The sequence below is a fragment of the Cupressus sempervirens genome, chromosome 3 (genome assembly GCF_028749045.1).
Source record: "Cupressus sempervirens isolate cs-2001-9-10 chromosome 3, ASM2874904v1, whole genome shotgun sequence".
NCBI classification, from domain to species: domain Eukaryota; kingdom Viridiplantae; phylum Streptophyta; class Pinopsida; order Cupressales; family Cupressaceae; genus Cupressus; species Cupressus sempervirens.
The window spans coordinates 507,323,046-507,395,134 of record NC_143120.1 but is presented as its reverse complement, the minus strand read 5'-3'; the positions used below and the strand labels follow the sequence as shown (position 1 = coordinate 507,395,134).

Sequence of the window (72,089 nt, the reverse complement as noted above, 5' to 3'; positions counted from 1 at the left end):
GTGGCCACTAGCATCCTCTCGTACTAACAAGGCATACTATGGAATGCAAGGTCACAACAAGCGTTCTCTCTACTCCCATCCTAGTCTGTTCTAGCACTCGAGGCATGGTCGAGAACATACAATTATCTTATTACGTTCATTTTAATCCCCATTTAGTGTAAAGTTTTCACTTATTAAAACCACTTACAATGAGTTACCCTAGTAGCCACTTAGGGCCCCGACCCCCATTGCAAGCCACTTCCTGGCACTACATATAGATAACCTACCCTAGGCTCAATAAAAGCGCAAATCCATAATCATATAAAAATCACCTCAATCCTCTACAAGCGACTGGAAAGCATCATAAAGCTAAACATAATAATCACACCAGTTCTCCATGAGCAACTAGAAAGCATCAAATGATAAGTCACAATATCCATCGGTTCTCCAACGAGCAACTGAAAAGTATCCCACAATATCCATTGGTTCTCAACGAGCAACCAGAAAGCATCCCAAAATAATACTGATCAAAGACTCCAAAATGGTCAAGTCAAACATGACATCATCAAGAACAAAGAAAACACTTCAATCCCATCAAGGTGACTGGACAGTAACCCAAGTATAATTGATCAAGACTCAAAAAAGGTTAAGTCAAGTATCTCATAAACATATACCTCAGCTTCACACAAGAAGACTAGGAAGCAATAACAACAGTAAATACAACCATCACATCACCACGGTTGGGCATAAAAGATTGAAATCAAACATTAGCATGACATCGCAAACACATAACCCCCAAGCCTCTGGTAAACGTCCTAGGACTGGTCAAACTAGGAAAAACCCCAAAACATAAACAACACATAGAAAACAAAACAATCTCACAGTTGGGTTTAACTAATAATATGTTGTTGAGTTAATGTAAGGTTCTTTCAGTTTTTATTTTCAAAGTACGTTACAGGTAAAAGATTATCAGTTAACCCTTATACTGTTGGGTGATGCGACGCGCTCCCCTGCCCACAGGTGGTTAATTATGTGGTGTTCCATGTTCACTAATAGTCATGGCTTTTGGTGCAACGGAAAATGGGCCCTACAATTGGTATCAGAGCCTGGTTTTGGCCTGGTCATGGGTTCAAATCTCCCCGGTGCCTTCCCGACCCGCGTAAGCACCTGGTATGCGCGTCGAGGGGGAGATTGTTGGGTGATGCGACGCGCTCCCCTGCCCACAGGTGGTTAATTATGTGGTGTTCCATGTTCACTAAAAGTCATGGCTTTTGGTGCAACGGCAAATGGGCCCTACAATTGGTATCAGAGCCTGGTTTTGGCTTGGTCATGGGTTCAAATCTCCCCGGTGCCTTCCCGACCCGCGTAAGCACCTGGTATGCGCGTCGAGGGGGAGATTGTTGGGTGATGCGACGTGCTCCCCTGCCCACAGGTGGTTAATTATGTGGTGTTCCATGTTCACTAATAGTCATGGCTTTTGGTGCAACGGAAAATGGGCCCTACATATACATTAACCCATTCATCTCCTTGAATAAGATATAAAGAAAATTAACCTCCCGTTATATTTAAATCAATTCCCTAAAAAATATTTAAAAGGTAATTTTTAAATTATTAAAATAATACTCATTGATTTTAAATAAGATAATTTGTAATTTTATTAAAATCTGAATTATCAATAATTAAATAAATCTACATCTTTGTTTTTAAATAATTTCTATTATTTAAATAAGTCAATTAAATCATATTTAATAAATTTAATTAATAGTTATTTATAAAATAACATTAATAAATTAAATTATAACCAAGAACTATATTAATAAATTATTAATTATTAATTACTTAATAATTAACAAAATTATTTAATAAAATTCATTAGTAACTTAATAAATTAAACTATATTAAAATTCATTAACTTTTAATTAAATTTAATAATTATTAAATTAACTATTAATAAAAATCAACATTGATAAACCAAATTTAATATATAAATATAATATAATATAACTGTTATTAAATATAATAAATCAAAATTTTATAAAAATTTAATAAAAACTTCAGCATACGTTTAGGGCCTGCCGGCCATAAATAAGCCATGCGGCCCCTTTTCCAAATGCAAGTACAGCACATAAGAAAATGTGCAAGTCGGTCGCCGACAGTTATAAGGTAAGAGGGGTAAGTTTTATTATTATTTTTTTTTATTTTTATTAAAAACTTTATAAAATGTTTTTTCCAAGTAATATTTATATATATATATATATATTACATTTATTTTTTATAAATTTTATGACTTATAAAATTTATAATTTATTTATTTTTACAAAAATGCTTTCCCAATATAACTTAAAATATATTTTTATTATTAATTTTTTTGTAATATTAAATCACATTAACTTTGTCCAACCATATTTTTTTTTATATGAACTTGTTTAATTAAAACAAATCTCCCCCACAATATATATATATATATATATATATATATATATATATAATCAAATTCTATCAACACTCTCTCATATGTAAATTTATATTATATATATATTTAAAATAAATTTTAATTAAATTTGTTTCATTAAAATCTTTTATCAATTATAGAATTTAAATAAAACAAATCTCGAAATTTTCTTTTCATTTCAAACCTTTCTCGGATTAATTGCAATTTCCTTTTACCTATGGACAAGGTTTTCAAATTGATCTATTTTTCCTACAATCATATTATACAGATGAAATATAGATTCAAAACAAGAGAGCGATAAGTTCATGCAATGAAATCCAAAGATTCGATTTCAACAAACACAAAGAAGACAGAATTATCAAAATAACATAATTCTAACTGGGTGAACAAATTCAAGAACCTACCTAGTTCTGATGCTAAAATCACAACACTCAGAAGATTTGCGAGAGAATTCACTTCAATCCAAGAACCTCTTTCTAACAATTTTCCCAATCTTTTTCTTCCAAAATTCGCTCCCAAAACTTACTTCTAAATTTCACATCCAAATTCCTTCTCCCAAAATCATCCCCTCCCCCCCCCCCCCCCCCCCCCAAAAAAAAAAAAAAAGAACTCTCCAATGGTGATAAGGAGTTCTCTCCTTAAATTGGGGCACTAATTGTGCATTCACCCGGGCGAATTCTGTGCTCACTAGACTCGAACTCAAAATTAACTTTTCTTAATCTTTTCTCATGCACATTAAATTGAATTATTTAATAATTTTATTTAATTTTCCACTTGACTTCTTTTTAATTAATTAATTAAGTTTTAAACTCATGCACACATCATTAAAATATCTTTATTAAATTCACATGCTTTATCCTTTTAATTAATTTCTTTTATTTTCAACTCATGCACGCATCATGCGATCTAGAATCTTTTTCATAAATTAATATCTTTTCACATTTAAATTTATTTCAAAACTTAATCGATAAAATATTTATTAACTTAAATAATAATATTATTTAGAATTTATTTTAAAATGAACTCTAAATATATTATTCTTAAATTAAATTAATATTATCATGTTCTAAAATTATCCTTATGACTGTTATCTTCAAATTTAATTCTTTTATTTAATTAATTAAATATAATTAAATATTAAAATATCATAATGATTTTCTATTAAATCAAATCATTAATTTAATCTTTTAATTAGACTTAATTAACAGAAAAATCACCAAGGACTCATAAAACAACATACGAAAACCCATTAAAGAAAAACACATACAAAATCAAACTAAAAGGTTATAATCATGAATTAACATCATTTGACGCATTCGGAGGGTACTTGACTCAGATACTTGTTCTAATTTTTAATTAGGACAAATGGCTTAAAGGTTTAGGATTTGGACTCAAGAATTTATCTCCCCTCTCTTACCATTGAATAATGCGATAGGGTACGCTCATCTTAGAAATTCAAGGAAGTCAATACCCGGTACCTGCAACTTGCATAAAATCTATGCATGTGCAAACACAATATTCTAAGCTAAACAAGCAGTGGCAGGAAGTGGTGCATCGTGTAGATCTCGACTAGCAGGTGACTATGACTCCCTTCCTTAACCACATCAAAAATGCCATACATAAAGAAAATAAACACGCACACTATACACATGCAAGTATGGGGTAAGTATCCATAAGAAAACACATGTGATAATAAACCATCTAACTAATCATCATTCATAACTGAAAACATTGTATTAATCATCATGCATACATGAAATATAGTGTACCAAATAATCTCTAAACAATGCTACTAATAATCAAGCATAAAATTGGCCTAGAAGAGATTGCAATGATAATAGAAATGTGAACTAGGGGTAGGCACTACACCTTCTATGAATAATGCACTAAAAGTCTTCACAAATTTCCACAGGATGAACATCTAATTCCACCAAGTTAATTGTAGCATCATGAACATTTATTCTACCATAATCCAATCCCATTGAACTATCTTCATCTCTACCAAAAGGATATAACATAATTTCTAGTACACACTTATCAGAAACTTTCTTTGAGATTGATCTCCAAAAAAATTATAACTCATGAAAATCTTCATATCTCTTTCCATGAACATAGACATAGCATTAGAACACATTATAGAATTCTCTTCTAAGTATGCATAACATAACTCATTGACCATAGACCTTTCTGAATGAATCTTCCTCTACAACATTGGCCAAACTATCTTGAAAATTGATATGTTGACATCAATGACAAACATTTCCATGAATGCAACACAGAAGTACTCAATCATCTCCCTAACATATAACAAACTCCCCCATACAACAATGTCAAGTATTCATGCTTAACAATCTTCCCCTTTGGCATTAATGGCAATATATGATAAAAAACATCAAAGTACCATGAATACCAAAATACATTTCTTCCTCGTCTACATTTACTCCCCCATTCATGTTGCTCATGAATACAAACATTCATCTCTCTCTTTCATATGGGTTGTAAAGATTTTTTCATGTTATAATATCCCCCATTGATCAACAATGTATATCTCTCCCATGCATGAAGAAGGTGTCAATCTCCTCCATACATGAAGAAGGTTTTTCATGTATTACTTTCACCCACTAAAAAAGAAGGTTTTTCATGTGATACTCTTCCTCGTTGACATCAATTAAAAAGGTGTCATTATGCCAATTTTTAAAGTTCAATAATCTCTAACCAATCTGAAAAATCTCAAGTGTCCAAAGACACTATTTAATACCATTACCAAGAGTCTTTAATAACTTAGCTCAAAAATAGATATTGCCCTATAGGAGAAGCATCAAGAATTCAATCCAAGCAAAAGATTAGTGCTCTGATTCTCATTGGATTGATGCAATCTGTACATCAACTACTCCGAATAATTTTGGGGCATGACCCCAAGCATGCCTCTAAAATACTCAAATGTATCCTTAGCCAAAGGTTTAGTATATATGTCTTCTATCTTCTCCTTTGTGCTAACATACTCTAGTCTAATATCTTTCTCTGCTACCTTTTCTCTCAAAAAGTGATAATTGAAATGTGCTTTGTCTTTGAATGTAACAGTAGATTCTTTAGCATGCTAACAATACTTGTGTTATCACAATGTATAATAACATGCTCAACAACATCAATTCCAATATCCTTCAACATTTTCTTCATCCAAATTATCTTATTACAATTTTTTTTGTAACTACATATTCTACATATGTTGTACTTTGTGAAATACAATATTTTGTCTCACTTAGCCAAGAAACCAATCTTCCTCCCAAGAAAAATGTCCCACCACTATTCTTTGTCTATCATTTACACTTCTTGCCCAATCAGCATTAGTGTATGCACATAATGTGAAATCATGTGATCTTTCATACCATAACCCATAATCTAAATTTCCCTTCAAATATCTAAAAATTCATTTTTTTGTTGCAAGATATGTCTATTTAGGATATGCTTAAAATGTCACCACAATTCTAATTGTATTAGTTATATTAGGTCTAATATGTGTCAAATATTGCAATCCTCCAATCATAGATCTGTATCTTCTTTGTTTTGCACTAGGAGATTCATACTTACTTGATGACTTACATGTTGTCACCGTAGGTGTTCTAAAAGGTTTGCAATTTTCCAATTCAAAACTTTTCAACAAGTCCTCAAGATACTTATCTTGTGATATTAAAATGCCATCTTTATTTTAAACAAACTATAATTTCAAGAAATATTTTATCTCACCAATCATACTCACCTCAAATTCTTTATTCTTCTCTTCTAGAAATGTCTTTCTAGCTTCATCATTGCCTATAAAAATGATAGCATCCACAAATACTACAATAATCAGCAAACCATCTTCATTCTTTCTTAAATACAAATTATTGTTTGCATTACCTTTCACAAATCCCAAACTAATCAAATATTCATCCAACCTCACATACCAAGCTCTAGGTGTTTTTTTTAGTCCATATACTACTTTCTTCAATCTGCAAACCATGTCCTTTTCTTCTGTCAAAGGAAATCTAGTAGGTTGTTCAATGTATACCTCTTCGTCAAGTTCTCCATTAACAAAAGATGACTTAACATCCATTTGATAAACCTTCAAAAAAATAACTACATGTGCCAAAAACATTCTAACTCCCTCTAATCTAGCAATAGGTGCAAATTTTCCTCAAAATCAATTTATTCTTGTTGTGAATAACCATTTTGTTATGGTGTCTTATGAGCTAAAAGTTGTCTCTTTATATCACTATCCTCAGAAAAGATGTTAAATTCATTTGAAATGAATTCTCCACCTCTGTCGTGATCTCAAACACTTAATCTTCAAGCCAGATTCATTCTTAACTCTACTCTTAAATATCCTGAATCTATCAAAAGCTTCGTAAGTTTTTCTAAGAAATTCTACCCACATCATTCTAGTAAAATCATCAATAAGAAGTATAAAGTACCTTTCACTATTGAATGCCCTTGTTCTTTTAAGACCACTTAGATCTGTATGCATAATCTCCAACTTCATTGTAATAGTAAACATTTTTCTTGGAAATGAACTTTTCTTCTACTTTGTCAACACTCATTCTTTGCAAATTATGTTAGAAGGTTTCACAATCTTAGGCAAATATCTAACTACAAATGTTGTACTAACATTCACAATGTTATCAAACTTAATGTGAAAAAATATTTTATTTCATTACCAACTTTCATCCACTTTAGCAACCAAATATGTCATCTCTATAGGTTTCAACTGAAAAACATTACCTCGTGTTCTTGTAACTGTACCAATCAAGGTACCATCTTTATCTTTGATAATTCAAGTCTTCTCTGCAAACTATAACTAATATACATTTTCAACATGTTGTCCAACACTAAAAAGATTATGTTTCAATCCATCCATAAAGTAAATATCATAAATGGTAGTTCTTCCATCAAGTGCAATAGATCATTTTCCTTTAATGTGGCATGTTGCATTATTTACAACTCTAACTATTCCTCCATCATAACTATTGAAATCAACAAATTTATTCATATCTTCAATCATATGATGATAACATCCACTATCTATAATCAAATCATACTTATTTTCTTCTCAACATGTGATACCAAGGCTTTTTCTTCTCTAACTACTTGTTTCTCAAGGTTTCATCGGTTAATAGAAACAAATCCTATCTCATCATCTTCATCATTACTATCGCCTAGTAAATTTACCATCTTAAAATCAAGCTCATCATCTTCATTGATAAGAAGCAATCTTGAGGTATTCTAGACTTGTAAGGCTTCCTAGGCATGTTCTTATTTTCTCTCTTAGGATATTTAGATGAATAATGACCTTTTTTTTTACATTTCCAACAAACAAGAATTTTGTTACCTTTAGGTTCTCTCTTCATAATCAATACAAGTCCTTTATCAATCTTCATGTCTTCTTCTTGTTTTACTCTAGCATACTCTCCACTTGTACTCGCACTTCTTGTAAGTGTACGTGTCTCTCTGTGCACACTGAAAGAGATCTCAACTCTAGGTAATCCTTCATTTTGTTTCATCCACAATTAAGATGCATGTAAGTTTCCAAGAAGAATTTCTTTTGTAAAGTTAGGTGTGTAAAGAATAACTTCTTCAATCATGTGTTCCTTATGATGATAAGCAGGTGTTAAGGTTTTCACAATCTTCCCACAAGCTCATCTTTTGTCTTAATTCCACCACAACTTCTAATTCTTGCAATAATCTCAAATATTATAGTATAGTATCCTCTTATATTTTTTTCTTCATACATTTAATAACTTTAAAACATACATATCCAACTCTACAATCTAGATTTCTTTGCATATTTATCACCTTCAAATATCTTTTGTAATCTAATTTGAATTTCATTTGCAAGATTTAAAGATTTTAACTTTACATATTCAAATTTTGGAAGAGATGAAAATAGTGCTTCTTTAACAATCAAGTTTTGCATAATAGATCTTCATCATATTGCTCACAAGATTCAAGATAATCATCATTTACTACATCCTTCTACTTGTGTGTAACCAGCCAAAATTCTAGACCCATGCATAACAAAAGAGTTTTCATCTTTTTTCCTTCTAACTATCATAGCTTACTACATCAAACTTTAGACTTTCTTTCCTGAAATAAGATGCCTTGGATCTCCTTAAGTTGTTATATTTTTCCTTCAAGGACCTAGTGCTCTGATACCATTATTAGAAAGTAAAGTAAATAGGTAATCGAGAGTGGGGGGTGAATCAGTTGTGTTTAAAACAACTTTATCAAATCTAAAATATATAATCAAAAGATGCAACAACCATAGAAAGATAATCATGCACAATAACACTAGATTTGTTAACTAGGGAAACCCTTGATCAGAGGGAAACCCTAGTGGGAATGATACCTAGAAGATTATGTACTAGTATAATAGTTTCTTGTAAAAGGATGGACTTTGTTATGATCCAATGAAATATAATTAGTACATATGAGTCCCTATTAGGAGACTTTGAATTTCTTTCAAGAGATTCCAACCCTGTTAGGAGCTCCGCTAACCCTAGTAGGAGTTGAAAGGAGGACAATTGAACGCACTGTTCAAATAGCCTCATACTATCTTTACTAAATAATCCTTAGGATATCATATCCAATTGCATGAACTTACTAGACAACAACTTCTTTTCCAATACAGTTCCTTTGAAGTTCATAGTACATCCTTAACATCAATCTCTACTCTGATCACATCCAAATTCTTATTCAAGATCATGTTTACAATAACCATTTACACTAGACCACACAGACACTTCGCCATAAGGAAAAAAACTTTCCTTTATACCAAGTCGTAAAAAAAGTATTGAGTTGACTTTGAGGCTTTCTCAATTTACAAAGAATAGTATAGGACCATATTAAGATATTACATTTACAAGTTTCATTACAAATAATACTTCTCGTAAAGATATTAACAATAGTTGACCCTTTTGGAACAATACATTGAAAAGTCTTCAAAAATCTCCATAGGATGAACATCTAATTCTACCAAATTAACCATAAAATCCTAAACATGTCTTCTACCATAATCCAATCCCACTAAACTATCTTCAGTTTTACCAAAAAGATATAACACAATTTCTAGTATACGCTTATCAGAAACTCTCTCTAAGATCAGTCTCCACAAAATCTTTTGTAACTCATACAAATATGCATATCTCTTTTTGCAAACATAAACATAGCATCAGGACATGTTCTTGAATTCTCTTCTAGGTTTGTAGAACATAACTCACTGACCACAAACCTTGCCAAACAAATCTTCCTCTGCAGCTCTAGTTGAATTATCCAGAAAATTAATATGTTGACATCAATGTCAAACATTGGCATGAATGCAACACATAAGCACTCAATCATCTCTTTGATGTACTAACAAACTCTCCCATACAACAACATCAAGAATTTATGTTTAACATGATCTTCATCCTAGAATTGTGTGTCATTTTCTTATATACACTTATTAACTATGAAAATAAAATTAAATGATTTTAAGTCTTTCGTTGATTGTCTTAGTGTAGTTGCTTTTGTATTTTCCTTTTCTTCCCCTTCCCAAAACACTGGTATGAAGAGTCAACTTGTAAAATCCCATAGGTTTTTTTACAAGATGTAATTTTCCCCACTCCCATGAAGCTTCTTGACTACCCTTATTTAGGTGCAAGCCTCTTAGGGATCAAGAAAACTGGTTGGGGATGTGAAAATGATATTGATGAGTGGTCGATGTCTAACATCCATCATAATAGAGTAGCTTGTCCTCACCCAAGTCTTCCTAATATCCTCCAACAACCTTGGAGTACATTTTGTCTAGGTGAGTTTCTCATAGCTTATGATCACTAGGGGTGTAAGTGAAGGACCCACAATGGCTATTTATTTCACTGTGTGTTTGAAATAAAAGGAATGAGCCACACAAAATGGGATGGCATTGGCAAAAGTGAATTTAGCAATGGATGACTATATAGCTTCTCATGGTTGTCTATTAAACATACGATCAGTTATTCCTCCCTTTGCAACACCACTTGCCTCCCTCTGTACACTTTTCTTAAGACTAGCACTAATAGTGGATGACATAAGCCTTGATAATTTTGCATGTGATTGAACTTGGAAAACCTTGTTTCCCCATATTAGAATCCATGTGCAATCTATAGCACTCTATTCTCTCCTCTTTAATTAAATCTAGATAGGCTATAACCCAATAGCATGAAGTACCCAAAAAAATGAGACTTCACTATTGTATAACTAACTCAAGTCATCCAAACAAATAGGACAATGCCACCCACTAGTCCCCCCTTATTTTTTAATTGTTGACCCTTGTTCTAACATATTGGACGAGATTTTTTATTTTTAAGAAGGCCCTTTAAATATTTACTCGTGGTTTTTTAAGGGCACTTGAATGAGTCAAGTAGTTGCCCACTATTAGCTTCAACACTTTGATTTTGACCTCTACTCTCAACATCCATTTCCAATTCATCCTCATTACTACTACCATCACCACTACTCATTTTAATTTTCTTTGAGAATGAAGAATGAACATTGCTACTTTAACAATAGAAAAAAAAATTAAAAGCATAATTTTTTGAGCTTCAAGCTATGAAAAAGAAAGTATACAAGAATATAACTTACCTCCTTCAAGCTCTTGATTTCTTCTATCACTTTCATAGTTGCACTCTCCTCTCCTTGTTGCTCCTTCAAACCCCCCTTTGTTGTTGTGAGACTTAGACAAAGAATGAGAGAAATTGGAAATAAAATGGAAGTAAAGACCTTTTAGTGTCATGTTTATCCTTTTAGGGATAAAGAGGAGGAGGCCATGTTTTAATTTTAAAAAAGACACCTTTCAAAAAATTACTTCTTACTTTCCTATGTGTTTTCATTGAGGATATCCAACCATCCTAAGGGTTGTTGAGGAAAAGCTAAAGTGTCCCCTGTTGTCCCTGAGACATTCAGACATCTCCCCCCTCCCAACCCTAATTTTGGATATCCCCTATATTTTTGTTTTGTCCCTTACTCGTCTACCCATCCCAAAAACATCCCTAGTATGATTTAGGGGTTTTTAGACTGAACATGTGTCCCTAAGTAATACAAGTTCACTCCCAAATAGTTGATTTTGGTTTGAAACACTTATTGATTTCCTTTCTTATGCAAAAAGGACATTTTATTTAGTGTGTGAGGTCACGAGAAGAGGGGTATAAATAGGTTGTGGAGAAGGGTGTCAACAATATGCACATCAAACATAAAAAGTTCTTCACTATTTGTGGTCAATGTTGGGAAAATTTTGACTATATTCTCTATCATTGAGAGGAGGTTGTGATAGGTGGACATCTTCAAAAGTAGTGGTATTACATCTAATTTCAAACTATCAAAAAAATAAAAATTGTTCTAACTTAATTGAGTGTGCTTTTTTATTTACAAAAATAGGTGAGAACATGTGGGGGCCATGAGGAAGCACAATCGGCTCTTATAGTTTACAGATTACTTGTTTCTTAAATAAAACTATCATAGTCAGTAGTATTGTGAATGTGGTTAGAGGACGACAAATAAAACTATCATAGTCAGTAGTATTGTGAATGTGGTTAGAGGACGACAAAGAAAACATAGAATTTGTCTTACTCATGGACTATGGAGAAATAGGGATGGGTGTAAAACTTGTCATGGGAGGTACTAAAACAATGTTATGTATTCCTCATGTTCTTCCAACTTATCATTGTGAAGACCTATAAAACATCTTCATTTGTCCTTGGTGAACTATTATTTACAAAATTTGATATGGGAATTGTTGTGACCCTTTTCACAACATCAACCCATTGCAAATGGGGACCCTACCTTTTTCTTTGATAGTTATTTATTTTTTAGTTTTAGACTTAGTATGGAAACATTTTGAAGTCTCAAATGTTAATAGGGTAGAAATTTGGTAATTTTGAAGTACAAATTAGTTTTGGTTACAAGTCATGATCCATACTTAGTTGAAACTTGATCTCAAATCAAGAAAGAAAGCTTGGGAAACATATCAACTAGATTGAGTGTTGGTTGAAACCAAAGAAAAAAAGATGAGTTTTGATTTGAATGGGTCTAATTTCCGACACGACTTTCTAGCATCAATCACAGTGTTGGATCACAAAACAGGTTTTATTATCAACCTCTTCTTGAGGCTCCAAGCCCAAAAGCACCATGATTTCCCCCAAACATTTTGGGGCTCCAAACTTTGCAAATCAAAATATTTTGGATTCAAATAGAAATTATTTGTAATGATTGAGTTCAATTATAAAACCTGGTATGTAATCTCAAAAGAAAATGAAGAACATGTCATATATTTTATATTTTTAGACATATTTTTGTTGACGTTTTGCATTCTTGTAGAGATCAAACTTATGATGGAGTCCAAGAAAGGTCGTATTTATAACCCATCCAACATTTTGGGGCAAAGTTTGAGTCGCAAACCCAAGTTTAACTTAATCAAAATCAAAATGATGGGTGAAAATTTTAAATTACTATGATGAAAATTAAACAAGGTGAGGAAACCAATCCTTTCATCAAGTGTTTTGAACACTTAGGAAAAAAATTATGTCAAATCTAGTGTGAAGCCCAAGTATGGCTAGAATTCTACTCATATTTTGGGGCTCCAAGCCCAAAGACATCAAGGATTCCACCCATAAGTTAGGGCTCTAAGCCCAAGCAATGCCAAAATTCTACCCAGCTATTTGGGCTTCATCTTAAGAGCTTTCAAGAAATTTGATTACCATCAAATCAAAATTATAAATCTCAAAGTTTGGTCAGCCTTGTGAAAAGAATAGCAAGTTGGAAACAAAGCAAAAGTCAAATCTAACTGTCCAATGTTATGAAAGAAAAAGCTCAATTGTATTATGAGGACAAGTAAGGAAAGGAGATGGACAAGTTACAAAATTAGTTGGATTTGTAATCAGATCAGCCCATGTGAAGCCTTCCATAGACGATCCTCTTGAAAGTAAAGCATGTTAAGGAGAAGTCAAACACTTCATTTCAAATCATCAATGCAATTCAAAGCCCAAATTACAAGAGCATAGAAGGCCATATAAGGTGTAAAAATCAAAAAAAAAATTGCAAATTAAACAATCTTTAGCAAGCTATTGAGAACCAAACTCATTGGAAATAGAAGGATTAAAGGTAAAAATCCAAAGTATCTCTTAGCTTTTGTTAGCAAAAAAATATGTCATTGTGTGAAAAGAATAGCAAGTTGAAAACAAAGCTAAAGTCAAATCTAATCACCCAATATTATGAAAGAAAAAGTTCAATTGCATTATGAGGACAAGTAAGGAAAGGAAATGGACAAGTTACAATATTAGTTCGATTTGAAATCATATCAACCCATATGAAGCCTTCTATAGACGTGCCTCTTAAATTAAAGCCTATTTAGGAGAAGTCAAACACTTCATTTCAAATCATCAATGCAATGTAAATCCCAAATTACAAGAACATACCAGACCATATAAGGTACAATTATCAAAAATGATATTGCAAATCAAACAATCTTTAACAAATGATTGAGAACTAGGCAGAGCATGAGGGAAAAGGCCACTGAGGCTCTTGAGGCTCTTTTTTTAGCTTCAACGGACATTATCCAGAGTATTGCAGAAGCAGGTAAAGAGGTGGCAAATATCATCAAAGAGTTGTTGTAGGCGTTGGTTATGGAGCGGGTGTGTCAGGTGCTGGTCCAGGTTATTTTATTGGTTTTTTCTTTTTGTTTTCTAGCTTGTTTAAAACTTTAGGTTCCATGTCCTTATAAAACCTAGTTGTTTTTTATGGTTTAAACTTTTGGTTTCAAGTGCCTGAAAAACCTAGTTTCTTTGTTTAAAACTTTAGGTTTTAGGTCCTTGTAAAACCTGGTAGTGCTTAATGCTTATCTTTAGTTTTATGTAAAGGATTTCAGGTCCCTTCAAAACTTGATTTTACCTTAATCTAAAACAAATGATTGAGAACCAAAGTCATTAGAGATAGAAGGATTAAAGGTGAAAATCCAAAATATATCTTAGCTTGTGTTAGCAAACAAATATGTCATTGTGCTTTCTCCACAAATTTTCCCACGGACAGTGACAAATCCTTGCAACATTTGGATAAATCATTATGGAAAGAATGACTTTCCTCTACTTAAAAAGGGACAACTCTCTCAAAGGAAATTTTGTATTTGATTTTACTCCTCTCTAAGGAATGAATAATTGAAACTATTATAAAAATTATTAATGGCACAAAGGCTATTAATAAATTTGGTATGAATAATGAAAAGAATTGAAATAATGTTTGCAAAGACCAAAGATATTTGAATATGAAAAGCACCAATAGTCTTGTAATCTTCAAAAAATTAACTTCAAATATTTATAAGACATTCCTCTTATATGTGATACACAGATCACTCTCTTTATCATAGCTCATAAACTAGTGAAAAAAAGGAAATCTATTATTCTCAAATTGCAGAGAAAATATTTCATTCTTGGTTACAATTGATTCTTTTTTTTGACATAGAGCCCTCTTACAATAAAGCTTTCCCCTTTTAAAGAATTCCACCTAAGTAGTTGGGTAACTACCTCCAACTCTTTATCACTAATTATTATTTTCCCAAGATTTTCTCCTCATATTGATTTTCTCATACCTTTTCACTTGCATGGGAATTTGTAAATGGTTGGGTGCAATATTTGTTTCTACACATTACAATAATAATTAATTCTTAAAAGAGTTAATTAATTTAATAGGTAGAATCATTTATCGCCATATAACTTAATTTCAGCCCGCCCAAAGTGACACCACTTGATGTTTGATTATTTTATACTATATTGTATATTTAATTCTAAAAGAATTAAATGTAGATGTTATACATTTACCATTTCCTCTAATTATTTATGGGGGAGAATTACCAAGGATTCTTCAAAACACAAGGTAACAACTTCCCAGTCATAGGTTGAAAGGTGCAAAAAATTACATACTTGAAACCTTAAAGAGACTCATAATTCTTTCAATATTTTGATCAAGTATGACTTCAAAAATAATTTGAAATGATAAAGTTGTGAAATGAAGTGGTTTCCTAGACAAATGAGAAGTTAGATGCTACAAGCTAAATGAAGATTTAGATTAAAAATTAGAAAACAATTATATATAAGGCATGAGGTTAAAATTATGTAAATCATGTGTAAGATGTTTTCATAAATTGATTTCCTTCAAATTTGATTGAAAGTGTCCAAGTTAATGATCAAATGAATGTATGAAGAAGGAATAATTCGATGACAAGGAAGATCTATTGCAATGTTTAGGGTACATGGATGAGGAATTCCAATCAAAAGATGACTTTCAATATGAAGATGGCAAACCAAAGAATGTTTGAACCTCTTCATGTGAAAGAATGATCTCAACACCAAGGTAAACATGAGAGCATCAACAAGGCCTTAAGGCATTGAAATCAAAATAAAGATGGAAGGGCAAGTGCAAAGTCAATAATCGCGAGGCTCGAAGGAGAAACCATGGAAATGAAAAAGAAATATGAAAGGAATAAGTGTTAATAAAATTATCAATGTTGTTTATCCAAAATTGTTGGAAACCTCAAGAAAAGGTGATGATCAAATTGCAAACATAAACGTCTCAGGGAATAAGGAAAGCCTCAAGCCCTCAAGATGGATCGAGGTCGAGATACCATGATAAGTACAACTTCAAGAATATTTGGCTGGGAATATTTAAAAATTTGGAGGATGAAATAGAGTTAAACAAAAATTGCAAGATGGACATGAAAAGGTGTCACTCCCTCATCTTCAACCAATCAAAAGATTCCACTTGGCATGTCCAAGATCACTCAAGTTATTCCAAGCAGCATGTGGATTGCATTTAATGTATTCTCTCCATTGAATTTTCTCTTTGGTTCATCCTCAAATGAGTGTGTTCAAAAGCAATGTAACTTTTTATTGGTTATAATTTAATGCTTGTAAGCAATAATTGCAACAAAAAAAATTGAATCAAGGTCATTTAGATTAATCTTAGTCATTGAGCTTGAAGCATACGAGTCATTGATTGTACTTGGAGCCCCTATATAAGGCTTTCTCAATCATTTGTAAAGGGGCGAAACATGAAGAAATTGTTGCTAAAATAATTCTTAATACATTGTTGTTTCATGGTGAATACTTGTGCTGTTTTGGATTGTTGCACGTTTTTCACATTTCTCACTTAAAGTTAAAAGTTGTTTAACTAGAAGTTCAATGGTTAAATAGTTATATGAAATATATTATTGTTGGTGAATCATGGTGAAACTTAATGTTTATACTTTGTTGGTACTTGTTGATTGCAAGTAACAATGTAAGGTCAGACTGAACTTCATTGAAGGCATGTCACTTTAATTGCTTGGCATTAGTTGATTTGCAGATTTCATAGTTTTGATGAACATAACTAATTTGAAAACCATCATTGCGCCCTTAGAAGATATCACCCTCCTTAGCGTAGTTTTTTAAGTTGGTAAAGTAATGATTGATTTAGTTTCCACCACATCATCAATATTATCTTACATTAGCAGAGTTAGAGCTAGAAGTAGCTTAGATTCCTAAACCTGCATCTCATTTGCATTTTTTATTTAAATCATTGTTAAGATTAGTTTGAAGAGCTCAAATTGGCATAACTGTTGCATTTAGAAAGTTGCTAGATCCTCCACAAAAGAACAACATAAGTCCCCATATGGTTACTAACAAACCCTTCCATAAAACTGAGTTGTGTCCATCACCAAAGTTGCAAGTACGCAATATAAACCTTGGGTTCGCTTTACTTGATCCAACTATATTCTACATTGTTTAGCACCTACTTCCTTTTTCAAGAGAGGATTAAATATTTGGTATTTCACCTTGTAATAAGTGTTCTATATTGCAAGTTAAGGTGGTCAAAAAACTCTCATCACCAAGTACATATTATTTGTACTTGCATGGCTAGAAATGTTTTCTCATTGAAGATTACATCTCTACTACGACCAATATTTATGGCAATTGAACCCCACAATGTGAACCTATATTGGTCCTTATTGTACCCAACAAAGACATGTCATCTTGATTTATCATCCAATTTCGTTCGCTTCTCCTTAAGGACATGAGTGAAGCCTCAAAGCCAAACACCTCTAGGTAATTGTAGGAAATTTGTCTTCCTAGCTATCTCTCCTTCATAATGTTAAAATCCAAGCACGATGAAGGTGCTTGATTAATTAAATAAACTTCTATATTACATGCCTTCACCCAAAATTCTTTGCCCAACCTATATTACAAAGCACACAACAAGTTCTCTCTAAATTTGCTCTATTCAACCTCTCAGTTGCACCATTTGCTTGAGAGGTGAAAGGAACCACTTTAAGTCCCACTTGCTTGAGAGGCGAAAGGAACCATTTTAAGTCCACAAAAATTATCAAACTCTGAAGAACAAAATTCTCTCCCTGTGCTTAGTCTGATTCTCAACAATGGCTTTAAGAAAATTAATTTGCTAAATACCTCTAATTTTCTATTTAGCATATAAATTTATAGTACAACATCAAGAAAAGTAACAAATAGGTTGCCCCTCCAATAGAGGTTATCTTTGTAGGAATGAAGCCATCTGAGTGTACAAGATCCAAAGGTATTGCCCTTTTGTCATGAGTGGTCTTGAAGTTGTTGATCCGCCTTTGCTTGCCATAGAGGAAACACTCACAAAACTTCAAATCAATGAATTTCTGACCTGGAAGCTGATCCATTCTAAGCATAAACTTCAAGTCCCCTTTTTTCTCATATTACCATGCCTTTTATGCCAAAGCTTCCTCCCACTGTCTACAACTGTCATTGCAACTCCCACATCAACGTGACACTTTAGCATATATAGACTACTTTTCTTCATTTCCCTTTGCAATCAAGACTCCCTTGGCCACCTTCCAAGCATTTGAAGGGAAATTGATGTTCACCCATGAGCATAAAGTTGGACCATGGATATCAAATTTCTTTTCCATGTAGGAATATGTCTTAACATCCTTGTTAACAGCAATTTGTTGTAATTTTTCAGTTGCAACATAACACCACTTTTGCCAACTATTCCGCATGCTTTGTTATCACCAAAATTACCCTTCAAAACTAACCTTTGTGATGGTTTGGGAAAGCCTCTTGACGTGGAGTAGCATACAAAGAGGCATTGGAATCTAACACCCATGAATTTGGTGTGGTGTCACTTGCAGAAAAAACTAGAACTCCTCTATCTGTCTTATGCAGAATTGGCTTCATTGTCCTTTACTTTTTTGATGCCTTTTAGTATGACCAGCAATTCTGTTTAGTGTGACATGCTTTGCCACAAAACTAACAATCACCATTCTTACCTTGACTTTGATCTTCTTGCAGTTAACGAATATCTTTTTTTGATTATTTCTACCTCTATCTTGAGGCCTTCTCCTATTGACAACAGTCGGCATCATCAAATGAGGGTTCTTGAATTTTCCTCCTCATATCTTCACTAAGAAGAGGGCCTGCAACCTCGCTTGCTCTTGGCAGCCATGGAAGTGCTGACTGTCATTACTACTTCCCAGTGGCTCAGTAAATAGCATGATAACAGGATAGTATTAATTTTATCATACAAATTAATACCCACCAAAATCAATTGGGTGAACAAAGATATTCAAGTGGTTTTGACACAATCAATCCTTCTTTCATTTATAAATTATAAAATTTATACATTATAAAAAGATAATTTGATGTTGGAGCCATCTCATACATGGCCGAATGTTTGCCCCATAACTCCTGCAATGTCTTCTCAACTGAGACATTAAAAAGAATATGGCTTGACAAGGAAAGAAAATTTGTGGCCCTCACTTTCTTGTCTAGTTTCGCCCCAGTCTTCATCTGTAATTGACTTTGGTTTCTTAGCTTTTCCTTCTAGTGCAAATGAACAATCCAAAAGATCCTACTTAAGTAGCAGTAATTCCATCTGCAGTTTCTATAGCCCGAATTCCTACCCAGCGAATTCCTCTATCTTTCATTTATCCACTTCCTCCATTATTCCAAAAATTCTTCACTGATCTCCAACCAACTTCACCATTGAGCTCTAATACCCATTGTTGATGATTTGAAAGCACATTAAAGAATAACAGATAGATTATGAAAACTAAAAACAAAACAATCATAAACACAACACCAAGAATTGTAGTGGTTCGCCATAAAAAATGATTACATCCACTTTGAAGCAGAGGAGGAATTTATTACAATCTCTGTTTTTAGTTAGAGATAGAACAGCAGCACTGTATTTTCCAGCTAATTACATACATCATAGGATATGCAGCCATGAATATTAAAAGTCTTTGAAACAGAAAATGAAAGGCTTGGAAGAGCAAGTGAAAACCCGTTGCACTTCAACAAACCAACAGCTGTAGCATTCAGTCATCACTTGGACATATAATATAGATTGGTAAGGTTCATTAAAGATCCTCAGTCTAGAAATAATTGATGTTTCCAGACATGTTGGTAAGGTTCATTAAAGATCCTCAGTCTAGAAACAATTGATGTTTCCAGACATGCTGCTATGGAATTAGGACTTCCCACAATTTAAATATATTTGTAACGCACTGATAGATTTTCTACAATTGACGTATGCAAATTGGATAGGTGTAACATATCCATTGTCTATCACACAAATGAGCATCTAATTGAATGCATCTTCAATATCGCCCTCTACATGCTCCCCTTCCTCAAGATTGCAGAACTCCAGGAAGTGTGTGGGTCTATGATCCTCATGGTAAAAGTCTCGAGGAGTTTGCAGCTTAACTCTGTAGTTCATACTGACCGTATGCTTGACACCCATGAAGTTGTAATTCCACGGGCCATTATCTGGAACCTGCACATACATGAGATATTGCATCCATGGATTAGGATTTTTGAAATCTGCAGAAACACAACTCATCAAACAAAGAATATTTTATAATACATTTCGCATGTTTAGCTCAGTAATTCCGACATAAATGGGAAATTGATATTTTAGCTAAAATGCAACATTTGTCTTATAATGAAGACCAGTACTATTGCTTTCCAGTAGAAGATAGCAAGATACAAATCTATCACCAAAACATGCAATACCTTGAGAAATCTGGAACATTGTAGAGCTAAGAGGTACATGAACAAGAACAAAGATTGTCTTTCATTCTAGTGTATTTCACTGTATCATTCAAAAATATGAAATAACAAAAAAATTAAAACTAGTTAAAAATTGTCAGCTTTGAAAATTCTAAAAAAATCTTTAAAATTTTGTGACTTGTCCCACATCAAATGACAGTTAACAATTTAATTTTGTGAGGCCTCACACAATCTGCCCTAGTATGGATGACATAATTGCATTGTGGTGCTTTTAATTTGATGTTTTGAGGTAGTTTCAAGACTAAAGGGTTATGCCATTTTACTATCAGCATTTTGATGATTTGCACTTATTAGAACCTATTTGATATATTTAATGGTTTCATTTCACATTCTAAATTATTTCAATGGCTTTAATGGAAACTGAATTGCATAAATACTTGAATGTAAAATTGTAATGTTCAAATGAAAATTAGCACCTAACGATAGATTTAGATTTGCAAACGAACCCAACTCATATGCCTTGTAACTTAATAGTCATGAATTTAATATTTCATCACTATGATAGAGAATAGATTATGAGGTTGTTCGGAGTGTTAATCTGATCATGTTACATAAGAATCTGTTATTGTGTATGAAATGATTGAGCACATATGGATATAGTTTTATGACCTGATACTATTAGATTTTTGATGTGATGCGAAATGTTAATTTGATTATGATGATTTATGATTTGTAGATAAACGTTAATTCAAGATGAAGGATTATGATATGCAAATAAATGTAATTTGATAATGAGGACTACAAGACATATGGTTACATTCAGAAATTGGTTTTATAGTATGATGACATAATTAAGGAAACATTCTAACAATCTGAGGAATTAACCCTAGAAACTCACACACAAACCCTCGTAATGTGATAAAGGGATATTGCTAGGAATGTCATTATTTTTAACCTGTTTGAAAGGATACTAGTTAACAAGTCAGCACAATAATGATTTTCACTTGTGACATATATACTAAGATCCATTTTACATGTTTTAATGATTTAATAGACTTGACTTCGGTGTTTCATTGCTATGATAGATAAGGATTGTGATGGTATTTAGAATGGTAATTTTGTTATGATTAGAAAAATTATTGTTATACATATCTTGATATTTCAATGTTTTGAATATTTTATGGAAACGTTTAGATGGAAGTTAACTAAATATGTTAATGTAATTAAGTGATATTGGATTATTCTGCACTTATCATTTCTATATTATTTCATTGGGCTACTGACATTAAGTTGAGTATACAGGAAAGTTGAACCATTGAGATTATTTAGGGAAACAAGGTACAAACCTATGTAAACACGGTAAAGCCAAAGTGAATCTTTGGAAGATTCAAAACCTCGTTGTATTGTGTTTATTTCGTAATGTGATTGAGCATGGGTGTTATAAGTTTAAAGATCATGATTAATTAGCGACATGTCATCGTGATGTGTAAAGTATTTAATGTGTGTGTGTGTGTCATTTGACACTTGTGTTGTCTATGTGTAAATGACATGTCATATAGGATTTTTGGGCATGAAGTCACTTAACCTAAACTTAATTCCATTATGAAATTAAATTAACCCACCTTGGAGAGTGTTAGGATGAGTCACCTTCTTGATGGGATTCAAATTAAATTTGAAAGGAACCTTAGAGAGTCTAAAAGTGGTTCTCAAGTGTTATTTTGTTAAAAATAAGTCACCCACATGGTAGTAGTATAGGTTGGGGGTCTAAAAATAACCATAAGTTGGCCTAGGGGACTTAGGAGACCCTCTAAACTAGTCATTTTCAAGCCAATTCGAAAATCAGAGTATCACATGACTTCTTTCCTCATTCCACCACTTAAGTTCCTATTGGTAGGAAGGTACAAGGGTGTAAGAGGGGTAGGTGGGGATGGAAGTGGGGGCCTTTTTAGAGAGCTTGTGCCAAACTTAGGGGTTGGGCACCCACTCTCTAATTGTAGAGACAGATCTAGGGTTTTGGAAGAGGAAGCTTGGGAGCCAAGGAATGAAAGATCCTCATCACCATTTCATAACCATAGCTTGGAAGGAGGTTAGTGCTTCATGCCATGTTATCTTTCATCTCATGGAAGTTAGAAATGGAAATTGTAAGAGTGTTTCTTGTAGGATTTATGTGTTTGCATATGGTGCATGTTGTTAAGTGTTGTGTATGTGAGTGAGCATGTTGAATCTACTTGCATTTGGTTTTTTTTTCTTGGATGGTGGTTGTGGTTTGAATGTTGTGTTGGGTGTGAAGGCTTCACTCACCCTTGGGAGGGAAGAGAAGCCTTGGGTGAAGGGCATAAGTTGGGCTCATCATTGTAGTTGAGAGAATTACCTCATGAAGAGGATTTGTTTATATCATGGAGTATGGGCTCCGTTAAGGCCATGAATCTTGTTATTTTGGGAGGTACAAGGAGGTTTATGTGAATGGGGAAGAGATGTTTTGTTTTGAAGGCCTTGATGAGGCAAAATGCAATGGCAATATGTTGTGTATATTTTGTATCATTTTGGGAGGTACAAGGAGGTTTATGTGAATGAGGAGGAGATGTTTTATGTTGAAGGCCTTGATGAGGCAAAATGCAATGGCACTATGTTGTGTATATTTTGTTATGATATCTCCTCTTTGAAGAGCCCACCTTCACCCAATGTTTATGATTCCATCTGCGAATCATTGTGCAAGCCTTGGTTGGGAATCGTAAATGTGTTATTAAATTGTGGTTTTTATGTTGGTTCTTGTTAATGTGATGATGTTTGAATGTATCCCGGTTGAGCCTTGTTTCCCCTAGCGCGGGGTGGCCTCCTTGAGGCCTAGGTTGGGAGATGAGCCTCCATGGTTCTACAATTTGTCCCTTATTTGCAGGTTTTTCTTGAAGCCTTGGACATTTGGAGTTTGTGAAGTTCTACCTTGCATAGAAGAAAAGCACATTATTGTATTTGTATTGCAATGGAGGACTAATCCATTTTGTTTTGTCAAGTGAATTTATTTGTATTAAGAAAGGATGTTGTTGGTTTCATACATATGCCAATAGAGAGATTACGAACCATCTTTCTTGTGAAGGTCCTTCTATTGTGTATCTTGATAAGATGATCCCATCACCCTATTTCTTGCTTGATATTGTGTTAAACATGAGGTAAAAGTTTCATTGTTTTGAAAATGTTGTTTTGTTACTTGGATAAAATGTATTGATGATAATAGATTTGAACCATGATATACATTGGAGGGTTTAATAGGATGGTATCATTTTGTTATTCATATTTCTTCAAGTCTCGTATGTAGATGTGGAAGTAATTGTATTCAATCTTGGATCATATTGGTGTGGATTTTGTTCTAATTTGATAATGAACATGTAGTCATAATGGAGATAACATCAATACAACTGGAATTATTTGAAGTTCATGGAAATACATGTAGATGTTGCATTGGTTCTCATATAATTATATCTTGTAAAATTAAAATGTTAGTAATAAAGAAGTTGATATATATATATATATATCAACTATAGAATTCACTATATAAAATGAGCATTGAAATTTATAGTGAGATGACCAAATCATAACAATTCAGTTATAGGTATCCATAGGGAAGGAGTGAAGTTATTTAGACAATATAAGTTTATCTGCCAAACAAGGCCTGTAGGTGCTTGTTATCTTGCTGGAAAATGTAAGGGATCTCAAGAAAAATATCTCTTCCAATAATGCAGACAATAAAATAATATAATCAGAATATAATATTGTATTTTTCTCTACCAATATCTTTTAAGAATAAATATATAAGACTAAGTCACTGTCATATTTATATTGCTCTTAAAGAAGCTAGCAAAACAAAAATTAGTACAGGACAGTCTATCCATTAACCTAGAGCCTAAACAAAAAAATGCACATATATCGAAAAAAAAAAGATATATGAAAATCAAGTCAATCCCACTAGAAAGTAGGAGACCATAATATATGTAAAGCAAAAAATATATATATTTAATATGCATGGGAGGGAAGGGGCCCCACATTCCCATCTACTCCCCCACATGCTTTTCCAAGCCCATGAGCGCTTAAGGCGCTGCCCAACCTGACATAAGTTAGGTTTACTTCAAAAGCCGCCCACCCTAATAAAGGCCTTGGTCAGCTGAAAATATAAGGAGCCATATTTGGATAGGTGGACACGCATTCATAAGTAAAAAGGGTTTGATATGTTTTAAATAAGTCATGTCAAGGAGGTAATTCGCATGAATATAGGGAAATGGAAGTCAAAGGGGACGTGGCACATGGTTTGAATGGGTTATTATTAAATTGGTAATAATGTGTGTTGGCCTTAGTAAGGGGAAAAGAGAGTACAGTGCAAGTGTAGGGTAGTTGAAATGATCTATAGTGTATAGTTAGTAATAGTTAGTGGTTAGAGGTAGTAATTTTAAGGCATTTGGCTATATATTATAAAGTGTGGAATTATGGTGGTTAGATTTAAATTTAGAAATAGTGTTAAAATAAGTAAGTAAGTTTAATATTTAGTAATAGTGTTAAGTAAGAAGGCATGGTAAATAATACAAGTTATGGAATGATATGGTTAGACAATTTAAAATAGTATTGGTGTAATTAAAGTTGAATTAATTAGAAAATTATGTGTTTGGTGTAGTGGAATCATTGAATAACAAATTAAATGTTATACTTATAATTGTTATAAATGTTTGGGTTTAAGGATTTAAGTATCACATTATATCATTGACACACGCAAAATATGTGAATCATGATGAAGATCCAATACTAAACATGTATCCCGAAAACATTCATCTAAGAGTCGTAATCTTGAAGTGTATGTTGAACATTATAGATACATACAGTGTTATATATATAATTTGAATATCTTATGTTACGTGTATCTTTTTGCATCAATGGAATATAATATTTGTTGGTTGGGTTGCTGCTCAATTAGAATGTATGTACTAGGTTAAAGGGTATAATCATGGGAAGTACATTGTCCTAAAAAAAAAATTTAATTGTGTTTTCGCCTTGTAAAAATTTCGCCTTGTAAAAATTAGGGCATGACAATTTTTTTTTTAAATGTAATCCTAAAGTTTTAAAAACCATGGTTTTTGATAATAGTAAAAGACCAAGTGTTTGGAAAGGACCTGAGCCCTTTTACAATGAATTAGCTATTATTAAATAGGAACATGTTCCATGAGTTATGTAATAATCAAACCACCAAAAACTAATAGCAACAGAAAACAAGAAATGAAACGGCAACAACACATCACAGAACCAGAGAAATGCCGAGGGAGTACCTCCAATGATATCAACAAGCTTCTGGAAGCCTGAGGTAGCCTACCCTTCTCATCAAAAAGTTGACTTGGTCGACAAAGAAGCCTAAAGGATGTGATTGTAGATAACAATGGTTTCAGCATTCCAAGCGATGGATCTCATTCTCCTTGCAGGGCCCTCCCACTTGATATGCCTTTTCCTTTTTTGCAGTTCATTTTGATGTGCATAGAGACTAGTAGCTGAATTTTACACAGGCTTTTTGGTGGTGCACACAACTTGGGAGATATTTTTATTCAATACATAATGAATTCTCAGAACACCAGAGAATTTGTTAGTTTCCTGCCAATTCTTATCATTGAAATGGTCTCTGGCATCCTCCTTGTCTGTCTTAAAAGCACCTCAATCTTATAGACTCTATTTCTAGAGTCCTAATGTTCCCATTAAAACTACTTCAAAATATTGATATACAGATTTAAACTATCATCCCGTGTGTCAATGGGGCTTTTCACTTTGAAATACTTAGAATAGTTTGGGTTTTGCACCTTATCCTACTTGCACAGGAGATCAAAGGAGATGTGGAGGTGGTGCCTAGACTTAGACATCTGCAATTGGATTTGAAGAATGAACAAATTAAAATCATAATTTTAATTTATCAAGAATCAAAAGGGGGTACCAAGGTGTGTGTCCCATGAAGCAATAAGATATATAAAGGACATCATTTCAATGAGAAGAGGCGTCAACCAGAAGGAAAAATAAGTGACTTGCAAGTAAACAATCACAGCCAAGGAGAATGCAAACCCTCAAAGGAAAAACTAAGAAATTAAAGGACAAAAACCCTCAATTTCTCCCTCAAGTTAGTGGATGGAAACCCATAACTTGTCTAGAATCAAGGAAAAACATTTATTAAGGAAAAATAGCTTGCGAATTGGAAGAAGAAACATAGCAGAAGGTCAAGATAAGATTATTTTTAAAAATATGTCAAAGTGAGTCTGAATATGATAATAATGAAGTATTTTGTTTTTCATTTACTTATTTTTCTAAATATAAACAATATTATTATTTTGTACATGTAAATGATGTTAGAGGTGATAGGAAGGAAATGTTTTAAAAAGGAACGTTATATTAGGATTCTCAGATTTGGAAGTGCATGAATTTTCACCCATAAAAAGAATATAAATGGAGTTGGAAACATCTGCATCGGGAATAGAGGAATTGAGAAGAGGATTGAGTGAGTAATACTCTTCTAAAATTCTCTTGCCCTCACCCATTAGTTAGGAAGTTGATTTTACTATGGGTACAAGACTTAGTATCGATGGCAACCAAAATAGAAAATTCCGCCTGTTAAGGAGTCTTTGATGGGACCAAAATAGTGACCTTAGAAGCACGGAATTAAGTGTAGGGAAGCTTACCCACTACCAAAACTTCAAGGTGTGTAAATGCGTAAGAGAAGTCAACCCTGCACCTAGGGATAAGGGTGGAGGAAGCAGTTGAGGGGAAGAGACGACATAGGAAGTAGGAGTAAGTTGTCTCTCTACTGAGTTGACAACCCTAGGAAAGAGTTGGGGAAGCAAAAATTGCACAAAATATTCAAGAGAATAAGATAAAAGAAAATAAGAATTGGAACGCGGCGAGTATATCCTTCTATACCTACCTGTAAGAGTGAAATATCTTGTGAAGCTGTGAGCTACTTCCATCTAGGGCTTGGGGGCATCTTTTTTCCTGAAGACATTCTAAAATTTAAATACATTTTCGTCTTTCTTCGAAAAAACCTCCATATGCTGGTGATCCCTAAACTTGATCACTTTCTACAATTTGAGTTCCTCCATTGGTAAATCAGTAGCCATGGTGCTAAGCTCTTTTGAAATATTGAATAAAATTCCTCTATCATAAACCATTCTATTCCCCGCAGATCTTGCAAACTCGTATCGAAGCACATGGTCAGACTTGTTGATTGCTTTGGTCTTTCCTTAGAATCCTTCATTGGGAATACAATAAAATCCTTCAAATCTATGAAGTAGAATGCCAGATTGTTGATATAGATGCAAAGGCACACCAGTCTTACAAGATGAATAATGATTTCCTCTTCTTCTTTCACTCAATGCAATAACTGGAAAAGGAGAAACCCCTAGTCTTCAAATTGAATTGTGAGCATGTTTTCCTAACAAGTAACCCACCAAAAGAAATTAATCTTAGGGATGAGATTATAGTTCCATATGCATTTCCAGTTGTAGTCAAGTGTCTGAAGGTCAATGAGCAGATTAAGCCAAATTTGACGAAGTAGAAGACAAATATTCACATTGTTTCATGGGCATCCTTTCAAATTTAAAAAATCCCAAAGTTGATTGGACCATGTAAAAAGAGACAATTAATCCCCAATGTAAGCAGGATAAGGTGTAAGGAGATCTTTAAGATGATGAGGAAGCCAAAGACCAACTTGATGATGAGGTTTGGCAAGAAGTTAACATTTTTTCTGTCATATTCCAAAAATGAGAAGCTAGAGCAGAATATCCTCACCATTCCAAGAATCCAAGACAAGTTGAAAAAAAACTTGCTCAAGTTGTGGCTACTAGTCTCAAAGCAATCTAGAGAAAACTACAAAAAAGAAATAAGTGTAACAAGCTAAGACCATGGCATAGACTGTTGAAACATTGTTATTGAAAAGGATTCCATGAAAGCTTCTTTGCTGCACAAAATGAACTTTCTAAGGAATGGCAGGCTACTTGAAGCCTACAGAAGCTTGCTGACATCAACTATGAGGTGCTCTCTTGGTTTTCCTCTAGTTCTATTTTGTGTTTGTCAGAGATTTGAGACAGAATTACAAAAGAAGATATTTTTCAAATAATGTGTCTAATCCCTTCTTCATCCCATTGAATACATATTACATATACATATGATTTCCATATCCTATAGTATATAAACTATAATGTCCCCTTTCTAGCATTCATAGCATGATATTGTCGTTAGCCTATTTCCCCACAGTCCCGTAGGCTAACTAGGACATTAAAGGGGCTTAGAGGCCATTTGGCCTAGACAGTTTCAGTTGCAGGTCTTTTTGAGGGGTTCTGAGGCAACTTTGGGCATACTTACTATTTATAGTAAGTCATCTTGGACTTGGACATGGCCGGACATTCAGTCACAGTGGTATGTCGATGGAAATTGTTTAAAATCGACAAGAAGATTTATTTATCATTGATAAGATTTGTTATGCATTGATAAAGCCATTTTATAAACTTAAATTTAAATATTTAACTTTATTAATGCATAGACTATAGTTTGTGGGAAATATTTAAATTGAAAGAGTTCCCTTTATTTTTATAACACATTGGAGACATAAGGTACATAAAGGGAGTTATGTTTTATCCCACATTGAGAAAACGAAGGATTGAGCTCTTGTGAGAACACTATAAAAGAAATGGAAGAGCTTTTTTTTTGTATGCTTGGATGAAGATTAATGTTATGTTGCTGGATATTTGATTATCAGGCTTGGAGGACGGAATCCCTCTTTGCTAGCATTCTCTTCGCTGTTGGAAGACACAGTCAGGAGGATCAAGGGTGTTTTCACTTCAGGAAACACATTGGGTTTCATTTGGGGCGTTTGCATAAAGAAATTTACAAGGGTTTGAGGTGCAGAGCTGAAGTTAGTTTTTGCTACAATCGGCATGAACAGTATTTTGCTACAGTACGGCGTGAACAGTGTTGGTATCAAGTTTACTTGTTTTTCCGGTTGATTAGAAGTTTGGAGGGCTGGCCGACTACATCTACAAAATACTACGGCCACTAATTCGAGGTTTCTTCTGTCAAATTTTGATATTTTGCATAATAATTGTTGAATACAAGTCTGAATAGTTGTTGCAGCCTTTAAGGCAACTGTAAGTGCACATCTACATTTAAAAATCACCCTTTATTAGCAGATTGAAAGAGTTTCCAGATTTTTCATATACTATTGAATGTGTACCAAGTGTTTGTGAAAATGTTATGATGTGTATTATGCATTTTAATGTCACTTCATAGTTGTTCGTAAATCTACTCATTGGAAAGCAATTTATTGAGGAAATCAGCTTTATGAGTTTGCATACAAAGTGTTTGACAATATTCCTTAAGTTAAATTTCTGCAAGTCAAAGTTCAAATTAGGGGAGGATATTACAGTGGTATCAGAGCTATAAGTCCTGCCATCCTGTGGAGGTCTTATAGGAAATTTGGAACTGGCGGATAGAGGGGAAAGTGTTTGATGAAATGTCAAAACACTAAAATCAGAGCATTTATGTTTGAGCATGCGACAGGGGCCTTATAATTTCCGCAATACCAGAGCAAGACAAAGTAGGAGTTCAGACCTGCAAAGAAAACAGTCTAGTTCATCCGTACAGGGGGGTATAGAATCCAGTCATACAGACACAATGGAGGTATTCTTTGATCAAGACAGCAATATGGGTGACCGAGATGACAGGAATACAAGATTAGGTGGAGGCGGGAATGCCGGTCCAGAGCCTGGAGAGGAAAGATTCTTACAGTTATTAGAGACCTTGGTACAGGGTCAGCGAGTAGCAGAACAAAGGGCACAGGAACAGAATCAGAGATTGGATCTTATGATGCAGATGATGGCTCGTCAAATGGGGTTGAATGCTAACATGGGTGGAGGAAATAATCAGAATGGTAACAATCAGAATGGAAATGATCAGGATGGGACACATAATGGAGATGAACAAGTTGGGAACAATTTTGGTCATGCACCCCAGCGAGCTAGGACAGTGAGTTCAAGGCCCATGATTCCTACATTTCCTCCTAGAGCTCCAGAGCAGCTCGTACCAGAGCCCCAGATTACTGATATACAGGACCAGTTGAGGAGAGATTGGGAAGCCGGAGGGCCAGATTTTACTGCTGCAATTACCTTTAGGGAGTATATGGATGTGCGGATGAAACATATGCCACGTGGACATGACAGGAACCAGAGCTATGAGCTACGGAAGAAAGTAGGGAGACTTGAGTTACCATATTATGATGGCTCAGGAAAGTCTACAGCAAGAGCTTGGGTTCAAAAGCTTGACACATACTTTCAATTGAACCTATGCCCGAGGAAGAAGCTATTAAGTACGCAGCAATTCATCTGGATGGGTTAGCACACGAGTGGTGGCATCATGGTATGGTCACTATGGGACATGCACACATTATCTCATATGTGGAGTTTACAGAGAGGCTGATTGAACGTTTTGATAGGAAGGATCTAGAACTCCATTTCAAGGAGTTAGCTCAGCTTAAACAGTGGGGCTCATTGGAAACATACATTTCAGAGTTTCAGAAACTTGCAGTGTTAGTAACAGATGTATCTGAACGGAGGATACTAGTTCTATTTATGGATGGGTTAGCTGATCCGTTGAGAGGGTGGATTAAAGCTCTCAACCCTCCCACTTTGCAGGAAGCCATTAAGAAAGCTCGTGACATGGATTCCTCTTCATCTTCAAAAAATAAATTCCAGGCAAAGAGTTTCCCTTCAAGGAAAGATAAGGACAAGAAACCTTTTCATAAAGAGGTTCAACCAGCTAAGGAGGAAAGTAAGAGGTTGGACAATGAGACACTTAATGATCTCAGGAAGAAGAAGCTTTGTTTTCATTGCAGGGAGCCTTGGGATTTGTCACATAAGTGTCCATTGAAAGCAAAAGCTAAGCAGATGGAGTACTTTTCAGCCGAAGAGTCAGTAGATGGAGATTCAGAGCAGTCATCTGAATCAGATGGAGATGATGATAGTTCTTCACAGGAGGAAGCACGCGGTGATAGCACGATAGCTCAGTTGTCAAGTATACAGGAGGCCGTCACTTTCAGAGTTAGGGGAACCTTGGATGGACAGAGAGTTGTGGCACTCATTGATACAGGGGCGACACATAACTTCATTGATGAGAAGTTTGTGACACGCAGAGGGCTACATACAGAGGAGCATAGGGGATTTAAGGTGATGGTTGCCGATGGCTTCAAAATTGAATGTACCAAGAAAATCTCCAACTTGCAGCTTCGTTTGGGAGATTATGACATGACAGGAGATTTCTTTGTGGTCAACATTGGTGATCAGGATATGGTGCTTGGGATGAACTGGATGAAGTCTCTGGTAGAGTTCACATTTAACCTTGAGAAAATGGAAATGAGGTTTGAGGCAAATGGTAGGAAGATAGTGCTCAGAGGTTTGTCAGATGGGAGACTTCGAGTGGTGTCACTCAAGCGGATGCAGAGTTTCTTTAGACATGATCAGGTGCAGTGGGCAGCAGAGTTTAGAGTAATGCCTGAGATGACAGAGCAGCATAAACTAGAGTATCCACCTGATGTACAAAAAATAATAACCAAACATACTAAGGTGTTTGGTGAGATACCTCCAGGGAGACCCCCGGATAGGGGAATCGAGCATGTTATTGAATTAGAGGAAGGGGCTAAGCCAGTTATCATCACACCTTACCGCCATCCGAAGAGATATAAGGATGAAATAGAAAAGGCAATTAAGGAGTTGATTGACATGGGGCACATACGGCCAAGCAAAAGTCCTTTCGCTTCTTCAGTAGTATTGGTGAAGAAGAAGGATGGTACAATGAGGATGTGCATTGATTATAGGGAGCTAAACAAGAAGACAATCAAGAACCAATACCCTATCCCGCGCATCGATGAGCTTATTGATGAATTGCATGGTGCATGCTACTTCTCCAAGATTGATTTGAGATCCGGCTACCATCAGATACGGGTTAGAGAGGTGGATGTGGAGAAGACAGCTTTTAGATGCCACTATGGACATTTTGAGCTCTTAGTCATGCCCTTTGGGTTGACAAATGCCCCTGCCACTTTCCAGTCCTGTATGAATAGAGTGTTCAGAGATCAGTTGAGGAAGTTTGTGTTGATATTTTTTGATGATATACTGATATACAGCCGTACTTGGGAGGAACATTTGAAGCATATTGATACAGTGCTCAGTATTCTAAAGAGGGAGTCATTATATGCCAAGATGAGTAAATGTGAGTTTGGGATGACAGAGTTACTCTATCTAGGGCATATTATTAGTGCAGGAAGTGTTCGGGTTGACCCAGACAAGATCAGGGCCATTCTGGATTGGCCACCACCGAGGAACACTTCACAACTCAAGGGATTTCTCGGGCTTTGGCAGTTCTACCGAAGATTTGTGAAGGGATTTTCACAGATAGCAACACCACTTACAGATTTGACACGGAAAGATAGTTTCAAGTGGTCAGAGAGGGCTCAGGATTGTTTTGACAGGTTTAAGGAGTTGATGAGTATATGTCCTGTTTTAGCCATTCCAGATTTCACCAGGCCCTTTGAGCTGCAGTGTGATGCCTCGGGAGAGGGCATAGGAGCTGTTTTCATGCAAGACAAACATCCCATCGCATATGAGAGTAGAAAATTACGAGGTGTGGAGAGAACCTACAGCATCTACGACAAAGAGATGCTAGCAATCATGCACGCGCTAGCTAAGTTCAGGCAGTACTTAGTGGGAAGCCGATTCACAGTAAAAACAGATCATAATAGCTTGAAACATTTCCTTGGACAGAAGGACCTTAATGACAGGCAACAGAAATGGGTGAGTAAATTACAGGCCTATGATTTTGACATAGCCTATGTCAAAGGGAAGAAAAATATTGTTGCAGATGCTTTATCTAGAAGGCCTCATTTGCTTGCTGTTGGGATAGTCATGGATGATTGGAGAGAGATGATCTTGGCAGAATATGCTAAGGATAGTTGGGCATCTAGCATTATTGAGGGAGCTATTCAAGATAGTCGATACACTGTCGTAAATGATCTGATCATCTACAAGGAAAGGATTTATTTAGTACCCGAGTCTACTATGAAGCAGAAGATTTTGAGGGCGTTTCATGATTCACCAATGGCAGGACATCCCGGATTCTTTAAGACATATCGGCAGGTGAGAGAGCGCTTCACTTGGAAAGGACTCAAATCAGAGGTGCTTCAGTTTGTTAGGGAATGCCCTGTGTGTCAGCAGAACAAACAGGAACATTCTTTTCCGAGTGGTTTACTACAGCCCCTACCCATACCAGAGAAGAAGTGGGATAGCATTTCCATGGATTTTATCACAGGCCTCCCCAAGGCACAGGGTCGGGATTGTATCTTTGTTGTGGTAGACAAATTGACGAAATTTGCACATTTCTTTGCAATTTCGTCTACATATTCAGCAGCACAAACAGCAGAACTATTTTTTCGAGAGGTATTCAGACTACATGGGATACCACGGAGCATAGTCAGTGACAGAGACAGCAGATTTATGAACCACTTTTGGCAGGAGTTGTTTAGGTTATGTGGAACAGAGCTCACTCTGAGTACCAGCTACCACCCCCAAACTGATGGGCAGACAGAGATAGTGAACAAATGGGTTGAGGGGTACCTTCGAAACTACATTGCAGGAGAGCAGAAGGCTTGGGTGAAGTGGCTACATCTAGGGGAGTACTGCTATAATACCTCTTTCCATATGTCTATTCAAATGTCCCCTTTTATGGCACTGTACGGGTATGATGCTCCTAATTTTTTGGATTTGTTATTTGGGGACAGCAGGGTGCCTAAGGCCAAGGATACTTTGCAGGAGTGTCAGGACATTATGCGATCCTTGAAGGAAAATTTGCAAAAGGCACAAAATCAGCAGAAGCAATATGCTGATCAGCACAGGGTTGAGAGGTCTTTTGAGGTGGGAGATATGGTGTACCTCATGTTACAGCCGTATAGACAGTCCTCTCTCAAGAAGAGTGGAGCAGAGAAATTGAAACCACGCTACTATGGACCGTTCAAAGTAATCAGGAGAGTGGGCGAAGTAGCTTATGAGTTGGAGTTGCCTGCAGACAGTAAAGTGCATAATGTGTTCCATGTGTCACGCCTTAAGAAGGCATTGGGTCACAATGTGGTGCCTTTAGTAATATTGCCACCTCTTGATGATGAGGGGAAGCTTATCTTGGTTCCCGAGGCCATACTTGACTCCAGGGAGAGGGTGCTTCGCAGGAGGACTATCAGGGAGTATCTAGTGAAGTGGAGGAACCTACCTGTTGAGGATGCTACTTGGGAAAATGAGCAGATATTGCTGCATCCAGAGCTGAAATTGCTTGAGGACAAGCAATTTTGGGAAGGGCGGACTGTAATGTCCCCTTTCTAGCATTCATAGCATGATGTTGTCGTTAGCCTATTTCCCCACAATCTCGTAGGCTAACTAGGACATTAAAGGGGCTTAGAGGCCATTTGGCCTAGACAGTTTCAGTTGCAGGTCTTTCTGAGGGGTTCTGAGGCAACTTTGGGCATACTTACTATTTATAGTAAGTCATCTTGGACATGGCCGGACATTCAGTCACAGTGGTATGTCGATGGTAATTGTTTAAAATCGACAAGAAAATTTATTTATCATTGATAAGATTTGTTATGCATTGATAAAGCCATTTTATAAACTTAAATTTAAATATTTAACTTTATTAATGCATAGACTATAGTTTGTGGGAAATATTTAAATTGAAAGAGTTCCCTTTATTTTTATAACACATTGGAGACATAAGGTACATAAAGGGAGTTATGTTTTATCCCACATTGAGAAAATGAAGGATTGAGCTCTTGTGAGAACACTCTAAAAGAAATGGAAGAGCTTTTTTTTTGTATGCTTGGATGAAGATTAATGTTATGTTGTTGGATATTTGATTATCGGGCTTGGAGGACGGAATCCCTCTTTGCTAGCATTCTCTTCGCTGTTGGAAGACACAGTCAGGAGGATCAAGGGTGTTTTCACTTCAGGAAATACATTGGGTTTCATTTGGGGCGTTTGCATAAAGAAATTTACAAGGGTTTGAGGTGCAGATCTGAAGTTAGTTTTTGCTACAGTCGGCATGAACAGTATTTTGCTACAGTACGGCGTGAACAGTGTTGGTATCAAGTTTACTTGTTTTTCCGGCTGATTAGAAGTTTGGAGGGCTGGCCGACTACATCTACAAAATACTACGGCCACTAATTCGAGGTTTCTTCTGTCAAATTTTGATATTTTGCATAATAATTGTTGAATACAAGTCTGAATAGTTGTTGCAGCCTTTAAGGCAACTGTAAGTGCACATCTACATTTAAAAATCACCCTTTATTAGCAGATTGAAAGAGTTTTCAGATTTTTCATATACTATTGAATGTGTACCAAGTGTTTGTGAAAATGTCATGATGTGTATTATGCATTTTAATGTCACTTCATAGTTGTTCGTAAATCTACTCATTGGAAAGCAATTTATTGAGGAAATCAGCTTTATGAGTTTGCATACAAAGTGTTTGACAATATTCCTTAAGTTAAATTTCTGCAAGTCAAAGTTCAAATCAGGGGAGGAAATTACATAAACCCTCCTAAACAAATTTCGTACAAATAATGAACTGGACACAGAATTGTTGTCTACACATACTTTAGGGATGCATATTGCCATCTGGATCTTAATGCACATGATCACCTACATGTGAGAACTTATACCCATTTTCACTTTGAATGAGCTCATCTATGACCGAGCATACTTCCAAAAGGTACAACAGCAGGGGGATCTCTGCAGTCACCTGCTCTCCTATACAGCTGTTTACAATATTTGATGCCCATATTCTCCTCCTTTCAAACTTTAACACTTCCAACTGCAGTAATCCCAACTCTTGTGGCTCATGTTCTTGATCCAAATGAAAGACACAACTTGTTAACTTTTCATGGTTTTCCCACAAGTTTATCACAAACATAGACGCGAACAGGAACACACACATCTGTTCACCTCATGTGGTTTTTTGGATGACCACTAACCATTTTGAGATCCATGAACAGTATTCCTTAACTGCATTTGTTCAATTCAACATTTAACACTAAATGGTTACATTAAAAAATAGAACACGTGAAAAAGAATAACTACTGTTGTTGATTGTGTCAGTCAATCAACAACTACAAAGAAAACTCACAAACACACGATAGAAATAAAAGGCCACCACAGCTGATAAGCGGCCCCAACATTGATGATTGATGAAAGGATGCTAAGCATCCAACCTCCAATTGATTTGCTACTAACAAATTTTTATTTTGAAGCTCAACTTTAAAATTCCCAATGAAGATGGGTGTCATTTACAAGAGATAATGCATCTAATTACAATTTAAGCAATTTTATTTTATTATATTTCTCATTAAAATGGACCGTATTATAAACAAAATGATGCAACATGTAACATATTTTCATTATGACTAATATAAACCCAAGCCTCAATTTTCAATTCATACCTAATGCGTGTTGGATTTTAAATGAATTGAGTAGTGACTTCATTTTACCCTTCGGAAGACAACTCAACATTGCAATAAAGTCCTCTCTGTGCAGTCGAAATACAACAAGCAATTATAGACACTAAAAGAAGGTCTTCCAAGCAGCCTCATCTCTCACTCTGAAGCTCTGAAGAATCACAACAGTGAGGGAAAAGCTCATTAATAAAGGATTTTTGGGAAGAAACTTCTACACAGCCAAATGGAGGCAAAAATATTGCAATCTTGCTTAGCTACCAGTGCATTTTCTACAAGCAGCAACCTTGCTGTGTAGTTTTAAGTGCCAGAATAGATGAGGTAAATCAATAGAAGGCACTCTTAAAATATTTGATTAGGGCTGAATATCCCAAAAGAATGTCACTAGTTAAAACTTTACAAATCATTTATTATAACTGAAGCCAACTTTCCTCACACTAGAAGGGCAAACAAATGGCTCTTACAATTGACTGTCATAATTGCCCTCTTTCCCAATTCATTCAATTTTTATTAGACCTTCTACTATTGATATAAATATATAACCAAATATTTTACCTTTCCAGGACAAATGCACAGGAAAAATGGAAAATAAAGGGTTCACAATTGTAGGTATTGCTTTGATGCAATGAACAAATATGCCAAGATCTAGAACCTCGATGAATAGCACAAGAGAGAAAATAATATGATAAGAATAAGTTGTATTTTCACCAATATGATTAATTGAATCAAGAATAATGAATGAGCTAACTAAACTTAGTTGACCTAAAATATACAACTGTCTCCTTATATAGGCAACGCAATAAAACACTATAATATAGAGATGATAAGCTATCACCCACACAAGGTGGAATCAGATGTCGACCAAAGGTGGATCATCCTCTATTGTGCACTGAAGTATGTCCAATATGTGAAGGATGATAACTGACAAATGCATTGAAGGTGGATCTCACACATAAAGTGGAACGTCATCATAACTTTCACCACCTAAAGTTGAGTTTCTCCTACAACATGTGCAACTAAAAGTGCAAACTCCTCAGTGTCTTGTATGCAAACTAAAAGAACCAACTCGGTCGGCCTAAGAACCACAACAAGCCACGCTTTTGGAGAAATAAAACATCATAACTATTCTTGAGGAGAAAACCACTAACTAAAAACTAGACTGACACACTACACAAGCATTTTGAGCATGTCCTCTGAACCGCAATAGCAAAGAGCTGCAAAGTATTCTCCAAACCCATCCTAATAAACAATTAGATAGTCAGGAAACTTCAATTACCAACCACATAATCTCCAATACTGAGAACTCGAAACCATAAGAGTACAATATTCTCAAAACACAAACATTATATCCAACACTACAAGCTCTTATCGGCATGATTTTTTCCCACTACAACATGAAGAATCAAATACTTGATGCTTTGAGGAGAACATCAAACAATTAATCCCCTCTTGAGATAAGGTCATCTCATGCTAAGTTTGCATAGTAAGATCATGAAATGACTTCAAGGTTCCTTCTAATGTGGATACTTGCTCAGCAAAATAATGTGGTTTGTTGGTAATCACTTGGGGACTTACATTATTCATTCAATGAATGTCAACTTCTCGCACTTCTAAAGATTTAGCTTCATAGTGTGCAATGAAAATACAGTTTGATTCTCCAACTTCCCCTTTAACTTAACTTTTACTTCTACTTCTAACTATGAATGGAAGGAATCATTAATGTCTTGGACTCTACTAGCTGTAATCTTGTCTGTGACTCCACCCACCTAGTGCAAGCTTGTAAAGAACACTTGAATGGTTTTCAAATCAATATTTCCTCTCCAATCCCATCAAATTGATGCAAACTGAAGATTTAACATCAATTCAAGTTAAGTGCATTCAATCATCGGCTTACCACACAAAGCACTCCTACCATTAGCAAGGGACTAGTGGCCCAAATTTTTTTAGGTCAAGCAAATAAATATGCACAACAACTTCTATTCAACTAAACTAGTTCAACATGAAAGGAAACATACTCCAAGTGGAAGATTATCAATTACTTTGACAAGCATTACAGCAATTACAATGAAAAACCAAGGACGAATTATCAATTACTTTGACAAGCATTATAGCAACAACTTCATCAAGTCTCTCCCTTAGCTAATCTACTTCAGTCTCCTACAAAAATAGTTCTTACTCTAATCTCCTAAGATCATGAATTACAAATGAGAAGGCATTGGCTTTTTACAGTAGTCATTAGAACGAAGGGCCAAGATCAATCCAAGATCAAGGACTAGGGTTTAATCCTACAAACTTCAATTAAAGTTGCCAAACTTATAACCAATTACATGAGGGCACCACATCATGGATCAATGAGAAAATTACAATGATTTTTACAACCAATGATAAAATTGGACACTTGGCATAAATTGATTGCTTGTGCTTGAATCCGAAATTTTCTGATTGGAGGAAACTAGTTGCCATCTCATCATCCTTGTCTTGTAGATCTATTTAATCCTTTGATGAAGAGAATACCTCTTAATGCTCAACGTTTCTAACTTTGATTAACTTTTTTGAAACTATCAACTACTCTTGAGGATGACTGTGATAACGTTTATGACTTCATCTTTCAAGTTTTCTCCATCCTTTAAAATCTTTCCTAATGGTCTCACTTGAAATTGATTGCATCTTTGTGAACCCAAGAACTTGACCTTTCTTGATTCTCTTTGAAGATGTCCTCATGTAGTTAGATCTTCTTTGCTTCCCTGAATCTCCTCTGAAATATCCCAAATGGATATTTTCTCTGCTGCTACTATTTGTCTAATTATATAAATTATATTTTCCTGCAGATTTTTCTTTGATCTTATAGAGCTAGACAAAAGTCACAGAAGAAGGTTGTTTCTTTTTGTACTTTTCAGAATATATGTATTACAATGAATAAATAACAGTAACTGATAAAATAGAAGTGATAGAAATCATATGCAACAATGCATACTATTCTGGAAATGATTCTAAAACTGTACCAGCAGAGTGATTTATTTCAGAATAGTACCAATACAGATGTACTTCAAACAAGGTTGACACCAGCTGAAGATGGGAACCAGTTACAACCAAACAAGTTCAAATGATAAAGCCCAAGCTGCTGCAATAAAACAACTCCATTTTGCTGCAAATAAACACTCCAGAATTCCTCCTACGAGCTGCTATAAGTAAAAGTCAGGCTGAACCAAAGTGGTTGCCTTCCCAATAAATCCACTACCTGCAAAGTGTGACTACAATACTAGAAATTGATCATTTGCTGTGATCACACTGTATGCATAAAAACCTTCAAATCTGATCTTGTTGAGGGCTACGTCCCAACAAATCTGCTCTCAACACTAGAGTTTGCGTCCTAAGTGAGGAATGCTCTTCTAGAGCAATGACATCCAAAATAGGTTGACAAAATGATAAAATACTCATCTTTAGGTTGCCTTCTCCTTATATCCCCTCTCCAAGGCAATTCGAACCCTAAAAGAACCCTAAAGTGGATTTCATTTGAACTTTATAATATAACATTATTTTCCCAATAAAAGCATCCAAATAGAAGGAAATCATTACTTTATTTATGACAAATAGCTACAAGCATCAAATAAGTCCTAGGAAGTGATAATCAAATACTAGAGACTGAGCTCTTTCCAACAAGCTATCACACATAGGAAAATCGATCCAAATGGAGCCAACAAACTCCTTATTACTCCAAAATGGCTAAAAATTAACCTTATTTAAATTATTAAAATGCTAACTTAGGAGAATATTTAAATATATTAAAATATTTCCCAAGCAGCCAAGAAACAACCCAAACACCTCTAAAAAATGAAACTGAGTTTGTCATCTACCTGTGACTGATGCCAAACAACCTGCGCCAACTAGCAATCACACCCTCAAACCTAGGGAAACTCCTAAAAAATAGGGAACACACCCAAATCTCCTAAAATTGAGACCAAGGGGTGATCTCATAGAACCTCAACTCTAGAAACATCACCACCTCCTAAAAGGTAGGAATCTCTTCCTACAATCAAGGAACTACCTCCTAAAATCAAGGAACTGCTCTCAACTGATCTACTACTGCCTGTAATACCAAATCTGGACACGAAAAACCCTGACTGAGTCCCTACTCACCACTGCCAGCCTGCGAGACTCCACAATAGGCTAACTCTCATGTCATTGCTAGACAAAGCTAAATAGGGGGCATGACAAATCCTCCCCTCTCGGAGATGCTTACCCACAAGCAACTACAAAGTTGGATGCTGTAAAATAATCCCAGCCTCCCAAGTGGCGTCCTCTATAGGGAGACCTCTCCAGCGAATCAAATACTCTCGAATCACATTGCTTCTCAGCTAGCATTCCCTCTCTTCCAAGATCTGGAGGTGGTATAATATGTTATCCCAATGCCTTTTTCAAACACGACACGTGGAACACATTATGAATCCTACTACCAGATGGTAACTCAATCTCATATGCAACCTCTCCAACACACTTGATAATCCTGTATGGTCCATAAAAACAAGGTTTGAGCTTCTCAACTCCACCCCTTTTAAGGGTGCTCTATCGATAAGGCTGCAGTCATAGGTACACCATATCCCCTACCTCAAATATCCTCTCAATCCTGTATCGATCAACGTAGACCTTCTACTGATTCTATGCCTGTTGAAGATTCTCTCTAAGAAATCTCATGATGTCCTAGTTCTCCTGTACCCAATCCTGTGCCAAAGGAACCTTGTTGTCACTAATCACTAGATCAACAAAAGATAGAGCATCATAATTGTAGAGGGCTCTAAATGGAGTCATAGCAATCAACATATGATACATAGCATTATAACAATACTTGCCCAAGTGCAACCAACGCACCCATGTCCTCTATTGTGCTACTCTGATATAAACATCAAGATCTGCAAAGTGTAGCATCTCACCATGAATCCACTAGAGGAATGTATTATACATGTTGATTCCTGGATTCCAAACCAATTTCCAAAAAAATGCAACATATTCATATTGCACCTCTCTGAATAGATGTACAAACCCATATTGCCAATGCCTCTCAGTGAGGTCCCTACCAACAATCCTTGAACCTGATGCAATCCAGGGAAATTGATAAAATAACATGCTCAACCACAGCATGCAACCCTCCATATCTCTCAAACATACAACCAGTTGTTCCATTCTGACAAAAATGCCCAAACACTCCAAACCATGAAGCAATATATGGAAGTCTGTGTAAAGTGATGTATCTTGCAAATCAATACCTGGGTCGCATAACAAAACACATGTCGACTGTGTGATGTAGAAGAACTTCATATTATCACCATCACTATCAAATAACCCTTTGTGTATGCAAGACACCATAACTATGGGTGAGTAATAGCTTGCATGCTCAAACACTATCAACAATGGCCACCCTATCTCACTGTCATAACTCTAACCAGCAACACAAATGATATCAATCATACTATCAAACCAATTCCAATCAACAACAAACACTCCCCACTCCATCGCTAACCTATAGGGGCACCTCCCAACACTCCCATACTGTTGAAAACCTGATGTAGACAATGAAAAACTTGGATGAGTCATAAGATCCCCACTAGGATAGTCACTAATCCTCAATGGATTGAAGAGTACAAAGTCACCAATCAGCAAGGTTATTTCTGCCCTGTCAAGGAAACCATGAGGCCACCTCTTAACAGAAGTATGTGTCATCCATGCCCATAAGGGACAATTCTAAAGTGGCCGGCCCACCAAGTGTATACTCAACTTCACAATCATACTCCAAGATTGAGCTCCTCATATCATTTGTGTCAACAAGATCAAGAGCCTCCTCATCATCCAATTCAAAGAATGGGTTATCTAAAATCAAATCAGCACTCATCTCGGAAAAGGGGTTATCAGCAATGATTGAATGTATGTCATCAACTTCTTCAAGACTATAGGCAACAAACTCACGAGAATGGGAAGTAAAATTGTTGCTACCCAAACTCAAAATTTTGGAATCCTCCTCTATACCTTCTTTGGAATCATCTTGTCTATCCTCAATATTAATGGAACTACTGGTGTCACTAGATAATGTATCATCAAGTGGTTCCTCTTCCTCATTCACCTCATGAATATGTTGTCTATCTAAACGGGCAGTTGCAAGAGGCAGGTTTTTTTATTGAGCTGAAGTAGAATGTAGTAGACTCAACTCCACACAATGTTCCTCTCACTGATTTTCAAATTTTGTAGGTAAAGCATGGATTAAACTCAATTCCCTACTCAGTTCTTCAATATGATTCTCCACCATGAGGAGAGCTACTTGAGAATTTCCCAAAGTTTCTCTAACCTTTAAAAGTTTTGAAATAAGCTGATCAATCTCCTCTTCTTCCCCCTCAAAGCAATAGAGTAAATAACACCAAGGTCAAGAAGATGATCTCTATCTGAAAGGAAATTTAAGTAATTATTCTTCATTGCCTCCATGGCTGTCTTAAGCACATGTAAATTAGAGATTGATGAAGCCTCTTCTTTGCATTTATGTCTTCCCTCAAGTTGGACCTTTCAAATGTAGCTCTCTACTAACTTGTGGGAACTATCAAAATGTGACAAGGCTGCAATGACCTTTTATTCACCAACCTTCAGTTGGCTCTCCAAAATAAGCTTATGGACATGTGTAAATCCATAAGCAATGGATGTGGACTACCATTGAAGAGCAGGGCTCTCTTCAATATCCTCTTTTGATACCCCCTAAAGATCTTCATCTAGCAATTCCTCTTGCTGGTTATTGTTGGTATGTGTTTCCTTTGTTAACTTATCTTCTCTCCCAATACTTTCTTTTCTATCTTTTGATTCTTCTTTCCTTCCTTGCTGCTGGTATGAACTTTTGGTTACCAAATCATCCTCCGCATCTAGTATACCCATAAATTGTGTAAATGCAAGCAGTCTTGTATCTCCTTAGGAAGAGAACAATACTGATGGTAGTTGCTCATTATTGCATCATTGAAAGCCTTAGTAGGAGGCCTCTTACTTGTACCTGTTGACGGAGATGAAACCTTAGAGCACCCATTTCTCATTCTAGCCATGGTATTCACCTACAACTAACCCAACCGACTGGCAGGAACTTGGCTCTGATACCATTGAAATATCCCAAATGGATATTTGCTCTGCTGCTACTATTTGTTTAATTATATAAATTATATTTTCCTATAGATTTTTCTTTGATCTTATAGAGCTAGACAAAAGTTGCAAAAGAAGGTTTTCTTTTTGTATTTTTCAGAATATATGTATTACAATGAATAAATAATAGTAACTAATAAAATAGAAGTGATAGAAATCATATGCAGCAATACATACTATTCTTGAAATGATTTTAAAACCGTACCAGTAGAGTCTGATTTATTTCATAATAGTACCAATACAGATGTACTTCAAACAAGGTTGACGCCATCTGAAGATGGGAACCAGCTACAACCAAACAAGTTCAAATGTTAGAGCCCAAGCTGCTGCAATAAAACAACTCCATTCTGCTGCAAATAAACATTTCAAAATTCCTCCTGCAAATTGCTATAAGAAAAAGCCAGGCTGAACCAAAATGACCGCCTTCCCAATAAATTCACTGCCTGCAAAGTGTGATTGCAATACTAGAAATTGATCCTTTGCCGTGATCAAACTGTAGGCATAAGAACCTTCAAATTTGATCTTGTTGAGGGCTACGTCCCAACAAATCTGCTCTCAACACTAGGGTTTGCATCCTAAGTGAGGAATGCTCTTCCAGTGCAATGGCATCCAAAATAGGTTGACAAAATGATATTTGCCTTCTCCTTATATCCCCTCTCCAAGGTAATTCGAACCCTAAAAGAACCCTAAATTGGATTTCATTTGAACTTTATATAATAACATTATTTTCCCAATAAAGGCGTCCAAATAGAAGGAAATCATTACTTTATTAATGACAAATAGCTACAAGTATCAAATAAGTCTTGGGAAGTAATAATCAAATACTAGAGACTGAGCTCTTTCCAACAAGCTATCACACATAGGCGAATCGATCCAAATGGAGCTTGAAAACTCCTTATTACTCCAAAATGGCTAAAAACTTAGCCTTGTTTAAATTATTAAAATGCTAACTTAGGAGAATATTTAAATATATTAAAATATTTCCCAAGTAGCCAAGAAACAACCCAAACACCTCTAAAACATGAAACTGAGTTTGTCACCTGCCTGTGACTGATGTCGGACAACCTGGGCCAACTGGCAATCACACCCTCAAATCTAGGGATACTCCTAAAAAATAGAGAACACACCCAAATCTCCTAAAATTGAGACCAAGGGTTGATCTCATAGAACCTCAACTCTAGAAACGTCACCACCTCCTAAAAGGTAGGAATCTCCTCCTAAAATCAAGGAACTACCTCCTAAAATCAAGGAACTACTCTCAACCGATCTACTACTGCTTGTAATACCAAATCTAGACGCTGAAAACCCTGACGGAGTCCCTAATCACCACTACCAGCCTACGAGACTCCATAATAGGCCTCCAGTCTACGAGACTCTATAATAGGCTAACTCTCATGTCACTGCTAGACAAAGCTAAAGAGGGGACATGACATCCTCTTGATTTCAATCTGAATTTGCAGGTTGATAGCTTGAACATGAATCTTTCCTTCTCACTTGAGTCTCAAAGCTTAAGCCATCTTCTTGTAGCATCTACTTGGTTCTTCTCTTGATATCTCAAGCTCAACTTGGACATCATCTCCATCTTTCGCCTTGCAAAACAAAAAAGAAAGCTTCACTAAGTTCGTAAAAGAAATCTGAAAATAAAATCACATCAAAATAATGAACACAATGGATTTCTCTTTTTCAAACTAAGCATTTTTATCTTTTTGCAATGATCAATGACTCGGGTATTCCTAAAGGCTTGGAATACAAAGATGTTGGGTAGAAATCCTAAGGCAAGATGATATCCACAATGGGAATCCTTTGGTCAAAGTATGCCCACCAAGCATGATAAAAAGAATTGTCTTGATTTCAACCACTTAGCATTAAAATTCATTTCTTCTACAACTCTCGGACCTACCCATTTGATTTGTCTTACATTTTGCATGAGGAAAATAAGGTTAAAGGGAAAGGGGGAAATTCCAAGCTAGGAGAATTATTGTGGTGGGAATCCTCTGGAGAGAGTATTTCCACGGTGAGAATCCTTTGATCAGAGTATTTCCACCAAACATGATTTAGCTTCCCCTTCCACAATTTCCAACACTTCCCTTATTATCAATCAATTTTGCCTCAATTCATCATTCTTCACCTTTAACACTTGCTTGGAGTCAATTTTGGCACAAAGTAAAAAGGGGGAAGTTTGGGTTTGAGAGGATTAATGTGGTGGGAATCCTTTGGCCAAAGGATTTCCACCAAACAAGATTTCCTTAAAATGAAATTACCAAAACTTATCCCATTTCAACCTCTCCTTGACAATCTCTCGCTCCACTTTCTTTGTGATGTTAAGTTCATGCCTTGGACCAGATTTTGAGTGTCTTGGACAAGGTCACTGGGAGACGGGGAGACTTGGAGGTCTCCGGTACTGGTACTGGTATGGCAATTTTCAAAAATAGGAGACAGGGGTACTTGGAGACAACAATTTTTTTTTAATAGTTTAAAGAGTCTCATACAAAATACACAATAGTAATACAGTAAAACTAGAAGACTAAAGTAAATACTAATAGTAATGTTACATTAATATAGAGTCAAATATTTCAAAACTTACATAATAACATTATCGTATCTCATAGTCATACTTGTGAATGTTAAGACTGCAAATAGGCAAATGCTGGTGGCCTAATTTAGTAGGAGTTGCTCAAGTTAGGCAAGGCCTATAGCAATATAAGGCAGGTCACTTCTCATTTTGATTATGTTAAAAGGATTTGGCAAAATGTTACCTTTTGATGTTCTTAGTCTCTTTTTAATTGATAGAGTGTAGATAGTTCTCAATACCAATAATGAATTTTGACATGTCCTTGATATGGATTGGAAAGCCTAATATGCTAATTTCTTCATATATCTATACAATATCTTCAGGGATGTGTTAGCACAACTGGCATTTCTATCAAAATAGATTAGAATATCAGATATGGTGCAAAAAGGTCTACAGAAATCTTAATCTGAAAGTGCAGATTGGATTGCCGATGGAGAAGAAACACATTCATTTGATACTTAACTGTTTTGCTTATAGTGACAGATTTTCTTTGATTGATACAGTTTCAGGGTGACAGGCATAAGTCGATCTGTAGCTGGTTTGTTGTTTTCAAGTAGTGGTCTTCTATTTTGTAGAATCTGAAAATAAATTATCGTGATCAAAATCTTATTCATAAACCTGCTCTTAATCAGTTTGATATGTATTTGTTGTGGCAATAGACCTATTTGTGAAGTTTTGTGTTCAGAATGGCTACGAATGAATACATCAGTTTGGTTACCAAAATGGCATCAAATGAACCCATCAGTCTGCATATACTGGTTGTATTAGACCGGTTTAAATTCTGGCTATACAATTAGAACTGTTACAACTGTCTTTACAATAAGTTGCAATTACTGTTTAATTCTACCATCTCATTCTTCAAGAATGAAAGGTTTGTTTTTGTTTATAATAATATGGTTGAAACTGTCAACCGATTCCTATATGGTTAAAACTGAGAACTGTCCAAATAGTTATTAACCAATTTGGAAGCCGTACAAACAATGGATAAAAAACATTGGTCTTAATTTTTGCATTAAAAAACATTAAAATGAGGGCTAAAACACAGAAAATAATTTGATATTATATTTTACATTTATTTTTTATAAGGAGACTTTGGGGAGACTTCACTTTTTGGATTAGGAGACTCGGAGACTTCAAGAGACTTCATTATAAAGTCTCCAACCTTTTTTGAGGTCTCCGGAGACGCAAAAGGTCTCTGAGACCCATCTCCATCTCCGAGACATGCCTTTTAGGGGGGAGACGAGTCTCCCCGTAACCATGGTCTTGGAAGGTGGAGGAAATTTGGGCTTAGGAGGACTAATGTGACAGGAATTCTAAGGGGAGAGTATTTCCAAGAAGGGAATCCTCTACGGAGAGGATTTCCAACAAACATGATTTTGCCACTTAGACTCCCAAAACTTAATATTTCGTACCCCTCATGCTATTCATTTTCAAGTTGCCATACCTTGACGTGATTTTGGATCAATTTTGAGTTGTTGATGAGAAGGGTGGAAATCCTAAGGAAAGAGGATTTCCAGGGTAGGAATCCTCTCGAGAGAGGATTTCCACCAAACATGATTGCAGCAGTTACCCTTAGGAAAATTACCATTTTTCTTTCTCTTCATTATTTTAACATTGCATTAATCAGTTTGCTACCTTAGTAAGAGTCCTTGACAACCATGTTTGCACCACATCCCTTTGTCCTAAGGCAAAATTGTGAGAATTTCGGGGAGAGATGATAGCTGATTAAAATCCTGGAGTTTGAGGATTTCCACGGGGGATGTCCTCTGATCAAAGGATTTTCACCACTTTACAAATTACTCCCATTTTCCAAGCATGTAAATGTTTCTCACTTCGAAATTAGAATAAAACTCTACCCCTCCACCAGGACTTAGGCTATGAAAATACCTCAAAAGGACACCTAAAACCCCTACATAAAACCCAAGACTCAACTAAACCGCACTGCCACAACAAGAGAAAAAGACAAGAGGGGGTCTCTTTTTGCAATGGCGCGATGGTGCGAAAACCTCATAACAGCTCTCATAACAAATTGTTGAGGAATGTGAAGCATTCTTCAATACAAGCTTCAAATACTCTTTCATACATATTCCATCTTCTAACATTGTAGCATTCTGGAAACATCAAATGCTTAGTCAGGAGCAACATCAGAGAACACAGAGACGTCTGAAGTTCTGAACACATCTTACCAACAACTTTCTCAAGCCAGGTTAGCATCAATCACAATATCAACACATAATTCCAGCAAAACTGTCATTGTCCTAGTGCTGAACATAAGGCATAATAGCATCTCCAAACTTGTTGCTACTAGCTGGCATAAAGCATCCCCTTTAGCAAATCAATTCACACTTAGAAATTATGCATGATTTAATACCATGTCACAGATATGAGGCAGAATTATAGAAGATGAAAAGATCATTCAAACAATACATTTGTCATCTCTTTTTCATTCCACTCGATACATATTACATATGCATAGGATTTCCATATCCTATATTGTAAAAAAACTCCAAAATGAATTTCATATATATAAAGAATTATTTTAACAACTCATATACATACAGTATCTCATATATTCTCCTACACATAATATTCTACACATCACACTAAGAATAATACTAAGTTGTTTCTAAACAACTTAAAAGTTATTTCACTTAAAAATTTATTATATCAATTAAAATTCTCTTCTTGATTTTTGTTCCTGGGTGGTTTTGATTTTTCTTTGTTGTAAAAGAATTCAGGCCCTATCAGAAACCTGTCCTTTTGCAATTATCAAAAACAATGGAATGTTAAAATTACATTTATTTTAAAAAATTAGAATTGTTCACTGTCATCTGACGTGGAATAAAAAAATTTAGATTTTCAAAATGTCCACAGCTAACAGTTTTCCTAAATTAAAATGTATAGATGCTTCATATTTTCAATTAACGCAGTCAAATACACTTTAGAAAAAGATTTCTAAAACTCCATTATTTCCATCAAATTCTTTAGAATTTATTATTTATTTTCTTGTTAATTATACATGGGAGTTCTCGGATTAAGACTTCACCAAAATTAGTTCAGCATAAAGAAAAATACAGAAGAAATTTGATTATAACCCACAGCTAAAACTAAAACAAATGAAGCTAACCAAAAAAGAGACTTGGCATTGCTATAAAAAATGTTAGAAAATATACCATATAAAAGCCAAGGAAGCGGTCACTCAGAAGTATTTGTACTTTTTCATAATGAGTCGGTAGATATCCATGCGGATTGCTTCCGGTGTCTTTGCTAAGTCGTCCCCATTCATATCCTGTTGGTGTGAGTTTGTATGCTGTCAAGGAGCAGGAGCCAGGAGTGAAGCTGCATGTTAGAATTATGCATTTTTCTCCATCCCATTGCTTATTGTTTTCTAGGATTCGAGCATGACATGTTAAGTCCTGAAGTTTCACAAACAGAAAATAAGAAATATTAACATATTTACAGTGTATAAAGTCAACCTGCCTAAAACTAACAAGTACAGCACTGAACACAACAAACCTGCGGTGATAACTGTGGAAATTCATTCGGTTGTGTATGCATCCATCCTAAAGGTTCTAGATCATTCAGAAAATCATGCTCAGGCAAAGCCAAGGGCAGATGTACTTGTTGATGTGTACCCCATTGTGGAGGCATAGCTATGCAACGAATTTCCTTCACCTGTGGATTGTCTGGGGGACTTACACCATAGAGATAGCCAGCTATCTGGGTTCTAAGGTCTGCAATGCAAATGAATTTCTTCAATATGTTCTTGGGAAGGATGTATGTATAACCAGTTTCCTGTTCAAATTACCAAACTCACCAGTTGTTAGATCATGGCAAAAATATAAAAATCAAATTTCCACAGGAAACAACACATTAATTCTACCTTGATATCATCTGAATTTACATAGATATGATTCACTCTAAGATAGAGGTTTGTTGCAGATATGGCCCTAACTCGCCAATCTGTTTTAGAACCAAAAGCAGCCTGCTCATATGGACTCGTGGTTGTAACAATCAACTCGTCACCATGCACATTTGTAGTTCTAGTTGTAATAGCAGTGAGTTGGCTTGTTTCCTTTGCCTGTAAACAATCAGATTCCAATTTATTCACTTTATTACTGTTGACAACATTCATTTCAGAATGCAAAACATTCTCATTCAGCTAGATCAACTGAAAAAGGATCTCTCACCTGTTTTTCAAGTTCTGCAATCTGTTGCCTTTGTTGAGATGGTGGGGTTATTTCAGCTCCAAGTAGAACATCCCTTTTTTCAATTTCAGTTAATGCTGACGTATTAATATTATTTTTCTTACCATAGTCAGACAGGATCAGGTCACACAAAGCACCATGAACCTGAATTAGCAATATTAAAATTTGTTTCAGGTAACAGTCCTCTGCTTTTAATATTAGCAGACGAAAAGTTCATGTACACCTTATCATAACAAAAACCCTGCAACAAATAGAACTGTAGACCATCTGTAGGAAAAATTATGGCTTCATAAAATGTTTACCTTTGACCATTGAGCTTCAGAGAGGTTTGGCCAAATGTGATGTGGTTCAGTAACAACTGTCTTGTCAGGTTTCAACAACATCTTCGCTTTCTCACTATTCACATGAAGGGCCCGAAGTATCAAATTTAGACGATGAAATGCTGTGTATGTAGCACTAGTCTTTAACCAATCATCATAAATGTTAAAGAGAAGCATTTGGGGTTCAGTAGCTTTCAAAATCAGATCACCAAACTTTCCAATTTTTAAGCATGCTTGGAAAGGCAACTGAAGCTCACTGCCTTTGATGACAATGTTGGGAAAGTCAAGTAAGTGAACTTCCAATGGATCAAGCATTCCCTTACGTGTAACAATTATCTGTTTTGGTTGCTCCTCAACAGGTAATGACCTTACCAATGCAGCTACTTCTTCAGCTGTCTTCCATTTTGCTAGCTGACCAAGCCGCTTCTGCCCTGCCCACACACTACTATGGATAACCTGCAGTATCCAATTTTTTATATATGTTAGAATTATGCCCTTATAATCCTATCCCTTATAAAAAAATGTTATTTGAGTGACACCTCAAACATTTAAGGTAGCAGCACACATTAAACACAAATGACATGCTGAAAGGGAAACAAACCTTCAAAAATAGTTGCCCAGTCCTTGGGTTGAATATGAAAATTGCCCCATTGATGGGCTTTGTTGTAAGGTTTCCTTCAAAAGTTTTATGAATAGTGACACGATATACATTTGTATCATCCACAAACCATATGATTTGGTTGCTGAAGATTTCTCCATAATTCTGAGAAGATAAGTATGGTTCTGTGGGCTCGGAAGAATAAAGCTGTAGACCTTTTCTTATGCGCTCCCTCAATACATAAAGTGCAGGATTTGACTGCAAAAAATTTAGAATGTATACATGAGCACTTCAAAAACATAGAAGAAATGATATTGTATGGAATTCATCACATCATATGATAGTACTGATTTACCTTCATTATTTTATTCATAGCTTGGGCTAGAAGAGGCTTTAAACCCGGAAACCAATTACCAAATGCAGAGTGTAGATTGTAGGCAAGATCAATGGCAATCATTACACCTGAAACAAATTTGACTCAGATTTAGCTCTTTAACATTTCAAAATTGAAATCTATCTTGACCTTGAATTTCACAAAAAAAGCAATCACAATCTACATGATTCATCAGGATTCTCTCTTATTATGTAGCTCTAATTTTTAAAGATACAGATGCTATTTTAACAATAATTTCCAGAGGTGCATACCAGTAGGCGATGGATAGATTGACATGTTGTCTGTTGTGTAATCCAAGAACTTGGCTCTTGTATATCTCTCTATGTCATGGGAATCGTAGTCGCCCCAACGAAGTTGCACATCAATCCAATACTTATTACTTGCCTTCTGATCAAAAATATCCTTTGACTCTGCAACAAGGCTAGGTCTACACATTGGCCATTTATAAGCTGCAAAGAGAAGAATATCAGCACAAGAGCTGTTCATCTTATAACTTTTACGAGGATGTATAGTTTCCTTTTGGACAGTCTCAATTTCCAAAACATCCAGCTCTTGGTCAAGGACCTGACAGAGATCCATAACAACACTCTCATGTACTTTCTGCCACAGATGAGCTCTAAATATCTGTATCAATGATATTTTCAGTGTTGGGATTTTCCCATGCATGAAAATTCCCGTCAAATCTAGCTGCACTTGGAAACCCACATAGACATTGGCACGATTTATGGTAGGAGACCACCAGAGAGTAAATCTTCGATTTGGAATTTGATTCAGCCCTGATCTTTGTGCATTTGTCAGCTTTTTGTACTTCATTGACTCCTCAAAACCAGATGCTTTCTCCCAAAACAAACCTTCCCATGTTGGAAAGCTTCCTCACACAAGGAAGGAAGCATCAGAATTGTCCAACAAGAATTAGAAATGGTCAAGGACTAGAAATAGTCACTACCTAAAAGGCAATCTTATATATCCATTAAAAAAATCACAAAAATGGAAGTAAGGGAATAGAACAAATATTAGAACTTACTATGTTCCCTTGAAGAGAGTATGCTCCAGAATGCCTTCAACTCCTCCAAGTGCCTGAATAACATCTGTTCGATAATTATTCAAATTCCACAGCTTCCCATCATGGCGCTGATGGGTCCACCAAAATGGATTTTGCTTCAAAACCTGATACTGTTTAAAGTCTGTTCGTACCCTCCATCCTTTATCATATGCTAGTGTATGCCGATCTTTCTGAAAGAGAGTATTAATACGAGGGATACCTCTATCCCATGAGTCCTGCGACAACCAAAAAATATGACTACCATGAATTGGGCAGATTCAGTAACCAAAGCCTCAGAAAGTGAGAAGTGAAAGGATACCTCAAGATCCTCAAGTGTTAACCACCTATTCTGAGCCTGTGCCTCTTGCCTTTTTAAAGCATATTCTGCCCAGACACGTTGAGAATCTATGAACTCGCTTTCCCAGGGCTGCAATACAAAATACTTTCAAGTTCAGCCCCTAAAAGCTAAACATAGAATGATACAGAAAGGGCAATTGTCAATTTTTACCTGTATGTATCGATATAAATTAGGAATAAGTTGATCTTCTTCATGGGTCATACCACTACGGAAATGTGTTACACCAACATCTGTCTGTTGGCTATAACGCAGGTCACTTTGAGGAATCAAAATATGTCCCATAGACAACATTCCCAGTCCTCCAATTTCTTTGGGTGTATAGAAGATGACAGGAGGAAACCTAATCCACAAAAAATCAAATATTAGAATGAAAATGCATATCTAACCAAGTAACTTCAAATTTGTCTCTATATGTCCTTTGTACAATAACCTGTGTGAAGACAGACAACATACCTGCTAGGCATCTTGGAATTCAAACCAATTTTAATGCGAGTTTGAATTTTATTTTCACATTTCACTAGGAGATCAAGAAGTTCTTGTGTATGCACAGTTGCCTCACGGAAGTATGTCATAAGCCCTGCAGGGCTCAAAAATACATAAGCAACCATAAAATAAAACCCAGACAATATCTAAAAAGTAATATGGAAGACCCTATAAAAACCACATCACACTTATAACTAAGTTGAACAAGGAACTATGCAAGCAAGGAGAAGATAGTACAGAGTGCATCAGACACTAACAAGTAAAACATCTACCTATAAGTGCAGTATTCCACTTGTTTACAATTTTTGTGAAAGTTGTTGATCCTGATGACATGAGGATCTGCCTAACACGATTCTCAAACACCTTCATGTATTCATCATCAACACGCAAGAAAGCAACAGCAGTGCGCTCTTTAGTTTGTTCATTTTGCAGATTCCAGACTCCATCCTTTAAGGTGCTGAATGCTTCTTGTGTCATTCTTATCTTAGGCAATATACGAACTTCAAATCCACACCTACATATTACACATAACTAGCTATGAATAGTTTATATAATTCATGTAAAATGGAACTACTTGACAAAAATAGAAATTAAAAGACCTAGATGAGTTGTGTAAGACATACATGCTGAAAAGCAAATTAGGATTGTCCTTGCTGTACACAGAAACAAAACTGTTCTCCCACTCTAATGTTGTTATACTACGAGGAAGTCTGTTCTTTATATCCCAAAATACACTCCTTCCAAGATTAACTGCAATGCATGAAAAGTATTTGCTATGTAAATACAAACTGCAATAAGACTTGATTTATTCCTGAAAAAACAAAATGAAAATTAATATTACCATCATGTTTCATCAGCCTCATTCGAGCATCTGTAGGCCAGCACTTCTTATTGTTATAACCAATCATGTTTACATTATTTGGATCCGGATGTTCAGTAAGGTAACGCTGAATAAGGTCTCTTGCTTCTTCATGAGTGAATCTAAAAAGCATGTGCACCTTTTCAATATAGCGGGAATATAATCTTATTGGATGCATCATCTCCACTTTTGTATCCCAGTAAGTAATGAATTCATTTGGCATCTGTGGGGAACCAGCCATTTCAGTTGCCCGAGTCAAACCAAGAACCAGGAGATCAAGAACAAGACCATAATATTGCACAACAAAAGATGCACACTGAAGGCCTCGTATTAAGCCATATGAATTTGTATGGCTCATATCTTTATATGATAAAACCACATTGTTCTTCGCAGTGACATAATCAGCAATATTATGATCAAGCACCAAACGCAAAAGCCTGCAAATTGGATTCATTTTGAATGACATAATCAGAACATCATCAAGAAATTATGTTGTGTATTTGTGTTTTTTCCTAGAATAAAAATCACAATGCAAAAGATAATAACACACCTGTTCAACATTGTCAAATCTATCTTTTCAAAGAACTTCTCAAATTTTGTCTGTAGCATCACAACACATTGGCCTTCACTAGTATCCCATATATCCTGTAAATTATTTATACCTTGACACCATTTATAAACCAACAGAGGAGGTGGCTCTGAATCTGCAGGTTTAATCCAATTTGGAAACAGATGGCGTTTGTCCCCTTCATACCAGAGATACTGATCGAGATATGCATCTGTGATTTTCTCCAGAGGTTCAATTTCATAAACAGGAATCAGGTAGCTGTACAAGTCCAAAAACTCAATTCCTACCTGCAGCATGTAGCCCATAGTTAGCCATTAAAAAAGTAGAAGAAATATCTCAATCTGAACAATACTTATGGCAGTAATGGTTAAAAGCATAGCTTACTTCTTTAAAGGAGCGTTGAGTAAGCAGATGACGTTTAATACGTGATAAAGCTTCATGAGGATTGTCATATGCCTGTTCAATAAGACCTAGCTCTTCTCTCTGCTGCTGATTTAATCTGACTGCAACACTGAAAGACTCTTTCAACCGCTCCAATGCCAGTATCAGAAGTTTGGTATCATGCTTATATGACAATGGTGGAAAAGGAATAGGAGAAAACTTTCTAGATTCCAGCCAATGCACTGTAGTGGTATAGATAGCCACAGCTTCATCTGGTGTCACATATGGACCATCTTTCAAGTAATTATGTTGTCGTTCCTGCAGGGAAAATAACCAAATCGATAAGCCATGATAACTGTAGAAGCTCCAAGTTTACCAAACATGCCTTATATATGTTAAGTATTTGAACACAAAGCAAGTGCAGGGACTGTTAGTCCCAAATAAGATTAAGCGTCCCAAATAAGATTTAGAACAAATACCTGTTCTGCTTTAAGCCATAAACGTGTGAGCCTTCCCAGGTTTTTGCGACAAACAGTCTTGTCCACAGTTGCACCACGCCGAATACGTTCACGATTATAGTGTGCAACATTTGTCCACCAATCTGCTTTCGATTTAACATAATGAAGAATCATATTCTCAATAGGCACTGGCAAACCTGGTACCTACAGCACCAAAGCAACTGTCTATTAGTAAACATGCAATAGTAGTAAATAGAGAGAATCAGGAAGAATATCTTTGCATAGCAGTAAAAGTACCTTCCAAGGGATGTTTGCCTTCCAACAACGCCAAGCTTCACTCAGATGCTGCAAGATAGTGCGAGCTTTGTTCTGTTTGATACCCTCTGTAACAGTACCATCAATTATGTAAGAATATCATATGACAAGGCATCTAAAGAAACTTCAATAAATTCATCATAGAACAAAAATGAACCTCTGTGCCAAATAGAGCTAGGAGATTTTTAAACCAACTGCAGATCAATGGTATCACCAATGGCATAATACAATCACAAGAAGTGATATTAAATCCCTATAGAACTAGGGAAAGATTTGTATAAAAAGATTAGAAAACCCTCACTGAGGAAAAAAACATGGCCAACACTATCAACTAAATGATTTCTTCAAGTGGAGGATTTCTAGCAGTAACCTGCTCTGTTGTTATCTATCCAATAAAAAAAACATGGAATTTAGAATATATCAATTAAAAGACTGGCATTTCTCAGAATTACCTGGCATTGCGTCAAGAACATCATGCATGACAGCTGCTCTAAGTTCCAAGTCAAAATGACTATCAACCCTTTGTTTGGTCACAGTCTTTGCTACTCCCTTTGAATGACGGCCTTCAAACTGTCGAGCAAGCAAGTTCCCAAGCCATCTTTCCAACAATGGCACAATGCCACGTAGGAAAAACAACCACACCCTCCACATTGGAGCCCAAAAACCACAACCAGGCCCCTTCCCAACAGGTCCAGTATTAAAGTGATAGTAAATTAGATGCTTTAAATCCTTGCACATCCTGATTTGTCGCATCAAACGATACTTGTAACGATACATACCAGTCAACTGTCCTACATGTGAAAATGTATACTGCAATCCATCTGCCAACTGAAAAGCATCTACATTTCCCAGCCGAAATTGTATATTGGCATCCACAACAAGCTTTGTTAATCTCAGAATCTCACGACATAAGTGAAAAGCATTTCCAAATCGTGATTTTTTACGCTCTTTGGTTGTGAGTGTCTTCACAGGTTTCAGGTTGAAATTATAATCTAGATGAAGATAATTCAAGTTCTTTCGATGAATAAGAAGATTCAGCATGTTGTATCCCTGCCTGCAAACCTGAAGTCCTGCCTCTGCCCAGTCCAACTCAGTTGTCTGGAAAAACTTAGTAGCTTGGAGGGAACGGAACAAGTACTTCTTTTTCTGAGCCTTTGGTGGCCTATGGTGCAATTCATTCAATACATAACACTTCAACAGCTTCTGATAGCTCACTCGAACCTTCACTGGATATGTGGGAGGACTGAATCACAATAAAGTTCATAGAAATTATTTAATAATGCATCTAAACATTTATGATAGAGAAGCATGAAAGAGAATTTATAAGTGTGTGATGCACCAAAGAAATAGAACATTATGAGAACATACCAGTGCTCTTTATACCAATTGGAGACAAGAGGAATGTCCTCAGCTCGTCGTGTCCGACCTGATCTCATATTGAAAGGCCGTGGAGCAAATAATAATGAGATACCTGCAGCTGTTGCATCAGTATAAAGTGGTGTATTATACAACAATGGCTCAACAGCTTCAGGAAGAAAGAAGTCATCATTATCCTCTTCTTCGTAAGTTTTCTTATCCTGACGATCAGTCCTATGAAAGGAAATTGGATGGATCAAAGGATCAAAATAAAAAGCTGGTAAATCAGGATCGTCTGCCTTTATGTACATGACCATAGGAGTATGATACCCACAAAGCTTCACTTTCCTTGGCCTGTTGTTGTAGAGATAAGGAAATGCAATTCTATACTCTGTCCGATGTGAGCAGCGGACAATAAGCTTATTGATATCATTAAACTCATTCCAGTCCTCATCACATTTATCCATATCTCGGTACAATGGCTCAAACTTTGGACCACCTGTTGATAGAAAAGATGCATAAGTCTTGATGGAAAATCGTGAATACAAGCAACTACAAAAAATAAGGAAAAAAATATACACTAGAACTAATAATCAGATTAGTTATATGATGCATGATACCTGGTATGCACATGTTCAATGCTTTTGCAGTGAAAAATGAATGCATGTCAAAAAGATAAAAATAGTTTTTATCAATCAAGTCAGAAAGCAGCTGCCCTGCAAGTCGATGCAAAGTTGCCATGATTGGAAGTGACAACTGCCACTTTCTATAACTAGGACCATTGACAAGATTTGTTTTCGCCAGAGGCTTATGATCATAGAACCATGTACATACGGGAGAATCTTCTTCCTCATCAAGCTCCAGCTGGATAGGCTCCAAAGGATCCACATCTAACAAATTGTCTGCATAATCTAAAGGTGGTTCCTCATCATCAAATGGTGGAAAGCGCATTCTTTTAAAATGTCGCCGATCTCTTTTCTCTCTCCGCATCACGATCCACATTGTACCCCACTGCAAGTGTAAACAAGACTCCAATAAAAGGTTTTATGATTAAAAATAAGAGGAAGAATGTATTAGAAAATGTCAAAATTTAATTTTAGAAATTTACCTGAGCCATGAATATTGGTTCAACAACCCAGGGTATTTCATTAACAAATGTAATAGCCCCAGTAATATGGTATAACACCTTCACATCTCGGACCTTTACAGACATATATTTCAAACACATGAACCAAATGATAATCAGAAACTCCAGGGCAATATATAGATAAAACTGTAGCATACATAAATTCAATCCAAAATGTAGGCTATTACCTGCTCCCAAGGCATAGGCATGTTTTCAAGAAGCTTGTACACTGCATGAGGAACAAATTTAAGAGCTCCAAGATAAACACGTTTATCATGTAGATATTTTTTGGAAGACATATCTCCATGATCTCTGTCATTATCCAAAACATCAATCACTAAAAGAGAATTAAGAAGAAATCGTAACATTACTTTGTAGTAAAACCAAGTGCGCATGATTTTGAAAGGAATCAAGCATCTCAAGCCAAAGTTTGAAGTACATTTTCATTAGAAATGTCCATAATATTCCTCTTGTGTTAGACACTAGAAAATTAGTAAAGCGGCCAGGTCAAAAAAAATTGTTAATTTATGTGTTCAAAATTAACTTGAAATTTATGACTAGACTCTATAACAGCACTACTTAAAGCTTTAATACTTTAGAACCTGGTGTGAACAATGGCAAGAAACTACTCAAACCAAAGTATGCTGTCTTTTCCAATCCAGGTTTAAGTGGGCACATAGTTGGCAAGATCAATGCACACTTGTCACCATTTTTGCCGGGTGACTGACTGACCACTAAGCATGGGTGATTTTTTGGCTAGTATTTAATAAAAACTCAGAGTCTGTACAAAAGACTTGCTGGACACGGCAGGGACACAGGATGCATCTGGGATGCAGAAAAACCACAAAACTCTAGGATTTTTTGGTTTACAATAGCCAACACATGCCTCTCACTTCCTGCAGAAGTCTTGTTTGAGCTAAGTAAGAGGGTTTTTACATGCATTGAGGAGTAGATTTAAAAAAAATCAAGGGCTATTTCTTCTTTTTTTTAGCTTTTTTGCAAGCATTTAAATTATATTTAGCTGCTAAAATCTAGCATGTAGATTGTAAAGAATGTATGCATTTCATAATACTTAGTAGTATTTACATTTTTACTCCCAATGATTGGATTTATTTCAAACAATATTTGTTCATTAATACTAATTTTTTGAATGAAATCACAGTTTTTTCATATAAATAAATTATTTTTCTAATTTGTACTTTTTTAAGGAATAAACTCACTAGGTAACATTGAATTTCTGCTGACTTATAATAATTTATGTTGAATTTATACTATTTCTATCTTTAAAAAATTAAAAATGTTGTACTTTATACTTGGAGGTCAGCTATGAGAGCAGACAGAGAACCCTTCGCCTCTGGATCAAGCTCCCACTACACATTAGGCTTAGCATTGACTGCCAATGGTGGATACAAGAACTCATCCCCTCAAGCTAAAACAAGAGATATCTAGGACAATATTTGCATTTAATGCTAAAACGTATACCATGGAGGCAGCAATCACCTCAAATACCATCTTATAGGAATTACTCATTGTGATGCCAAGAACTATGACAAGATCACATAAAAGATAAAAAGAGAGCTGAATGCACACTACATTGATGAAAGAGAAAAAAAAACGAAGGGAGAAGGCAAGAGCAACCACAGCTAGTACTCATTGTCCTTGATTGCGAACAAAAACCAATGAAGCTACAACGTTTGAAGCCATAGTGGGCTTCGTCTATGGTCAACTCATATAAAATACATTGACATCTACTTCATCTACTTTGACTCTTGAGTATAGCACCTAAACAGCCAGTTATTTTGTACCCAAAAACATTCATAGTGCACAACCATCATTGAAAGGTACAAGTTGGAACAAGGAGGTGCACTATAAAGCAAATAAGTTATGTTCCAATTTTTGGTACTTACAAACCTTCCCTTTAATGTGACAAACAACCCTTACCTGACAGATGCTAGAAACGCTCCAAGGCACCTTTTTGTAAATACTAGTGTCCAAAGTTTCTCATGAATGCAATTAAAGAGGCTAGATTAATTGTGAAAGAATGTAATATCCCCAGTTCCACAGCTAAGGGTAGATAAAAGATATAAAAAGTTTTAAATCAATATTGAAACTTATTCATAAGAACAGAGTTACTGTTGTTCTACCTCTGAAAAGAAATACTTGAATTGATAAATAGCAGATCATATACCACCAATGTTGGAATATATTATATAAAAAGGCACGAGCCAGTAAGCAATTGCAGCATCAAGTAATGTGATCGCATATGTCTTGGAGGAGACTCTCACATGGTTTACACATTAGCAAATTGCTGTCCAAGTGGATTATGATGGACTCTGACATGGTTCACACATTAGCAAAAGGATGTACAAGTGGATTATGACTAAGTACCAACCAATGCTCATCTATGCATTATCGTAAAAAGACAAACATATTAGGATTTCAATACCATTTCAGATCTTAACGAATCGGCAACCTCCATAAACTAATGATATTAAGGATAGTGGAAGTAATTGAGGAAGCGATTTTCACAGTCAATATTATGGACAGGGCCGTGCATATGATGATAATAGTGGTGAAGTCATAATAACTATTAGTTATTACTGCTCACCTAACTTTTAGTAGAACAATGACACATTTATCCTTCATGACTAGATAGCATCACACAGTACTATCAGTCACAATACCATGCATCATACAAAACATATCACTTGCATAATAATCATTGACTTCCAGTAGTATGCATTGCAATTACCATAACAAATTAGTTAACCAACCGAATATCATTGGATGTGATTATAGTGTGTTAAGAAAGTTGTCTCCTCGTACGTGCCTCTTGCTTTTGCTTCACACATATATTACGATGATCATATTATTCAATCAAGCCTGATTTTGGAGTAACTTATTTAATTATATCCTGGAAGGATCACTCTTTGTTAGCATATTGCCTTTCGGCATTCACCAGGTGCACGCATATAAAGTTACAGTCAGAGATGGTATCACCATTGAGCATATTATTATTGTCATATCAGACACAGCCCATAGCATCATTCAAAGCTTGCTTCAAAGAGACATATCAGAGACAGCCTGCATAATTTGCACACTCTTAATTCTATATCAGATACAGCAAACAATACAAGGTATTGAGATTTAACTCTGTTATTGCATGTAAATTCCTCTACATCAAAGACAGCGAATATAGCATTACAATCTTGATTTGTACATAAACCATATTGCGCATGCATTTGGTATTAAGCATCACTCAAATATTATTTAATTAGCAGAAATTGTTTATATATTCATTGTATTCTGAAAAATTCAAGTGGTGTCTCATATTTAGGAAAAGGGACGTTACAAAAACCTGTTGTAAGGTTTTCACACCATCATCCCATTACAAATGGGGACCACCTCTTTCGCCTTTTAACTCCTCTAGTTGCTTGATTTTACTTCAGTCTGAAGTTTGTGCGGGGTTTTGAGGTATTTTGTAGCCTATGTCTTTGTGAGGATGTAGAGTTTAGTCTAAGTGAGAAGGGTTTACATGCTTAAGAGATCGGAAAGCTTGTGGCATTTGTTTCCTTGTTGCTGGAAACAACCCTGGGCCTTCTGGATTGTGTTTTCTTCAAAACCTTGGAACGAAATAAAACCGAGTTGCTTGATGGAGGTGAAGAAGATAGTAAGCCAAGGGACTTCTTATTGGCCGCCAAGAGACCTGTTCACGTGGATTTGGGAGTTCAGAATTGATCAGAAACCTGTCACGCTTTAACTGAAATTATCGCCCAAGACCCCCAAATAACAGTTGCGGCTCTAATTCCTTTAACTTCAACAAGCAGAAAAAAAATCACGGTTCAAACTTTTCATACTAAGTTCCATAAAGCTATTGAATCTCCTGACTAAAGTTTAATCAAATTCATTACACAACACTTGAGCCTTTAATTCCTTAAAACCTATGGCACTACAAAAACTCAATCAGGTATACTCATGTCGTCCGCAACTAAACACTGAACTAAATAAAGCACCAAAACAAAAAGACACTGCTCTTACCTGATAATTTTACGCACGTGCTCCGGTGGCATGTCCTCCTTTTGAGTCTCCACAAAACCAAACTTCCGCTTATCACCATATCTCCTGGAGTTAAGCTGCATCCACTTGCGGGCCTTCTCTTCCAGCATGGCCTCCGCATCGGAGGCATTCAGAGGAGGGTCGTATGGCGGCTGAGGCATTCCTTTAGACGGTGTTGTCCCGGGCGGCGCCATGTGAGAGCTCCCCGCTCCCACTGCTCCCTCACCGCTCCACATCTTTCCAATCAGAAGCTTAAACCCTGACTAAATACACAAGCATTTACTTTCTCCCTTTCAAAACCCTTGTCAATTGTTGAGGTATGAGGTCCCTTGTATGGGCCTCCAAAAAAACGCAGTCACCCAGAAAATGTAAGTGAAAGGAAAAGGGTTGACGTCTTCACCCCACGAAATATGAGAGAGTTCTTGTTTTCCATTTCTCGTATATTTGTGGGATGGTACTATTATTAGCCTGTAACGTTCATCAGCCGCATGCCGTCGCAAGCTACATTAATGTCTGCCATATTAACGTCTGCCATAATAGTCGACACAGATTCTTTGAAGACCTTATACAACTGGAGCATGCCTCTCGCCGTAATTGGCCGGCTGACAGATATTCTCTCTCTATGAGTTTCCATGCCCACAATTTCTCAGAAGGCGAAACTGGAAGTGAAACAGAAAAGGGGGTATTAATCACGTATTAGAGTAAAGACTTCTTGTAACAAACTATGAAAGAGTTTCTTGTTCTCCAATTTTTCTATTTTTATACCAATTCTTAACAGAAAATTTCCTGATGATGAGAATTTGAATTCATTGGTGGGTCACTACTCCCTATAAAAAGCCATGCTTTGTCTCTCCCCTCATTCGGGCAATCATCGTGTCGCATTGTTTCTGATTTCCATTAATTTGTATCATTAATGGAACACTGACACGAAGTAATGGAAATCAGAAACATTTCTACAAATCAATAGTCTTGTATTAATTTCAGTTAATTGGAACCCTGATACAAATCAATCGTCCACTAATTGAAATGCTGATACAAATTAATCGCAATCAGTCAATCATCTTGCATTTTCCAATTAGGGTGTTGGACACACACATTTGGGGCACTGGCTTGTGTATGAACAATTTCCATTTAAGTGATTGTATAGTTAAAATCATGATCACCATGGATAATAAATCTCCCCTCCTGGAAATAAATTGCAATAGCATGGCACTGTTGCATCTAATCAGAACATCAAAATAAGTAAACAGTCTTAATGAGTTGATTAACAGATTAATACCTACTCTCTTTTCAAATCTTTGAAAGTGAATAGCTTTACCTATGAAGTCATAGCTGGTGACGAAAATAAGTCATTATAAAAAAAAATTCTCCATATTAGGCCATTTCTTGGTAATCTGTATATGTAGTTTTTTGGTTCACGGCCAGTTATGGGGATCTACAAAATTTAACTAATGATTTAAGTATTTCAATCGTAATCGGTAAAAAGTTGTTAAAAAATAAATGGGGTTTGATTGGTTGAAGAAGTGGAAATTTTAGTCCTGACTAAAGTTTTCATATCGGTCTTACCTATTAATTCATTTCTAGGAAATTGTGTGGAGTTCTTTTTTCCTATGTTCTTCTAAAATACTTTATTAAAGTGAGATTTTGTCATTTAATTCTTATTTTATATTGGTCAGTTCTGAATTTTTTGGTGGTCTTTTTATTTTTCTACTGTGAAAAATAGGTAATTTTATTTACCAACATTTGGACATTTATTAACAGTACATGTAGTAGGAAGCATTTATAGGTGGTAGCTTTATATTAATTCACTTGTATTATATTATCTAAACTTTTAATTCAATCCACGTAGTTGAACATCATAGACATGTGACAACCTTATAACACTTCACGTGGCTGATTTTTCACATTTTGCATGGCAACCATATCAATGGAACCTTGTGCTTATAATATAGAATTGAACTCTCACCTACACTTACGGAAATAACTTGATTGTTTACAGATATTCTCATTACTTACGATTAGTTCTTCATAGAGCAGGCTTCGCTGGTGTGGCAATTCATGTGCAACATTCCAATGAAGTTGATAATCATCTTGAGAATGATGGCAGGGATTTTAGTAAAGGTTCCTCAGAAGGAAAATTTACATTTAGTGTGCAAAGATTCAACCTCAAAGGAAGATCCTCATCAAATAGGAGTTGTAATAATATTGATCATTTTAAAGGGAAAGAATATAAGAATGGAATTGAAATCAAAAATATTTTCTCAAAAGCATTCAAGAAGTCTAATGAGGGGTATATAGCTCTCTGGGCTCTGAATGAAGGCGACTATATGCCTCCTTTTACAATGGAACTAAAAGCCTCGAACTTACAAGTGCCAGAATGTAAAATAACATTTTTTTCTAAGAAAAGCTCTGCAACATGCCAATTGTTGTATCATTTAGAATATGAATGTGCCTCTTATCATAAAAGTAAGGCAAAACTTGGTTTTGACATTGCCATACAGTCTTACTGACAGAGAGTTGAGAACTATGGTTAATTAACTCAGGGGTGGTTAACCCGGCTTTCACTCCTTTATAATTCCACTCCTTGTGTTCTTATTCTCATCACAAAACATACTTTATGTGTTGTGTCTTTTAGGGTTTGTCCTCACAAGAATTTAATTTTCCGTTTGCATCCTATTTTTCCCTATTTGCTATGCTTCCTGTATCATTAAAATAGCATAAGAAATGTTTAGGAAACATATTCTTTCTATTTTAGGTTATAGTTTTAGATTTTTGTTCTGCACTTTTGCATATTTCATCTCTATATTTGGTCTTTCATTTTTGAGATAGAGATTGTTGAATATGTTTGAATATTTATAACCAGTTTTAATATTAATTTTTTGAACTGTTCTTTAGTTTCTCCATAGTAAAATTGTTAAATTTGGAGCTTTGAATACACATGGTAGTTGTGTGTAATGATATTTTGCAACTATTTCCTAGATTCGCAAGGGTCAGAAAATATGGTTACATACTTAAGGTCTTATCCTAATATTAGCACATGTATTTTCAAGGTAAGTTTATACCTCTAGTATTGTTAATAGAATAGAATAGACATTGGAATTGTGAACATGATGATTGAAGAATATAAAAATGAAAGCTTAAATAAAATGGATAGATAATAAAGAGTAGTGTAGCAGAGGTTAGGATCTACACAGCAACATAATACATAGGGCGTGTATCCAAATAACCAAACTAAAATAACAACAATCCTGAGACATTACTCCCCAAGAACACACAAAACTGGGAGAGTTATATCAAATCTGAGAAATCCTCAATCCTTAATCATGATTAAGTTTAGTTATGTTCAATTTATATACTCCATTATTTTATTATATTTTGGTTTTATTACATGTTATGTAATTATTTTTTTATTTTTTTCCCATCATTTTGTTGCATTACACATTTCTTGTATTATATTGTCCACTTCTCTTTTTTGACACTAAAAGTGAAAAATGTAAAATTAAAATATTTTTATTATGTAATTATTTAAAACCAAACAAATGTAAAAACACATATGCTTTCTTTGATCAAGATTAGGTTATTTTCTATCCATTTTTGTTCAAAAAAAAATTTACGTTTGTACTTTCTTTCTTTTAGGTATCTTTCATTTGTCTTTACATATAGAACATTTTGTGATATGCTAAAATTAATTGCAATGGTACAATTGACATTTATAATATTAAAGTTGTACAATGTCTAAACTTCCGAACAATGTAGTCATGTGTATATGTTTCTATTGTATATAAAAAAAATTCTATGGTAATTTGAAATTTTTTCTTTAATTGTACATCTTTTCATTTTTTCTTTTCTAATCAAACCTATCGGCCTACCCCTTGCACCTCTTTTCTAGTGCAAGTGCTAGTAGTTAAATATTTTTAAAGTATATATGTAGGATAATGTAGTTGTATCATATTATTTTAAAATGGTAATTGGCTATATAAAATTAAAAATAAAATCTAATTAAATATTTTTAAACATGTATATACATAATAGAAGAGTAGAATAGGCAAGAGCCTATAACATTGGGGTAACTTGTGAGCCTCTCATGAGTCTACTCAAACTTAACACATAATAATTATTAATTACAACAAATGTTAACAATCAATCTAAAAATACATTAAAGATAACATCATCAAATAGAATAAAAACTATAACAACAAGGAAATCTACTAGTAGTAAAGATTTGAAATCCAATAGTTGATGGAAGGGGACCAGAACACCACCTTTTTCCATCGTTTTGCCTCTAAGCATAAGAGAATGAATTGCATCCAAGCTATTAAGAATGAAAATAATGAGGAACTCGTGTAGGCCAAGGGCATGGGTAAATGGGCTTCTCAATTCTTCCTTCATAATTGTGTGAAGGGTTCTAGGGAGGATCTTATTGTTTGTGATAAGCTATTAGACCAAATTTCTTTCATTATTGATGAGGCATACAATGAGTTGTTACTTTCACAAGTCACTTAAGATGAGATTAGAAAGGCTACTTTCTCTATAGGAGCTTATAAATCCCCTAGCCCAAAAAACTTTCCCTTAGCTTCTTCCAAGAAGTTTAGGAGTTTATAAAGTATGGTCTAACAAAAGTTGTTAAAGACTTCCTCTGCTTCAGTAAACAATTGCAAAAATTGAACAAATATACATTATCTTGGTGCCCAAGGTCCCTGAACCCAAGCTGATGATAGACTTTTGGCCTATCAACCTTTGTAATACTATGTAGAAGATCTTTTCTAAAGTTGTGGTAAATTGGATCAAACTTCTTCTAGAGAAAATTATTAGCCTTGCCCAGAAGGGTTTTGTCCCTAAGCGTCAAATTTTAAATGCTACAGTATCTACTCATGAGGTCGTTCACTCCATGGAAAAGTGTGAATCCCTAGCTCTGGCACTAAAGCTAGACATCTCTAAAGCTTATGATAAGGTTAGTTGGAACTTCCTTTTTATCGTTCTTGCTAAGTTGGGTTTCCACATGAATGTCGTCAACATCATCTAAGAGGTTGTTGGAAGTGTTCATTTCTGTGTGCTCATTGATGACATGCCATGGGGATTCTTTAAGCCTAGAAAGGGACTAAGAAAAGGTGATCCCCTCTCGTCTTATCCATTCATAATGGTAGTTGAAGTTATGACTAGAAACTTTTACTACTTAATATTTGAACAAAGAATTCAAGGTATACGAGCTATCACCACCCTTCCTTTGAAGGTTCTACAATAGTTTATGGATAACACTCTTTTGTTCAAGATCTCCTCGGTCACTAAGGCCAAACATTGAAAATAACTCATGGATGACTATACCTTAGTTTCCGACCAATACATCAATTACTACATTAAAAAAATCTACTTCTTTCATATTGATTTAGATCTACAGAATAAAAATCACTCAAATTATAAGTTGTTAGGAGGTAACTCTCCCAAATACTTACTTGGGTATCCCGCTAACGCTTAAGGAAGTTACCCCCATTCTGGAACTTCATTCTTTAGTGTATTTAGAGGAAGATGGTAAGCTAGAAAGAAAAAACTCTAAGCAATATTAGCAAACTACAACTGCTACGAGTCTCCTTTTAAGGGATATCGATGTATTTCCTATCATTATTTAAGATCTCTAAAAGTATGGTTAATTTGGAGATGCTCCAAAGGAATTTTTTGGATGGGTATGAGGAGAAAGATATAGAATTATCCTAATTAATTGGGATATGATTTGCAAACCCAAATCCTAGGGTGACATAGGGATCATAAATATAATAGAGCATAACAAAGTCATTCTTGCCAAAGTTAGCTAGAATTTAGCCTGTGAGTTGGTTGGATGGTTGGTGCAGATTCATGAGTGCTAAATATCTAAAAAATGGCTCCTTTGTTTATCCTTTAATGACTTAGGATCTCCCCCAAGCTCCAAAATTTGGAATAATATTATTAGAAACCTGCAATGTCCCAAAATGAGGGCTTAGATGGCAAGTTGGTAATGGTAATAGGATAAATTTTTGGGACAACATATGGGTGGGTGATAAGGCACTAATCAAATCCTATTAAACCAAATTATAAGGAAAACCAAGGAATTTTTTGGGTTCTAGGGTTAAAAATTACATTTCTCCAACCAAAGTATGGGTTAGGATTGTTGTGTTCCTTAGGGACTCTCCCCACCTCCTACATTTGGTAGAGGATCTCCAAGAAATCTGAAATGACATAAAGTTACCAATGTTTCAAAGAGAAGATATCTTCATCTAGGATATAAATTGTTTTGGTGAGTTCTCTATCAAGTCAACTTACAACCTCCTTATCAGCCCCTCCAAGCATCCTACATGCTAGGGGAAAGTGTGGAGCTCCCAATTCATCCCCAAGATTTATTTCTTTTGGTGGATGACTTTACATGGGAAAAATTTGACTATTAATAACTTCAAATGAAGGGGCTTTCAACTCAATAATTAGTGCATTCTATGTAATAATGTGAAGGAAATTATCATCCTCTTCTTCATCCATTGTTTCTTTAAATCCACTGTCTAGAGAATGGTACTTTCCAAATTCAATATGTCATGTAGTATCCTTGAGGGTCTACAATAGTTTATACACAACTGGGAATGCCCGTCCAATAGGTCTGGAACCTCCTCCCACCTCACATTTGTTGGAATATCTAGAAAGAAAGAAATAACAAAATTTTTAAGGACTCTAATAATAACATTGAGATAGTGGTAAGTATCACAATAAGATTTCTCATTGAAAATGCTTCTATCTATATATAGAAAATCCTAGCTAATCCCCCTTTCTCCATGAATTGTATATTGGCAAGAAAATGGATTCTCCAGAACTCCTTGAAAATTGACAACTCTAAGAGATTTGTTAGACTCAATTATAATGGTGGGCTCCTTGATTTAAACTAAAATTTGATGGTATTACTCATAATGGGTTGGTTTTTGGAGGTGGAGTATTGAAAAATCAGAAGGGAGAACTAATTCTAGCATATGCAGTGAACTTCAACTCTGCAACTAGCAACTTAGTTGAAGCTTTGACATTGTTTTGGGGTATTAAATTTGCTTTGGCAACATGGACTACTAGCCTTTTCATTAAAGGGGATTCCTAACTAATCATTGAAGCTACCGAAGGAAATATATCGACATTAGTTGGCAAGTGAGCAGTATATTACAAGACATTTGGCCCCTACTGATAAAGTTAAATGAATTCACTCTACAACACACTTTCAAAGAAGGTAATGTGATGGTTGATTCCCTTGCATTATTCTTGGGATTATTGGTATGAGATGCTAGAGGCATATGTCCTCCCTCACAAGTAACACCACCTCGCTCATTGGGAGAGAGAAAAATCATGTTAATCCTAAATAAGCATAACCTCCTTGGTGTTAGTTCCTTGAAGAAGCCACATTGGTTATTGATCATTATAGTGGATATTTCCATGTAGGCATCTTCCAATTTTAATGTGCCTTTTATGGTGGACTAGGATAAGCCCCACCATGATACAACTATGATATGGTGATGACGCCACCTTAGCATATCCCTTTTATTTCAATGATGGTTTTTATTAATAGTGACACAATTTATAATTATTTCACTTAATATGATCTTTTTATAAATGATCACAAACATCTTCATCTTAGCTTTGATATTGCCCAGATCTTGAACTTAGATAGTTTTCACGTGTTTCCTAATTAGGATGTCCTTTCTATTAGATTTAGATAACTAAGAGGGGAGGGGTGAACCAATTATCTCCTAGACCCTTGAAATACTTTTTCACAATCTTAACACTTTAAAATTTCAAATATTTCACTTGATGACCATATATGACTTCATAAGATAAATTGAATCAATCATTACTTTCAATTTATTAACTCACTATCTTAGTACATACTAAATATCAGATATATTTATCAATTTCTACCAAATAACAAAATTAACTTTTAGTGAATACCGACTTTCAACATTAAGTGTGAAACATGAAATAAGCATGCAACATTAAAATCATTGACACAAGTAATTAAAATAGAAACCTTGTAAAGGAAAAAACCACCTAGGAACCAACAACCCAAAATTTTCACTCTTCTCAAGTGAGATATGCTTAGACCTAACCTTCTTAAAGTTTTACATACGCATTATTACATGTGACATTATTAGAGGATTTACACAAAAGATCATCTAGACCTTATCAATCTTTGATATTTCTAAAGAGTGACCTACTCTAAAGGACTTACAAACATCACTAATCATTGTTACCATATAGGATTTCATAGAATTGTTAGGTTCACTCGGTTAAGAGATTTTATCTACTATAATGGTAAGAAAGTAACAATGAATTAATCTATGAGGTTTAGCAATACCTTGCTTGTTCAAATCTCTATTCTACTCATACACTTCATTTTGATCTCATTTCAAGCTGATCCACACTCTTCATAACTCAACTTAGCACTTCCTTTCACTTGATCTTCACAATGTTGTTTGCTCGGCTATAATTCTCTTCCACTTTCTTCTTCTTCTTCTTCTTCTTTTGGCATAAATAATAATAAAATTTATGCTCATCCCTTAAATAGTAATCTTCATGCTTCAACTCTTAATATGATCTATCCATTTGACCTCTTAAACATATCTGTTAGATCTTCATTTCACTCAGGTTCACTATATATGGTTGCTCAATGAGTACTATTCTACCTCAAAGTTTGTGCTCACTTTGAAAATATAAAATCTCTTTCAAATGATAATCTTTGAATTTCTCCAGCCGTTGATTTCATAAATATCTGTTGAGATAATGGGTGTTGCACACA

General features: G+C 35.4%; 1 protein-coding gene across 2 annotated transcripts; it reads right to left on the bottom strand.

Moving 5' to 3' along the window:
* Window positions 1-19,558: 19,558 nt before the first annotated feature.
* LOC149567408 (pre-mRNA-processing-splicing factor 8A-like) lies at window positions 19,559-64,637 on the bottom strand. Of its 2 annotated transcripts, none has more exons than XM_089820586.1 (27): window positions 64,620-64,637; window positions 63,284-63,960; window positions 59,434-59,557; window positions 59,228-59,320; window positions 58,740-59,130; window positions 58,132-58,618; window positions 57,216-58,006; window positions 56,746-56,831; window positions 56,470-56,652; window positions 55,994-56,308; window positions 55,592-55,896; window positions 55,024-55,478; window positions 54,806-54,932; window positions 54,455-54,696; window positions 54,153-54,276; window positions 53,850-54,039; window positions 53,661-53,768; window positions 53,324-53,577; window positions 52,551-53,167; window positions 52,261-52,367; window positions 51,909-52,163; window positions 51,290-51,763; window positions 50,970-51,131; window positions 50,663-50,860; window positions 50,296-50,574; window positions 49,953-50,195; window positions 19,559-20,266 (listed from the first exon to the last, which is right to left on the bottom strand). In XM_089820586.1, the coding sequence occupies exons 2-27, from the start codon at window positions 63,535-63,537 to the stop codon at window positions 20,075-20,077; spliced, it is 7,056 nt and encodes a 2,351-aa protein (XP_089676712.1). In that variant the 5' UTR covers window positions 63,538-63,960; window positions 64,620-64,637; the 3' UTR covers window positions 19,559-20,074. The 2 variants fall into 2 exon arrangements, with proteins under 2 accessions (XP_089676712.1, XP_089676711.1); XM_089820585.1 differs by lacking the exon at window positions 64,620-64,637 and adding an exon at window positions 64,067-64,493.
* Between the last annotated feature and the right edge of the window lie 7,452 nt (window positions 64,638-72,089).

What these genes read in the sequence shown, in the direction of transcription:
- LOC149567408 (XM_089820586.1), bottom strand. Translation starts at nt 63,537, where the DNA reads ATGTGGAGCGGTGAGGGAGCAGTGGGAGCGGGGAGCTCTCACATGGCG. An exon ending in CCTAATTTGCTTTTCAGCAT is followed by an intron (nt 54,697 to 54,805) that starts GTATGTCTTACA and finishes TGTAATATGTAG; the next exon opens with GTGTGGATTTGAAGTTCGTA. An exon ending in AATTCCAAGATGCCTAGCAG is followed by an intron (nt 54,040 to 54,152) that starts GTATGTTGTCTG and finishes TTTGTGGATTAG; the next exon opens with GTTTCCTCCTGTCATCTTCT.